Source organism: Kogia breviceps, chromosome X (assembly GCF_026419965.1).
Source record: "Kogia breviceps isolate mKogBre1 chromosome X, mKogBre1 haplotype 1, whole genome shotgun sequence".
Classification (NCBI taxonomy): domain Eukaryota; kingdom Metazoa; phylum Chordata; class Mammalia; order Artiodactyla; family Physeteridae; genus Kogia; species Kogia breviceps.
In genome coordinates this window covers 19,825,539-19,896,942 of record NC_081330.1, presented here as the reverse complement: position 1 = coordinate 19,896,942, position 71,404 = coordinate 19,825,539, and the positions used below count along the sequence as shown (strand labels likewise).

At 41.4% G+C, this 71,404-nt stretch overlaps 1 protein-coding gene across 6 annotated transcripts; it reads left to right on the top strand.

The window, feature by feature from the left end:
• Positions 1-10,963: 10,963 nt before the first annotated feature.
• On the top strand, positions 10,964-67,093 carry OCRL (OCRL inositol polyphosphate-5-phosphatase). Of its 6 annotated transcripts, none has more exons than XM_059050939.2 (24): positions 10,966-11,220; positions 11,498-11,568; positions 16,800-16,879; positions 19,546-19,584; positions 33,786-33,896; positions 34,307-34,396; positions 35,099-35,219; positions 35,315-35,476; positions 36,676-36,777; positions 37,304-37,418; positions 38,534-38,650; positions 38,755-38,942; positions 41,557-41,668; positions 43,299-43,408; positions 44,933-45,068; positions 49,303-49,413; positions 50,047-50,212; positions 50,482-50,717; positions 58,924-58,947; positions 61,770-61,886; positions 62,836-62,920; positions 63,509-63,636; positions 64,396-64,507; positions 64,721-66,054. In XM_059050939.2, exons 1-24 carry the CDS (start codon positions 11,182-11,184, stop codon positions 64,843-64,845), a joined length of 2,697 nt encoding a protein of 898 aa, XP_058906922.1. In that variant the 5' UTR covers positions 10,966-11,181; the 3' UTR covers positions 64,846-66,054. The 6 variants fall into 6 exon arrangements, with proteins under 6 accessions (XP_058906923.1, XP_058906922.1, XP_066879184.1 ...); XM_067023081.1 differs by having other exon boundaries at positions 11,089-11,220; positions 11,489-11,568; XM_067023080.1 differs by having other exon boundaries at positions 11,089-11,220; positions 11,480-11,568.
• Positions 67,094-71,404: the final 4,311 nt, after the last annotated feature.

The following is a 71,404-nucleotide window of genomic DNA, read 5'->3' as shown; positions in this document are numbered from 1 at the left end:
TAAGTTATGAAAAAGGCAGTAAGTGAGGGAGAAGAGGGGCAGGACACCTCCCTGCTTAGAATAAGACCTCCTTGAGGACAGGGACTATCTGATCCATCTTTGCTTAAAGGCTACATGAAATGAGGTGGAGGGAAGGGGGGTCCAGGGGCTGGCTCCCTAGTGGCATTGTGTCTTCCACCCTCCACACATACCCTTCAGGTGTTATGTTGCCCTCTGTGGCTTCTCCCACTTTTCCTCTTTTAATTTTGCCCTAGGTGTCCATTTTGGACAGATTTCATATTCATAATAATATATTTATAGAACACTTTTCAAGGCTCTTTTACAGCGTACCCACTCTGTGTTAAACAGTATATCAAGGACTATGATGACTTGCAGAGAAAATGGATTAGGCTCGTCTAGAGCCAAGACCAGTGGTCTCAAACATTAACACACCAGCATCACCTGGAGGGCTTGTTAAACACAGATGGCTGGACCCACTCCCAGACTTTCAGAATCGATAGGTTTGGGGTGTGGCTAGGAATTTGCCTTTCTAACAAGTTCCCAGGTGATGCTGATGCTGCTGGTCCAGGGACCACACTTTAGAACCAGTGACCTAGAACAGAGCTCAGCAAACTTTTTCTGTAAAGGACCAGAGAGTGAATGTTTCAGGCTTTGTGGGCCCAAACGTCTTTGTTATAATCATTAAACTCTGCTGCTATAGCATGAAAGCAGCCATAGGCAATAGGAAAATCGTGAGCATGGCCGGGGTCCAATAAAACTTTATTTATGGACACTGAAATGTGAATTTCATGTGATGACATATTATTCCTTTTTTGACTTTTTCAACAATTAGAAAATATAAAAACCATTCTTAGGTCGAGGTCATACAAAAATGGGCATCAAGCTGTGTTTGCTGAACCCTACCTGAAAGAGAACTCATTATCTAAGGAAGATAAAACAAACACAAGTGGAAAAAAAGAGGCATAACAAAGCAATAAACATGTGAGTAGGTGTTTAACCTTGATAGTAATCAGGGAAATGCAAATTAAAACCACAATAAGATACTGCTACACATCCACTACAATGGCTAAAATTTTTTAAAGATTAACAATACCAAGAGTTGGGATGAGAAGCAATGAGGACTCTCATGTAGTGCGGGTGAGAGTGTAAATTGTATAACCACTTGGGAAACCAGTTTGGCATTATTTACCAGCGCTGGACACACATGTACCCTATTATGGTAGAGAAATGGAGATGTGCCACCCAGATTCTCCTCCAAGAAAGGACATTCTGTGCAGATATGGGGAATGCCATCAACAGATAGCTTCCAGCTGCCAGCTCCTTGAAGGTCTGCCTTAGCTGCAGAGTTGCTTAGCCCAGAGTTGCTTCCTAAGATGAATGAGCAAGGCAGGAGTGTCAAGGAGCCAGGCCTGACGCGGAGCTCACTGATGGGCACTGCTTGTTCTGAAACTCCACACCAAGTTGGCTCAAGCTTTGTCAGACTTGTGTCACAGTTCACCTCCTTCGGCCCCAATCCTCCTTCCTCTGCCTTTCTTTCATGGGTGTTGGTCCTAATAAACATCTTGTGCTCAATACCCCATCTCAGGTTTTGCTTCTGGAGAGCCCAACCTATGACACCTTTGACCCAGTCATTCCACTAGGATAGCATACCCTAGAGAAAATCATTCTTATGTGCACCAAAGTCTATGTACAAGAATATTCATAGCAACTTTTGTTTATAATAGCCAAATGCTGGAAACCACCCAAATGTCCATCAGCAGGGGAATGAATGTGATGTATTCACACGATGAAATATTATACATCAATGAAAATGGCATCAATATATATCTACACTCATGACACAATATTGAGAGAAGTAAGCAAGATATAAAAGAGTGCCTACTATATGATGCCATCCATTAAAAGTTCAAAAATAGGCGAAAGTATTTATGGCTGCATTCATAGTTGACAAAACTATAAAGAAAAGCAAATAAACGATGACCACAGAAGTCAAAATAGTAATGTCCAGGTATGAGCTTCAAAAGTTTTAACTGGTATGACTCAAATCCAATTGGATAGGAGCTTTTATACCTCATGAGAGTATGCTGGCTCAATACCAACACTGGTTTAATTCTGGGTGGTGGAAGAAGGGGTGGTCAGAGAGAGAGGCACCTGGTTTGGAGGTGTCTTCCAAAATGCCAACAGTGTTTGGTTTCTTGACCTGGCTAGAGGTTACATGGGCATTCACTTGGTAGTAATTTGTTAAACGGTACACACGTATTTTATGCACATTAAAAGCAGGAAAAAATAGACATACTCTAGGAAAATATAAATTCTTTATAAACATTTACTTTAAAAAGTATAACTGTAAAGCACTGAGGAGATGGTTGGGGAGCGAAGGTAAGAATGATCAGAGCTCATCGCGTGCTAGCTCACTGTGTGCTTATTTGTTCTGTAACAATATGATACAAAACAGACCTCGAGAAATTCCAAGACATTCTATAAGAGGTATAGAGAGAGAACCACTGTTGTTCAGAAGGAGCATTCTTTTCCAGCTGAGAGGCAACAGGAGGAAAGCTTCAAAGAAGAAGGACTATTTGAGGTGAGCATTGAAGAACAGTGACGATTCCAGCAGGTACAGCTGCAAAGGAGGTTTGAGGGAAAGACAGCTTTAATGAGATGTAAGGAAGAATGAATCGCTTGTGATCAAGAAATTAGTCAAATTGATGAGAGCATCATTTCCCAACTTATTTTGCTGCTTAACATCCTTCGATGTTAGAAAATTTAGGAAATTCTGAATCATACATTATTTTCTGCAAGAGATACCTATATTGAATAACTACGGTGCTAGGTGCCAGGTATACGGCCATAGCAAGATAGACACCATCATGGAGTTTACACCGACTATATCGGGACTTAATTTCTTTCTACAGGCACGATTCTTCCTGAGAGCAGAAAACAATCTAGACTCAACCATGTGAAGTCAGTCAATTCGAGGTTGTTTTCGTGTGTGTGTCATTTCATATTTAGACTCGGTCAGATTTAGGAGTACCCTCCCTCCCTCCTTCATGACCCTCATGTTGATTTTGAACTCCAGAGTTTATGTAAGACTGAAATAGCAGTGGTGGGGAGGAGGTGTCCACTCCTTAGGCTCTTGATATATTCTGCACTGGCCTTCCCTGAGATATACAGTCACCCTGTCATCCATTCCTGCTGCCATCTGTGAAGGTGGCCAACTCTGCCTCAGGGCTCTAATCGCCCCGGTTCCTACTGTCGCCCAACGCCGCTTCCCCTTGTCATAACCACAAGACTCCAGCTTCTAAGTTTTCTTTTCCTACTTGCCTCCTTCTTCTCAGTTCTGAGGCTCTTGGGATGGAGGGAGAGAGCGAGTAACATAGCACGTCTTACCCAGCGAGTATTCTTCCCAAATCTTTCTCTCTTACGCCCTGGACCGAGACATAAAACAATAACCTAAAAACCAAGAGTATGTTCTGCCCTTCTTTTGTGACATCTGCATTGGAATTGAGACCAGCCTCATGTGTCACGTCCTGCCTCAAAAGGTCACAGGGTTGAGGTTAGAAGAGAGCTTGGGTAATCTTTATAGATCACCCCTTGGATCCATCAGAGTATAGATTAAATGCCGCAAATAGATAAAAACTTCATTCAAGACTTGGTTGGAATCCTTGAATTTTGTGCTTTAAAAAAATATCAGCTTGCTTATTACTTTAATAATTTTTGTGTTTAACCTCCAAATGATGATATTAGAGAGATGGTTTTACTTTGCAGATGTGGCCAATTTTTATTCCTGATAAACGAAAAACTGAGTTGAGTTCAGCCATAACTCTATTTTCTCTTTTAGGGTTTTCAACTTGCTAGAGAAATCTTTATGTGCTGTGTAAGAATTTTGATCAGATAAATGCAGCTTATGGGCCTGATGAGTATCATCTTGAGAATTTGTAGAATTTTAATCATTTTTACGGTCTGTATTTCAACATCAGCATCCCTTTGATTCTTTGCGGATATATGTCAAACAGCTTATGACCAGTAAAAAATAATTTAACACTCTATAAAGGTCAAGACTGAGATGGCAAGTTAGAAGTATTCAGCTGGATGATCAAAAGAGTACCTGAGTCATGAGCACACCCATCTGACTGCCACTAGCCACTGCACTTGTTCATTCCTAAGGGAAATGCTGGGTAGAGCATAATGTTGGTGAAGAGTAGACTTGGGAGGTAAATCTGGAAAGATTTGTTCAGGACAGAATCCTTTTTAATAATTTTAAACTCCAATTTCTGAGGGAAAGTAGGCCTGGGTGCTGCCAGACCTGGCTATGGGATTTGTGAAGCAGGAAGGAGATCCTGGTCAAGCAGAATGAAATAGGGGAGGAGGGTGAAGGGAATTAAGAAACTAACCAGGGCATGGGAGTTCCCTGGTGGCCTAGTGGTTAGGAATCCGCACTTTCACTGCCGTGGCCCGGGTTCAGTCCCTGGGCAGGGAACTGAGATGCGTGGCCCAAAGAAAAAAAGAAAAAAAATGAAACTAACCAGGGCAGGAATAAAGTAACTGAGGGAAGGTGAGATGTAGAGGGGAGGAGGAGGGTCTTCAGGGCCTCCTTCACCTGCTGTGCCTGTCCCCTTCACATGAGTCTTTCTCACCCCCAATTCCATAAGGAATGAAAAATATAAATGGAAATATATAAATAAAAATGAGCTCTTCGTTATGCTGCTCTGCATGGAAAGCCATATCTGTGTTGGATTTGTGTATATGAAAAGCAAGGCTTTTCAACTACTGGGGATTTAAAAATCAATGAATCATTTATGTCTCGGCTCGGCCTGCCTTCCAGCCTCTGGCTGCTGACTCACCTACTCGAATCTTCCTCCCCAGCCGCATCTGTGTTAGGCAGGCCTGTTTTTACCTTTGCAGGCCCTACGCTATCTTACTGGTGAAGGCTTCAGCCAACATCATATTAAAATGCATCCCCGTCCTGCATTAAAAATTTATATTTTTGCTATAAATTTTTGAAAGGGCTTTTGTAATTTCACTCTTGAAATTATTTGTCCGTGCATAACTAATTTAATTTATAATGGCTGTGATTTCGCCATAATCATTATGCGTACTTGGAAGTGAGAAGATCTAACCTAAAAATTATTTTCAAAGGCAAGAGATTTAAAAATAAATTTACAATGAATAAACTTGATAGGATGTTATATTTTGTGTCCATTTAATTGAATTATTATTTTTGAGTTTTTCTTTTTTTTTTTTAGTATTTTATAGTCTGTTTTTAAGATCTCACTTTTTAATTTTGTCTCCAGAAAGCCTGTAAGTCCTAAGCACTTAGTTATAGTTGTTTAATGGATAAAAGACAGGCACCGAACACCCATTTACTCATTTGTGTGTTTTGAGGGCGTAGTTGTGGTGATGGTGAGTGGTGAGACTTGGGCTCTCTCTCGAAGGTAGAGTTTCATTTATTTGAATTTTGTTCAATGACCATTTAACTCTTTGCATTGGATGCCTCTTATATGTCAATACAAGTATAGGACATAAGATCTTTATTCAGTTAGGCAAAATGCCATCTGATGATGATACGTGAGAATGATCAGAGCTATACCTTAAGGAATTTACTATAGAATTGACAGAACTTGAGTTATTGGATATTAGAGATGAAGGAGAAGCAGGGTTCCCAGGTAAACCTGAAGTTTATACAACAATTTGCTGCAGGAGCCGGCCTAGGGAAATGATGAAATTAGTCAAGCTTGCCTTCATCTCCCTCTGCTGGCCCTAGGCTGAGTAGATACAAATCTTTACTCAACTTTGACTCCACGGTCAGCTATTTCTATATATCCTAAACACCACTTCAGACTCCCTCACCCCATGACCTTCTGCTCTGCCTGCTATACTAATTCCCAAACCTAATGTACCATCTTGGGATATTTTCCCTACTCCTGCTTTCCATCTGCCAAGCATTGCCAGAGACAGTTACAGACTCATGCTGATTTGGACCACTATGGAAATCCACACCATCTGCCTCCAACTGGGCTCTTTCTGTCGCTCTAAAACCTTTATTAACTTTTCTGGATTCGCTATCACTCTCCACCGGTAACTGTTCCCTCCTCCTCTGCCTCGTTCAAGTTCCTAAACCCTCTACTCTCAACTTCAATTTCACTGGAAATTTCATCAGATTAAATGTGGTCATTCAGGTAGAGAGCAGTTACCATAGTGCCTGGCACATGGAGGGTTCTAAATAAAACACATACTGTTATGACTGTTAATATTGAATGAATGCCATAATGTGTTGGATTAAAAGCTCGGGCTTTGGAGTCAGACAAACCTAAGTTTGAATCCTGATACTGCCATCTACTAGCTAATGAGCAAGTTGCTGAACCTCTCTGAGCCTCGGTTTTCTTATCTTGAAGATGGAAACAATAATATTACTACTTTAAAGGAATTTAGTGATAATTAAGTACAAGTACTTATGTGAAACCATGAGAAGAGTATCTGTCACATGAGTACAGTGTTAAACCACCAGGATTATTATTGCTGTTATTACTGTTAATACATACACTTATAACTCTTTTTTTTCTTTTCTTTTCTTTTTTTTTTTTTTTGAGAAAATCATCATCTCCCTTGTGAGAGAGCAGAGTTTTTAATGTCCTCACCTCCTCGGTATATTTCCATTTCTTCACAACTTCTTATTCTTTGTTTTTTAAGATTTTATTTATTTATTTATTTATTGGCTGTGTTGGGTCTTCGTTGCTGCGCACGGGCTTTCTCTAGTTGCGGCGAGCGGGGACTACTCTTCATTGCAGTGCGCGGTCTTCTCATTGCCGTGGCTCCTCTTGTTGCGGAGCACCGGCTCTAGGCGTGCGGGCTCAGTAGTTGTGGTGCACGGGCTTAGTTGCTCCGCGGCATGTGGGATCTTCCTGGCCCAGGGCTCGAACCAGTGTCCCCTGCATTGGCAGGTGGATTCTTAACCACTGCTCCACCAGGGAAGTCTTTCTTTCCTTTTTTTTTTTTTTTTTTTTTTTTTCGCCGAGAGGCTTGTGGGATCCTATTTCCCCAACCAGGGATTAAAGCCATGCCCTCGGCAGTGAAAGTGGGGAGTTCCAACCACGGACCACCAGGGAATTCCTGACAACCTCTTATTCTTTACAATAAATATTTGAGTACACCACTGTCTGGTGGGCACTGTTTTAGGTGCTGGGATACTGGAGCCTTGGAGGAAGAAATCTCACTTCTCTAAGGTCAATTCTTCTATCTGCACTTTGGATCCTTGTCCTTCCCAATCACCAAGGGATTTTTCTTACAACCTTTCTGCCTCCCTCTTCTAGTATCTTAAATGTCCCCCTCTTCATTGGCTCCTTCTCCTTTGCTTTAAAGAGGCTTCATGTTTTGTCAAGAATTTCTGTTCAACCCTTCTAACTAATTTAATTAAAATTGTATTTTTTCCTTTTTATTTCCAAACTTCTTCAATACATGGTCTCTCGTCTGCATTTCCTCAGGATATCATCTCTCCTCAATTCCCTGTAACCTTGTTGCTACCCTCTTACTGACCACTTATCAAAACCACTTATTTTGTGGTCTCCAGTGAACTCCTTGACACATTCAAAGAAAGTCTCTCAATCTTCATTTTCCATGTCCTGTTTTCAGCATTTGACACTGCTAACTCTCACCTCCATATTAATTCTTTATTTTTCATTTTCATTGATTGTGAACATTTTCAAATGTAGGAAAGTACATGGAATAACATAACCAGTATATGTACCCTCCACCCAGTTCTATCAAATCTGGCCAGATCCACTTTCAGATTGTGTTTAAAGAAATAAATATTTCAGATATAGTTGATATTTCTTGTATGCCCCTCCCCAGTCTCAATCCTCTCCCTCTCTTGAATTTGGTGATGATCCTGCCCTTTCATGTTTTATATATTATTACTATTGTATGTATGTAGCCATAAGCAACAGGTAATATTTTCAGACTTTATATACTGTCATGTTTTGTAATTTTCTCTTTATGTTCAACATTATATTTTTGACATTTTACTCTGTTCATACATGTAGCTTGAGCTATTCATTTTAATTTCAAAATAGTATTCAACTTCATGAATACCACGATTTATTTATTCATTCACCTACTGATGGACATTTAATTTGCTTCCTTCTTTTTTTTTTTTGAGATTACCAATCATGCTGCAGTGAGCATTCTTTTACATGTCTCCTTGTGCACAAAGGTTAGAATTCTGCCCAGGTCTGTAGCTAGAAATGGAATTTCTAGGTTGAAGGGTATTACCTATACAACTTTATTATACAATGTCAAATGGTTCTTCATAGCAGTTCTACCAACCTATACTCCTTATAGCAGTGATCAGAGTTCTATCTTTTCTACATTCTCAGCAGCACTTGGTATTGTCTGAATTTTTACATTTTTGTCAAAGCAATGATTGTTTCATAAATCTCATGGCTTGAATTTTTAAAAATTTTTACTGGGGTATAATTGATTTACAATGTTGTGTTAGTTTCAGGTGTACAGCAAGGTGAATCTATTATACAAATACATAAATCCACTCTTTTTTAGATTCTTTTCCCATATAGGCCATTACAGGGTATTGAGTAGAGCGCCCTGTGCTATACAGTAGGTCCTTTTTAGTTATCTCTTTCATATATAGTAGTGTGTATGTGTCAATCCCAATCTTCCAATTTATTCCTCCTCCCTTTACCCACTGGTAACCACAAGTTTATTTTCTACATCTGTAACTCTATTTCGGTTTTGTAGATAAGTTCATTTGTAGCCTTTTTTAGATTCCACATATAAGCAGTATCATATGATATCTGTCTTTCTCCGTGTGACTTACTTCACTCAGTATGAGAATCTCTAGGTCCATCCATGTTGCTGCAATGGCTTGAATTTTTAATTTCCCTGAGTAGTTATGAGGTGAAGCACCCTTTCATGTCCTTTTGGTCCATTTGGGTTTCCTTGACTACGAATTGCTTATTCATATATCTTGTCAGTTTTTCTACCAGGTTTCTTTCCCTTTTTTCTCACTGATTTGTAGGGGTTCTTATACATTCTAGATACGAATTCTTTCATTCACTTAATCATGGGACTTCCCTGGTGGTCCAGTGGTTAAGACTTCACCTTCCAATGCAGGGGGTGCAGGTTCGATCTCTGGTCGGGGAACTAGGATCCCACATGCCTTGAGGCCAAAAAACCAAAATATTTAATCAATATTTTTCTAGCATCTACTTTGTTCCAGGAATGGTTCTAGGCTCTGGGAATGCAGGAATGATCCAAACAGATAAAAATCCCTGCCCTCATGGAACTTACATTCTAGTAGGGGAAGGTAAACAATAAACACAATTGATAAGTAAAATAGATAGAATAATGGATGATGATAAATCCTCTGGAGAAAAAAATAATAAGGAAGAGGGATAGGGAGCATGTGTGTATGGGAGTGGGAAAGGAAATTGTTGAACTGCAATTTTAAGTAAAGTTCTCTAGGAAAACCTCACTGAGAAAGTGAGTTTTGAGCAAAGACCTGAAGAAGGTAAGAGTGCAGGCAGAGTGAACAGCAAGTGCAAAGGCCCTGAGGCAAGAGTGTGCCTGGCAAGTCCTAGGAATAGCATGGAGCAGTGTTTGATTAAGCAGAGTGAGTTGGAGAGAGTGGTGGGAGAGGAAGTCAGAGAGGTGATGACAGATAGAGTGTAGAACCTCATAGATTATCCTTTGTTAGTTATATGCATTGAAAACATATTTTCCCAGTCTGTGGCTTGTCTTTTAAGTTGTTTATGTTATCTCGAAGTGCATACATTTTGAAATTTAATGTAGTTAAATGTGTCAATCAATTCCCTTATTGTTTGTGCTTTTTAGTATCTTAAGTAATCATTCTCATTCCCTATTCCAAGGTCATAATGATATTCTATTTTCTTCTGAAAGTTGTAAAGATTTGCTTTTCACATTTAGATCTTTATTCCATCAGATTTTGATTTTTTGTCACTATGGTGTGAGATAGGGATCTAATTTTATAATTTTCCATGTCGATTATCAATAGTTCCAGCACCATTTAGTGGATAATCCATTTTCCCTCACTGATTTGAAATGTCAAATATGCTGCATAACAACTTTCCATACATGTGTAGATCTGTTTTGGGACTCTGTATTTGGTTCCATTGGTCTGTCTACCTCCATACCACACTGTCTTAATTACTATCGGTTTAAATCAGTCTTGAAATATAGGTCATGGTAGATTCTTGAGCAAATGAATAACACAGTTGAAACATTACTCTGGGAAGAATATTCTTATGACTGTCAACAGAGTAAAATGGTCAAAGGTGATATCACAAGGGCTTACACTAAAATCATGGCAGTGTGAATGGCGAGAAAACAAGGAAACTAAAAGTAATTCCAAAGAACATATTAACAAGATTTGTTGGCTGATTGGCTACAGAGCAATTAGGAGAGAGGAAGCAAGCATATATGGCTTTGAAATTTCAAGCCTGGGTCACTGTGTGAAATAACGATGAGTTAGTTTTGTCATCCGATGCTTTGGTAACAATGGGTTATATTAGGCAAGGGATCTGGGCCAGAGATATATATTTGGTCTTTGCCTGCTTAGAGGTAACCTAGAGGGGGACCAAAGAAAGCAAAGGTCTGAGCTTTGGGGATTTTCCCTAGTCAGGTGGTGGAAGGAAGAAGTAGGGGGGACATCTGAGAGGTATGATAATCAGTACGGTGCATTCTATTAACCATAACAAGGATTTTTTGAATGGATGACGTAGGTCCTAGTAGCCCCAACACCTTTGAGTTCCCTCATTGGTATGACTGTGCTTTGTTTCTATGGCAATCTTCAAAGTCACCAGAACAAGTCTGTTGTCACAGGCAGCATTGAAAGCGTATCCCTTGCTGGATGTGGGGGAGACGCCCCCGGTCCGACGGGTCTCTCCCTGCAGTTCCTCAGGTTGGCCGCAGAGGGCGGAATCTGCGGCGGCCTGGAAAACTGGCGGGGGCGGGAGGCGCCGCTCTCTCTTGGGTCAGGCTCCCGGCTCCCGGCTCCCAGTGCCCGGTTCCCCGCGTCCGGCACCCCGTGCCCGGCACGGAGCCGCTTCCCTAAGGACGTGCAGCCGAGGCGAGGGGGTGTGAGGACGCGGGAGGCAGTGTCGTCGGATCCGCCCGCAGTCCGCAGCCCCGCCGAGCCTGGAAGCTGCCGGGATGGAGCCGCCGCTCCCGGTTGGAGTCCAGCCCCTTGCCGTATCCGCCTGAGAGAAGGGGGGAGGGGAGGCCGCGCGGGGCGGGGGCGGGGGTCCGCGGGACTGCGGATCGCGGCAGAGGGGCGGCTAGGGGCCGGTCAGGACCCGAGGCCGAGCCGAGCGGGGGAGGGGGGCCGGCGCGGGAGGCGCTGTCTCCGACCCTGGGGAGGGAGGGTGGGCTGAGGGGCGGGAGCCTCCCTCCCCACCCCATGCTGCGGGTCCCCTTCCGGGCAGCGCTTCTAGAAGAGACCCTTGACTAGCGCCTGCATACTATCGAGGGTATGGAGATGAAGGGTCCTGTCCGGGAGCCCTGCGTCCTGACCCTAGTCCAGAGGAATGGGCAGTATGAGTAAGTAACCACCTGATACCCACAGAGGAGGGGAGCCTGCCATTACCTCCCAACCCCAAACCGCGACAAGCCACCCACCCTCCTCCCACTGAGGCCTCGCAGGCAACAGGTTCGGGCCCAGGTGTGACGTGCCTGCTCTAACCACCGAGCTTTGTCCCCAACTTCCAAGCCGGTGAATTGATTGCTTCTGTCCGTGTGGCTTAGTGGAAGGACTCAATGGGCGGGGAAGCAGGAAGCCTGGGTTCTTAGTTCCTGCCCCTGCAACTGACATGGGTTGTGTAATCCTAGGCTAGTCAGTAAAGCTTTCTGGGCCTTAGTGTCCTCATCAGTTTAATAAAAACATTAACTGCTTTAATTCATAGCCTTTGGAGTTTTAACTGGGAGAAAATAAATGCGAAAGTGGTTTACAAAAAGTATAAGTACTGTAGAAACGCTTCATTGTTAACCTTACAGAGGTGCCTTTTCTTAACCTCATTCAGCTGGTTCCTCCAGTCTCACCACCCCCCCTTATTCCATGTGCTTGGAGGCATATTCATTAATTCAGTAATGGTTTTGTGTAGGCCAGTAACTGCCTCACTTATTGACTTGACAGTTAGAAAAAGTAATGAAATGTGTAGAAATGTAAACATTTGACATTTCATCAGGGTGTGTTACCTTTCACTCTGCCTTGCACATAGGAGCTCAGTAAAGACTGTTGACTGATTGATCAAAAGATTTTGATAAGCCATCACTATACTGCTGATCTCCCTTGCCACTAATGCCTCATCTAAAGTATCCCTGATGACCATCACATATCATAGGTAGGTCCCTATCGCTGTGCCCAAGCCACCTCCCCTGGTTGTTCACTGGTTTCTTGACATCAGTGAAGAATTGTTGATCGCTGAAATTTTTTAAATTGTTGACCATTTAAACCCTGCCATCCCCTAACATTGGATTCTGCTTAAAAACAATTTTTCTCAGTCCCTGCTTTTAGATTGTCCAGACTCAATCTTTATCTATGCTGTCCAGTTTACAGAGAAGAAATACACACTGGCCTAGCCTGCCCTTTTCTGAGGCTCTTGGTGCCACTCTCAACTGGACATCAACTGGTTCTATGGAGGTAGCTCTTCCCTAGATCCTGCTTGGTCAGTTCTGTTGATGTGATAAATTCATTTTATTTTTCCCAGATTTCATCAAACCCTGGAAGACCAGTTTAATGAAAGTAAATTCAACAGAAAAGTGAATTGAAAAGTGGAACACCACTGCCACTTCCAAAGGCAAGAATAGGGTGGGAAGATGTAAGCCTTGGGCAAATCAGTAAATTTTTTGTGCCTTGGTTTCCTCTTCTTAAAAACAAAATTATAAGGATTAAATAAAATAGCTACATTGTTGAGATGACCACATCCCAGGATCTGGTCCCTTGGTTTGGTAGGTTTGGAACTCTATTCAGCTGATAAGGGAGTGAGTAGCTGGCCTTGAGGTAAATGCCTCATTCTGTCTGGTCTCTTGTACTGGAAGTGGTAGCTCTCCTGATTATTTGTGTCCTCCCCATAGAGAAATGAAATTCTGTATTCCAGTACTGTAAAAGTTATGGGTATAGCACAACTAACACTCAGCGGCTTGATGTGTATCAGGTACTCTTCTAAGCATTTCATGAATTAGTTCATGTAACCCTCATGTGAGGGTTACTGTGAAATTGTAATATCATCATATCCCCCTTTTCTAGATATAGAAGTTGAGGTACAGAGAGGTTAAGTCATCTGTCTGAGTCATTACATTGTCTGAGAAGCTTCTTTTGAAATCATTTATTGGAGACACCTGATACTGTCAAACCATATATATATATATATATATATATATATATATATATCCCTCAAACCCTTGTCTCTTGGGTGCCTTCTCTGACTTGAGTGTCCAGAACTTTTTTACTTTGGGCCTTTTTATCCTGGAACTTGAAGCCTATTGCATTTGTTAGTTCTGTAGTTCCTGCTGTCAACCATAGGAGAAATTTACTGAGAGACTAAAATTACAATTAAAGGTAAGGCTTTTTTGCACACAAGGAATCAAACGCTAACATTCATTTTTTCAAGGCAAATGGATTATGATGCCACCTGTTGTTTCATCTTTAACCTTCCTTGAACAAATCAAAGTATTTCCTAGGGATAATGCTGGCTCTGCATTCACAATTTTTTACTTTTTTCTGTTTCCAACTACCAAATTCTGATTTCCATTTTTTTGCCATATACCTATTATTTTTCACCTTTCTGTGTTGAAAGGAATGATTAGATTTAGGTAGAATTTTTATTCTTATTCTTAGCCCTACTCTCTTGTTACAATTTATTTAGTGACTAACATGTAGTAGATATTAAATAAATATTTGTGGGATTGACTTAAATTCCCAGTTTATGTTTTGTGATGGGTATTTTTTGGGGGGGTTGCATTTCTTTTTTAAATTGAGAAATAATTGATGTATAACATTGTATTCGTTTCAGGTGTACAACATAATTACTTGATATTTGTATATATTGTGAAATGATCACCACAGTAATTCTTATTAACATTCATCACCACACATAGTTAACAATTTTTTTCTTGTGATGAGAACTTTTTAAAAATAAATAAATTTATTTATTTATTTATTTATTTTTATTTTTGACTGCATTGGGTCTTCGTTGCTGTGCATGGGCTTTCTGTAGTTGTGGTGAGCAGGGGCTGCTCTTTGTTGCGGTGCGCAGGCTTCTCATTGTGGTGACTTCTCTTGTTGCAGAGCATGGGCTCTAGGTGCGCAGGCTTTAGTAGTTGTGGCACATGGGCTCAGTAGTTGTGGCACACGGGCTTAGTTGCTCCGTGGCATGTGGGATCTTCCTGGCCCAGGGCTCGAACCCGTGTTCCCTGCATTGGAAGGCGGATTCTTAACCACTGTGCCACCAGGGAAGCCCTGTTGTGATGAGAACTTTTAAGATTTATTCTCTCTCTTTTTTTAATAGATCTTTATTGGAGTATAATTGCTTCACAATACCGTGTTAGTTTCTGTTGCACAACAAAGCGAATCAGCCATATGCCTACATATGTCCCCATAGCCCCTCCCTTTTGAGCCTCCCTCCCACCCTCCCTATCCCACCCCTCTAGGTCATCTCAAAGCACCGAGCTGATCTCCCTGTGCTATGCTGCTGCTTCCCACCAGCCACCTATTTTACGTTCGGTAGTGTATGTATGTCGATGCTACTCTCACTTCGCCCCAGCTTCCCCCTCCCGCCCCGTGTCCTCAAGTCCATTTTCTATGTCTACCTCTTTATTCCTGCCCTGCAACTAGGTCCATAAGATTTATTCTCTTAAAAACTTTTAAATATACAGTACACTTATTAAGTATAGTCATCACACTGTACATTACATCCCCATGACATGTACATTACATCTATTTTATAACTGGAAATTTGTACCTTTTGACCCCCTTCACCCATTTCATCCCCCCCCACCTGCCTCTGACAACCACCAATCTGTTCTCTGTGTCTGTGAGTTCAGTATTTTTGGTTTTTGTTTTTCGATTTCACACATAAATGAGATCATATGGTATTTGTCTTTCTCTGTCTGACTTATTTCACTTAGCATAATGCCCTCAAGGTCCATCCATGTCATTGTCTGTTTTGTGATGATTTTTCACAATACAGTCCAGTTGAATCTTTACTGCTGATGTTCAACACCATTTCTATACTATGTTACTTGGGAATTATATTGGTTTGTGTTCAGTTTTCTCAAAGTAAGCTCTTCCTCCTTGACCCTTGCTTTGTCATTCTTATCTACTTTCTGGTCTCCATCTGGGTTTATAGGATTCTCTGCTTGACTCATGAACTTTGCAGTTTGAAAAGGGCCTGCCCCATATTCTTGTAGTCACCTTAAAATATTAAACCCCTGCAAATTAGGCAGGCAGGATCAGAGCAGAAAGATAGCATTAATACTTTTGTTTCCCTTAGTCCTGTCTAAGCAGTTCCTTTCCCCAAGTTAACTCCTTCAAAGTTAACACATTTGAAAAAAATTTCAAAAAGCTAAAACGATAAGCCTCCCCAAAAGACAACAAAATGGAAATCAAACCTTTCAGAACAATGACTTCTAATAGCACATGTTGAACAGGTGTATTTAGAAATTCATTTCTGTTTATAGCTTAATTAAATGTTTGTTTATTCAGCCAATATTCATTGAGCATCTATTAGGTAGGTGACAAAACTGACTATGATAGGGTCTTTGCTTTCAAGGAGTTCAAATCTGAGGGAAATAAATGTAACTATAACAGAGTGTGTTAAGTGCTCTATTTGAGGGGCAGGCAAAGGGCATGAGGCCAAGTTTCACAGAGGAGGTGATAGTTGAGCTAGGTCTCAGGAAGAAGAGTGTTCCTGGCAAAAAGAACCACCTGAAGAGTGATTTGGGGGGGAAGGTAGGAGATGTTCAGAATGACCATTTGCCAGTAGGTTAAACCTTGACTGTGGGCCACTAAGAATAAGTAGTAAATGAAAATTAGTATTTCAGGAGTACATAGGAATTTAGAAATCTTGCATTTCATACTGGGGGGCCAAGCTCAGTCATGCTCACCAGAAGTACTAGCATGAAATTAGAAACCATGGTAAAAACACAAGGGATGTAAAGGCAATCTGGTTGTGATATCTGCTACCTTATTGGTCGCTGAGATTATTTTGACTGATTCAGCTGGCTGGGCACCTCCTCTTACTTCTCCATGAACCTGTATATTTGTTTGAAGAGATAGAATCGTTCTTTGGTAAAAGCCATGGGAATATAACCAGAAAGCTAATTGATGAAATTTATAATACATTTATTCAACAAACTTGAGTGACTACTATGTGTCAGGTACTGTACTAGGTGCTAGAAATACTATGGTGAAAAGACAGCCATAGTCCCTGTCCTCATGGACTTCACACCTAGCTATTAGTTCTTCTCTCTGGTATGCGTAATCTGAAGGTGTGTGCGCTGTAATTCATGCTCTTAGGTTTGTAAACTGTTTTTAGGATATAGACTATTTTATGTTCTCTATGGCATGGAACTGTGGGTATTCAGATACTGATCACCACTAATATGCTTTTAGACCTAAAGCAATATCATCATGATGCTCAGATCCAGGGAACAAGATACAGCAAGTCTAATAAATACAGACTAGATTTGTATAACAACACAGCAATGTATTTTGTTGTTAAATGTTTGAGTTTTTCAGTAGCTATTCGTTGATGCATTCTTCTGTTTCCTAGGCTAATAATCCGGTTGCACAAGAAGGAACAGCATGTTCAAGATATCATTCCTATAAATAGCCACTTTAGATGTGTTCAAGGTACTAGCTTTAATTGCTTAGCTAGTTTTATAATGTTTCTCCTTGGTCATTATTGCTTTGTATAACACCATACATATTTAAATTTGTCACTGCACATAAAATGAAATGTATTACACTCTGTGCAAAAAGATAACATTACTCATCTACCATTGAGAAGATGATAAATGCTTTGTTTAAGAGCCCTGAAGGATTATATTGAAATATATATATTCTTACCTGCTACCCTGGCTGAGGTTAGAGATGTATGTAGTCTGTTACCTATGTAGGTAGTCTTTTATGCTGATGAACCTGTATGTGGATTTAAATCACATTCTTGAGTTTAACCGATACACTGCTCATTGTAAAGTATCAAGGTCACTTGAATTCACATACGTTCAGCACTTTCTCCCCACACTATTTGAAATTAAAACATTTGGCAACAAGCCTTGCCAGATTGTAATACCTTACACTCAGTTGTGCTGATTCTCAAACCTTTGCATTGGTGAATCATAAGAAAATCGACTCTGGGGAGGAAATATTTGGCTTCCTGCCTTCAAATTTGGGGAAAGAGAACAGAAAATCTGTTGTTTCATCTGCTACAATGAGACTCAAAAATTGGGAGGTTTGTGTAGGAGGTGTTGCTTCTGTGATTTCACATTGCTCTAGAAAGGAAATTGATTATTAGAGAACAAATGCATTGTGTTTCCAGTGGGTAATCATTGGCTTCATCAGACAGGCATTCTGTGTCAGCTGTAGCTTCTTGGAAAATTTGAATCCTACCTTGCATGGCTTCTTTCTTAAACTACGTTCAACTTTTTTTTTTATCACAAAACTAATATATATATACTGTAAAAAGTTTGGAAAGAACAGAAAATTATAAAGGAAATAAGTAAATTCACACCCTTCAGAGATAAACACCTAACATTTTCCTTTTTTCTACACCTGTAACTTTTAGGGTGGGTGGGACTCATACTGTATGTAGTTTTTTGTCTGTTCCACATGCCATCATATTATAAGTGCTTTTACATGCTATTAATAGCTGTATACTGTTCCATTTTATGAATGGCCTATATTGTAGTTATTCCCGGTGTTTGACATTCAGGTTATTTTTTGTTAGTATAAATAAGTAATGAATCTTCCTGCACGTCTCTTATTTCCTTAGGATTTATCTCTGTAAGTAGAAATACTAAGTGGGCATGACTTTTTAAGAGAGCATGTATTAAGAATTAAAAATACCCACAGTGAATAGAATCCACATTGTATAGAAGAATGAAGTCTTTTATTTAGCCATTTAGCCTGCCCTGTGTGAGAGAGACATATTGAACGAGGCACCTGCATGCTACAGTAAGTTACTGTGGTCACCTCACTTTTCATAATGTAATACCCTTTGTTACGTGCTCAGCCCTTTAAGGAGGAGAAAAGCCAAAGAACGTGACGTTAGTATCCTATTAACTCTATACCTTTTTGTGCTATCAATACTTCTAGAGTCTTGTTTACCCTGTTTCTCTTAGTCTTATTTTTAATAAGAAATAGATGGCAGGTTGCTAGATTGGAATCTAGGAAACTATGTGTGCACACACACAGTAGTTCCCCATGACAAAAGGAACAGTTACCTCCTTGAGTTTTCACATCCTTTGTTTCCCAACCTGTACATCTATTTTGAAAAGTTTCTAAGTACTTTGGTTTTAAAGAATTAAAGTTATCAAAGAGCAGTTGTGAACATGTAATACCTATGCCCTGATGCACTGTTGTCCCTTGCTTCATTCATCATGCTAGTAAAAGTATTGAGACTATTCTCTAATATTAGACAACTTAGGTAATTATCAGTTGCTTCTGTTGCACCTGAGTAATGGAGCCAAATATACAATCCAGGCTAGTGAGGGAACTAGAAAAGGCTGAGCCTACTACATTTGGCCAAACGAATCCCAAGGAGTCAGTACCCAGAGTTTAACTAGCCAGGGGGGTCTGGCAGGTGCCGTTGGCCAAATCCAGGGAAGTCAGAGAGGAAGAGATGGGTTGGGTCTAGACACTAGAAGTAAGGAAGGAAGTCCAGGTGAGCCATAGAGAGAAAAGAGAACTCTGAACTTAGAGACTGTGCTTTGGCCCATTTTATACTTCCTTGTTGGGTTTGGTAAGCCTTGGATCCACAAGTGTTAATGGTAGACTGAAGATAAAGAACTTCAAGTATTCTCTGCTCCTATATGGGACAGGGGTGGAGGTAATGAGGTCCCTGGGAAATTTTCAGAGACTAGATTTGAGTTAAGAAGGTAATTCACCTTTAGGCCTTTGGGGTTACTTTCTCGGCTTTTTATAAGAATTATCTAAGTGATACAGTTAGATTATATTAAGTTAGTGTGTTATAGTTGAGGGGAATTAAACACCTTCACTTGGATTAACATGTTATATTCCCTATTATTGTCATTGCTTGATTTGCTTTGAGGCAGTCCATGTGGTTACTTGTTCAGTTAATTTTTCCTTTAGTTGAATTGCTCATAGTCTTTAGAATGTAGTGCTATTAAAATCCCCTTTAAAAATGCTAAACAAAAAAGCAAAGGATTTTTTTAATATGTTCTAAAACCTAGGAGTGGTGATTGAGAGAAGTAGTTATTTAGTTAGGTGTATACTTCTTTTGGTTGTAATAAATGGTTTTCTCTTCCCTGATTCTGTCCTTTCTTCTTTTCCTTCAGAAGCAGAAGAAACTCTTTTGATTGACATAGCTTCAAACAGTGAGTATCTTTCTGAATGAAGTTGATTTTCATTCAACAAATATTTACTTGAATACCCACTGTATTTAAGACACGTTTTTTGCACAACTTTTATCTTACCATTTTATCCTGTATTCTCCATTTTCCTAAGGCAGCCATACAAATTAGCATTACCTCCCAAAAACATTTAGCCTAAGCTTAAGAAAAAGCAGGTGGCTGGCAAGAATCTTTTAAAAGTTGAAAATATGATTGCTTTTCTAATGCTGAACTTCTTTCAACTGCCAGTATTGTTGCTATCAGTTAAGTCATTGCTGTGGAATTGAAAATTGTAGGAGGGGCCAGAAAGTGTTTCAAGCACATAAGGTTTATGAATGTTTTTTTAAACTGCTGTTATGTTTTAAGCTTTTCTCCCCCCATCCATTTTTTAATTTTTGCATGTTAAATCATAATGCTTTCCTTTGTTTGTTATATTATTGGGGAGACTACAGAGTCCCTCTTGTACCAGGGATACCTTTTTTTTTCTTAAAATAATTTTGGTCTTTTATTTAAGCCCATCCTCTCAAGGCATTTCTTTATCAGCGAGAACATGGTCTTCCTTCTTACTGTTTCTGTTCTCTCATTTTTATCCGTTTGAAGCAAATCATCACTGACTTTCTGTGCAAGCTGTTCTCCATTTATCATCTAAAACTATACTCTGTTAACATGGGGAGGAGAAAATGGGCACTTGAAAGCTACTGTATCTACTCTGTGTTTGCTGTGGGAAAGAGTATATGACCACATGAATCTAAATCAGATGGGTTACCTTATCTCTTGGCTGAGTCCTTGGAAGAGTGGGGCTTGGCCCTTAGCTTGGGACTATCAGTTTATACATAATTTTGCTTAGACACAGTCCCTGTCCTTGGCACTATTATTTTGTATTGCAAAGTTTAGATAGACTTTTTCTGGTTTGGGTTTTATTCTTTCTTTTGGTCATAGATTTTGGAAGCTTTAAGGGTTGATCCTGAAAGGCTGAGCACTTCCAGCTTCTAGCTTCTACTGCAGATATCCAAGAGAGCAAATAACTTAATAGCTATGTCTTATTGTACAGAAAAAACAGAAGGCAGGAACAACACTAATAAAGCAAAATGTGAGCAGAGTCTGTTCAGCAGTGACTGACATTGCTGCTGAAATCTGCTGAAATTAGATACCTAAATGTCCTGTTCTTAGTGTGGAAATAGGTATTTGATCCAAAGCTGAAAAGTTAAACTGAGCTGTGCCTTTTCTCTTACAAACAACTAATTTATAGCATTCATTTTGTTGGTCTCTCCTACATAGAAATTAACCATATGTTGCTCTGTCCAGAGTTCAAGTCACTGGATCATATGGGAAGTAGTTCAGTAACCACTTGAATAAAATCCTTTGTTATTTCTGCCCATTTATTAATATTTGCACGGAAACTAGATTTTTATCTTGACCCTTAGGCTTCATACATAAACATTTAGAGTACACAATATGTTGCTGGAGGGAGACCTTGGGTTTGTTAAGCAGGCCTGATTTTACTGTAACTGTGTATTTTCCCACTGTCTGGATGTTAGTATTAAACATTAAAAAAATTTTTTTCTGATTATACAGGTAATACATCCTCATTATGTACAATTTGGAAAATTCAGAAAAGTTTGAAGTATCAAATTTAAATTATGCTCCTGCGACTTAGAGATCGCCACTGTAATTAACATTTTTATGTATATCCTTCCAGTCTTTTATTTATATTTTTACGTAATTGGAATCCTCATATGTAGTTTTTATCCTGCATTTTCATTTAATATTATATTGTGACCTTTTCCCATGTCATTTAAAATTACTTAAAAACATGGTTATTATTATTATTTTTTAGTATTGTTTTATTTGTTTCTTTGTTTGGTTTTTTATACTGCAGGTTCTTATTAGTCATCAATTTTATACACATCAGTGTATACATGTCAATCCCAATCGCCCAATTCAGCACACCACCATCCCCACCCCACTGCGGTTTTTCCCACTTAGTGTCCATATGTCCATTCTCTATATCTGTGTCTGAACTTCTGCCTTGCAAACCAATTCATCTGTACCATTTTTTAGGTTCCACATATATGCATTAATATATGATATTTGTTTTTCGCTTTCTGACTTACTTCACTCTGTATGACAGTCTATAGATCTGTGCACGTCTCAACAAATGACTCAATTTAGTTCCTTTTTATGGCTGAGTAATATTCCATTGTGTATGTATGTGTATATATATATATATATATATATATATATATATATATATATATATACCACAACTTCTTTATCCATTCGTCTGTCGATGGGCATTTAGGTTGCTTCCATGACCTGGCTATTGTAAATAGCACAGCAGTGAACATTGGGGTGCATGTGTCTTTTTGAATTATGGTTTTCTCTGGGTATATGCCCAGTAGTGGGATTGCTGGATCATATGGTAATTCTATTTTCAGTTTTTTAAGGAACCTCCATACTGTTCTCCATAGTGGCTGTATCAATTTACATTCCCACCAACAGTGCAAGAGGGTTCCCTTTTCTCCACACCCTCTCCAGCATTTACTGTTTGTAGATTTTTTGATGATGGCCATTCTGACTGGTGTGAGGTGGTACCTCATTGTAGTTTTGTGTTTTTTTTAACATCTTTATTGGAGTATAACTGTTTTACAGTGGTGTGTTAGTTTCTGCTTTACAACAAAGTGAATCAGTTATACATATACATATGTTCCCATATCTCTTCCCTCTTGCATCTCCCTCCTTCCCACCCCTCTAGGTGGTCACAAAGCACTGAGCTGATCTCCCTGTGCTATGTGGCTGCTTCCCACTAGCTATCCACCCTACGTTTGGTAGTGTATATATATGTCCATGCCACTCTCTCACTTCGTCACAGCTTACCCTTCCCCCTCCCCATATCCTCAAGTCCATGCTCTAGTAGGTCTGTGTTTTATTCCCGTCCTACCCCTAGTCTCTTTATGACATTTTTTTTCTTAGATTCCATATATATGTGTTAGCATACGGTATTTGTTTTTCTCCTTCTGATTTCACTCTGTATGACAGACTCCAGGTCTATCCAACTCATTGCAAATAACTCAGTTTCATTTCTTTTTATGGCTGAGTAATATTCCATTGTATATATGTGTCACATCTTCTTTATCCATTCATCTGTTGATGGACACTTAGGTTGCTTCCATGTCCTGGCTATTGTAAATAGAGCTGCAATGAACATTTTGGTACATGAATCTTTTTGAATTATGGTTTTCTCAAGGTATATGCCTAGTAGTGGCATTGTGGGGTCATATGGTAGTTCTATTTGTAGTTTTTTAAGGAACCTCCATACTGTTCTCCATAGTGGCTGTATCAATTTACATTCCCACCAGCAGTGCAAGACTGTTCCCTTTTCTCCACACCCTCTCCAGCATTTATTGTTTCTAGAGTTTTTGATGATGGCCATTCTGACTGGTGTGAGATGATATCTCATTGTAGTTTTGATTTGCATTTCTCTAATGATTAATAATGTTGAGCATTCTTTCATGTGTTTGTTGGCAATCTGTATATCTTCTTTGGCGAAATGTCTATTTAGATCTTCTGCCCAGTTTTGGATTGAGTTGTTTGTCTGTTTGTTATTGAGCTGCATGAGTTGCTTATAAATTTTGGAGATTAATCCTTTGTCAGTTGCTTCATTTGCAAATATTTTCTCCCATTCTGAGGGTTGTCTTTTGCTCTTGTTTATGGTCTCCTTTGCTGTGCAAAAGCTTTTAAGTTTCATTAGGTCGCATTGTTTATTTTTGTTTTTATTTCCATTTCTCTAGGAGGTGGGTCAAAAAGGATCTTGCTCTGATTTATGTCATAGAATGAATGTTCTGCCTATGTTTTCCTCTAAGAGTTTTATAGTGTCTGGCCTTACGTTTAGGTCTTTAATCCATTTTGAGTTTATTTTTGTGTATAGTGCTACAGAGTGTTCTAAATTTGTTCTTTTACATGTAGTTGTCCAGTTTTCCGAGGACCACTTGAAGAGTCTGTCTTTTCTCCACTGTATATTCTTGCCTCCTTTATCAAAAACAAGGTGACCATATGTGCGTGGGTTTATCTCTTGGTTTTTTACCCCGTTCCATTGATCTATATTTCTGTTTTTGTGCCAGTACCAAACTGTCTTGATTACTGTAGCTTTGTAGTATAGTCTGAAGTCAGGGAGCCTGATTCCTCCAGCTCCATTTTTCATTCTCAAGATTGCTTTGGCTATTCGGGGTTTTTTTTGTTTCCATACAAATTGTGAAATTTTTTGTTCTAGTTCTGTAAAAAATGCCAGTGGTACTTTGATAGGGATTGCATGGAATCTGTAGATTGCTTTGGGTAGTAGAGTCATTTTCACAATGTTGATTCTTCCAATCCAAGAACATGGTAGGTCTCTCCATCTGTTTGTGTCATCTTTGATTTCTTTCATCAGTGTCTTATAGTTTTCTGCATACAGGCCTTTTGTCTCCTTAGGTAGGTTTATTCCTAGATATTTTATTCTTTTGGTGGCAATGGTAAATGGGAGTGTTTTCTTAATTTCACTCTCAGATTTTTCATCATTAGTGTATAAGAATGCCAGAGATTTCTGTGCATTAATTTTGTATCCTGCTACTTTACCAAATTCATTGATTAGCTCTAGTAGTTTTCTGGTAGCATCCTTAGGATTCTCTATGTATAGTATCATGTCATCTGCAAACAGTGACAGCTTTACTTCTTCTTTTCCGATTTGGATTCCTTTTATTTCTTTCTCATTGTAGTTTTGATTTGCATTTCTCTAATAATTAGTGATGTTGAACAGCTTTTCATATGCTTCTTGGCCATCTGTATGTCTCCTTTGGAGAAATGTCTATTTAGGTCTTTTGCCCATTTTGGATTGCGTTGTTTGTTTCTTTAATATTGAACTGCATTAGCTGTTTATATATTTTGGAGATTAATCCTTTGTCCGTTGATTCGTTTGCAAATATTTTCTCCCATTCTGAGGGTTGGCTTTTCGTCTTGCTTATGGTTTCCTTTGCTGTGCAAAAGCTTTGAAGTTTCATAGGTCCCATTTATTTATTTTTGTTTTTATTTCCATTACTCTAGGAGGTGGATCAAAAAAGATGTTGCAAAAAAAAAAGATGTTGCTGTGATTTATGTCAGAGAGTGTTCTAGAAAATTACAGACCAATATCACTGATAATGATGTTTGCTGTGGGTTTTGTCTTATATGGCCTTTATTGTGTTGAGGTAGATTCCCCCTATGCCCACTTTCTGGAGAGTTTTTATCATAAATGGATGTTGAATTTTGTCAAAAGCTTTTTCTGCATCTATTGAGATGATCATATGGTTTTTGTTCTTCAGTTTGTTAATATGGTGTATCACATTGATTGATTTGTGTATATTGAAGAATCCTTGCATCCCTGGGATAAATCCCACTTGATTGTGGTGTATGATCCTTTTAATGTATTGTTGGATTCTGTTTGCTAGTATTTTGTTGAAGATTTTTACATCTATATATCAGTGATATTGGTCTGTAATTTTCTTTTTTTGTAGTATCTTTGTCTGGTTTTGGTATCAGGGTGATGGTGGCCTCATAGAATGGGTTTGGGAGTGTTCCTTCCTCTGCAATTTTTTGGAAGAGTTTGAGAAGGATGGGTGTTAGCTCTTCTCTAAATGTTTGATAGAATTCACCTGTGAAGCCATCTGGTCCTGGACTTTTGTTTGTTGGAAAATTTTAAATCACAGTTTCAATTTCATTACTTGTGATTTGTCTGATCATATTTTCTGTTTCTTCCTGGTTCAGTCTTGGAAGGTGATACCTTTCTAAGAATTTGTCCATTTCTTCCAGGTTGTCCATTTTATTGGCATAAAGTTGCTTGTAGTCGCCTCTTAGGATGCTTTGTATTTCTGTGGTGTCTGTTGTAACTTTTTTCATTTCTAATTTTATTGATTTGAGTCCTCTCCCTCTTTTTCTTGATGAGTCTGGCTAATGGTTTATCAAATTTGTTTATTTTCTCAAAGAACCAGCTTTTAGTTTTATTGATCTTTGCTATTGTTTTCTTTGTTTCTATTTCATTTATTTCTGCTCTGATCTTTATGATTTCTTTCCTTCTGCTAACTTTGGGTTTTGTTTGTTCTTCTTTCTCTAGTTCCTTTAGGTGTAAGGTTAGATTGTTTACTTGAGGTTTTTCTTGTTTTTTGAGGTAGGCTTGTATAGCTATAAACTTCCCTCTTAGAACTGCTTTTGCTGCATCCCACAGGTTTGGATTGTCGTGTTTTCATTGTCATTTGTCTCTAGGTAGTTTTTTATTTCCTCTTTGGTTTCTTCAGTGATCTCTTGATTATTTAGTAATGTATTGTTTAGCCTCCATGTGTTTGTGTTTTTTACGTTTTTTTTCCCTGTAATTCATTTCTAATCTCATAGTGTTGTGCTCAGAAAAGATGCTTGATATGATTTCAATTTTCTTAAATTTACTGAGGCTTGATTTGTGACCCAAGATGTGATCTATCCTGGAGAATGTTCCGTGTGTACTTGAGAAGAAAGTGTAATCTGCTGTTTTTGGATGGAATGTCCTATAAATATCAATTAAATCTATCTGGTCTATTGTGTCATTTAAAGCTTGTGTTTCCTTATTAATTTTCTGTTTGGATGATCTGTCCATTGGTGTAAGTGAGGTGTTAAAGTCCCCCACTATTATTGTGTTACTGTCGATTTCCTCTTTTATAGCTGTTAGCAGTTGCCTTATGTATTGAGGTGCTCCTGTGTTGGGGGCATATATATTTATAACTGTTATATCTTCTTCTTGGATTGATCCCCTGATCATTATGTAGTGTCCTTCCTTGTCTCTTGTAACATTCTTTATTTTAAAGTCTGTTTTATCTGATATGAGTATTGCTACTCCAGCTTTGTTTTGATTTCCATTTGCATGGAATATCTTTTTCCATCCCCTCAACTTTCAGTCTGTATGTGTCCCTAGGTCTTAAGTGGGTCTGTTGTAGAGAGCATATATGAGTCTTGTTTTTGTATCCATTCAGCAAGCCTGTGTCTTTTGGTTGGAGCATTTAATCCATTCACATTTAAGGTAATTATCAATATGTATGTTCCTATGACCATTTTCGTGATTGTTTTGGGTTTGTTTTTGTAGGTCCTTTTCTTTTCTTGTGTTCCCCACTTAGAGAAGTTCCTTTAGCATTTGTGGTAGAGCTGGTTTGGTGGTGCTGAATTCTCTTAGCTTTTGCTTGTCTGTAAAGCTTTTGATTTCTCCATCGAATCTGAATGAGATCTTTGCCAGGTAGAGTAATTTTGGTTGTAGGTTCTTCCCTTTCATCGCTTTAAGTATATCATGCCCCTCCCTTCTGGCTTGTAGGGTTTCTGCTGAGAAATCAGCTGTTCACCTTATAGGAGTTCCCTTGTATGTTATTTGTCACTTTTCCCTTGCTGCTTTCAATAATTTTTCTTTGTCTTTAACTTTTGCCAATTTGATTACTGTGTGTCTCGGTGTGTTTCTCCTGTATGGGACTCGCTGCACTTCCTGTACTTGGGTGGCTATTTCCTTTCCCATGTTAGGAAAGTTTTTGACTATTATCTCTTCAAATATTTTCTCTGGTCCTTTCTCTCTCTTTTCTCCTTCTGGGACCCCTATAATGTGAATGTTGTTACATTTAATGTTGTCCCAGAGGTCCCTTAGGCTGTCTTCATTTCTTTTCATTCTTTTTTGTTTAGTCTGTTCCACAGCAGTGAATTCCACCATTCTGTCTTCCAGGTCACTTATCCATTCTTTTGTATCAGTTATTCTGCTATTGATTCCTTCTAGTAAGTTTTCATTTCAGTTATTGTATTGTTCATCTCTGTTTGTTTGTTGTTTAATTCTTCTAGGTCTTTGTTAAACATTTCTTGCATCTTCTCGATCTTTGCCTCCATTCTTTTTCCGAGGTCCTGGATCATCTTCACTATCATTATTCTGAATTCTTTTCCTGGAAGGTTGCCTATCTCCACTTCATTTAGTTGTTTTTCTGGAGTTTTACCTTGTTTCTTCATCTGGTATATAGCCCTCTGCCTTTTCATCTTGTCTGTCTTCCTGTGAATGTGGTTTTTGTTCCACAGGCTGCAGGATTGTAGTTCTTCTTGCTTCTGCTGTCTGCAGTCTGGTGGATGAGGCTATCTAAGAGGCTTGATGGGAGGGACTGGTGGTGGGTAGAGCTGACTGTTGCTCTGGTGGGCAGAGCTCAGTAAAACTTTAATCTACTTGACTGTTGATGGGTGGGGCTGGGTTCCCTCCCTGTTGTTTGTTTGGCCTGAGGCAACCCAACACTGGAGCCTACCTGGGCTCTTTGGTGGGGCTAGTGACAGACTCTAGGAGGGCTCAAGCCAAGGAGTACTTCCTAGTACTTCTGCTGCCATTGTCCTTGTCCCCACCGTGAAACAGAGCCACCACCACCACCACCCCCCCGCCTCTGCAGGAGACCCTCCAACACTAGCAGGTAGGTCTGATTCATCCTCCCCCAGGGTCAGTGCTCCTTCCCCTGGGTCCCGACGCACACACTACTTTGTGTGTGCCCTCCAAGAGTGGAGTCTCTGTTTCCCCCAGTCCTGTTGAAGTCCTGCAATCAATTCCCACTAGGCTTCAAAGTCTGATTCTCTAGGAATCCCTCCTCCCATTGCCAGACCCCCAGGTTGGGAAGCCTGACGTGGGGCTCAGAACCTTCACTCCAGTGGGTGGGCTTCTGTGGTATAATTGTTCGCCAGTCTGTGAGTCACCCACCCACCCATTATGGGATTTGATTTTACTGTGATTACGCCTCTCCTACTGTCTCATTGTGGCTTCTCCTTTGTCTTTGGATGTGGGGTATCTTTTTTGGTGAGTTCCAGTGTCTTCCTGTCGATGATTGTCCAGCAGCTAGTTGTGATTCTGGTGTTCTCGCAAGAGGGAGTGAGAGCATGTCCTTCTACTTTGCCATCTTGTTTCCTCCAAAAACATGATTTTTAATGGCTAATATTTCACCATATATATGCCCCCAATTTTATTAAATTAACTCCTTTATAAAATTATGTCACTGTCAAGGAACATGGTATATCTCTCTCTACTTACTCAGTTTGTCTTTATATCTCAGTAACATTTTGTGGTTTCTTCATAGCTATCATACATTTGTAGGTTAACTATTTTTTGATGGATTTTATTTGTTTGCTGCTATTGTCAGTGGAACCTTTTATCTCTTATCTTCTAATTGCTTATTACTAGTATACAGAGCAGCTGTTGAGTTTTAGATATTTGTCTTTTATTGAGCCACTTTACAGAAAATTTTTTTTATTTTTGGGGGGCTGTTTATTTTCTTTTTTGGTTTTGATAGACAGCCCTGGTCATCTGCAAATAATAGTTTTATCTCTTTCTGGTAGCTATAACTATTAGTTTTGCTTCATGTCTCATTACACCAACAAGAATTTGGAGATCAGTGTTAAATGATGATGATGATTTATGTTTAGGTCCTGATTTCAGTGAGAATGCCTCAAGTGGTGCTTCATTGTTGAGGATGTTTTTGCCTGTTGATTTGATAGGGTTTTTTAAAACCATGTTAAGAAACTGCATTTATTTCAAGTTTGTGTGGTTTTTAAAATGGTGAATGTATATTGAATTTTATCAAACATCTTTTGTATTTATAGAGATAGTTATATTGTTCTTCCTTATTTGACCTATTGATGGACTGTATTACACTAATTCCCTAATATTAAACCCTCTTTTATTCATTATTCAACAAATATTTATTGAGTGCCTTCTCTTTGCCAGGCACTGTTCTAAGTGCTGCACAGTCAGTAGAGAACAACATGGATAAGGTTGCTCCTGCAGCTTTGGTTCTTGGTTCTGTGCTGTTTGATACTAGTGTCACATAGATGCCTATAATCTATTAATGCATTCCATAAACATGTGAATACCTTTCATGTGCCAGGTACTGTGTTCTGGGGATATAGCAGAAAGCAATATAGTCATGGTACTTCATGAAACAGTGAAGGAAACAATTTAAACTGATAAGGTATAGTCGTATAATTGCAGTGGGGTTTTGGGGTTTGTTTTGGGGGTTTTTTTTTGGCCACACCACGTGGTTTGTGGGATTTCAGTTCCCTGACCAGGGATCAAACCCAGGCCCTCTGCAGTGGAAGCCCAGGATCCTAACCACTGGACCGCCAGGGAATTCCCCATAATTGCAGTTTTGATAAATTCTATCAAGGAGAAATACAGAGAGTTTATAAGAGTGCTAACTAAATTAGGCAGGGTACTCAGGGAAGGCCTCTTTGAAGAAGTGACATTTAAATTGAGACCAGAGGGGATAAGTAAGAGACAGGTGAAAATGGGGAAGAGTATTACAGGTAAAAGGAACTGCATGTGTAAAGGCCCCAAACTGGGAAGTAGCTTGACACTTTCTTTGAAATGAAAGAAGGCCTGGATGCCTGAAATAAGGCTCAGGCACCAAGGTAGGACAGGCTAGGACCAGATCCAGTAGGGTCTTGTAAGCCATGATAAGGAATCTGGATTTTCAGATTTTTAAAAATTGAAAGAATATGAAGGATTTTATGCCTGTGTTGGGGCGCCAGTTAGGAGGTGCCAGTCCTATTGGACAGCGCTGATACACAGTGAGAAAAAGGTTTAAGATTGAACTCACTGTACTTTTTAAAGTTCAGATAGAGGAGGAGATGCTTCAAAGGGTACTAAAAATTAGTGACCAAAGAGAGAGATAAACTAGATGAGCGTGGTGTCATAGAAGCCTTTGGAAGAGACTATTTCAAGGAGGGATCAAGTGTTGATTTCTGCTGCTCGGTCTGATAAGATGACTGAAGAGTATCCATTGGATTTAGCAATATGGAGGTAACTGGTGACCTTAACAAAGCGATTTCAGAGGGGTGGTAGGAGCCAAAGTCATATTGGAGTGGATTAAAGCGAGAAATGGGAGGTGAGCAAGTAGCAACTGTGTGTCTTTTAAAGCTTGACTGCAAAGGGGGAATGTAGAGGTGGACCGGAGTTGGGGGGAGATATGGGGTACAGGAAGGTTTTTTGTTTTTTAAATGAGGAGGATTTAGAACATGATTTATTTTAATGCTGATGAGAAGGAGCCTGTGTGAGGAAGAGGTTAAAGATACTTGGGGGAGGTGTCTAGAGAATGATTGTGAGATTCCTGAGAGAACCTGAGGGGTTGCAATTCAAAAAGACGATGGCCTTTGATAGGAGGACTCTTCTTCCGTGCATCAGAAGAGAAAGGAGATGAGTATAGATACAGGTAGGTTTCCACGTGATGGCTTCCGTTTCCTCTGAAGTATGAGGTAAAGCTCATAAAGTATGAAGAAGAGCGCTTGAGAAGAGGGGGATCCAAAGATTGAGGATAAATGAGAAGGTGTGAATAGTGGTTCCAAATAGTAGTGGGAGACAAGTTGACTATGGAAACTTAGATTGCTTCCTATCATATAGGGCCCCGTTGAGGTTAGCAGTCAATTTATAATGGGGTGTGTGTGTGTGTGTGTGTGTGTGTGTGTGTGTGTGTGTGTGTGTGTGTGTGTGTGTGTGTGGTTTTACTCCCTCAGACATAAGTACAGAGAAAGCAGTTAGTTGGATTTCTGAGGGTTGGGAGTTAGCCAGGTAGGTGTTAGCCAGAACATAGTGGTAAGGCAGTTCTGGGTTTTTGCAACAGAGTGAAATGATGGCATCTGTTTGATAAAAAGGGAAGTGAAAGCAGGAGGAAGTGAATGGATACTGAGAAAGTGGAGGGATCAGTGCGCTGGAGGTTCCCATAAGAGCAGGTAAGCCGGAAGGAGTAACAGTTCAGAGTGGGATATTTGAATTAGAGATTTATGAGGTGATGGTGTTTCTGTGATGAAAGGCCCAGGGTATAACTGAGGCAGCCCCAGTAGGGACTGAGGGAGTAGGTGGCTGAGGTGGAGGGGCAAGGTCGTTGGATGAGGAAGTTGAAGGTGTTGACTGAGCTTTCTGTGCCTGTTTTTCAGGGATGCAAAATTAAAGCAGGGCTGTGAGTGGAGAGGAAGTCTTAATCAGGCCTGGATTTGGAAGTTTCTGGGAAGTTGGTACATGATTTCATGGAAGAGGGAAGGGAAGAAGCTGGCATAGCCCAGTGGGTGAGCCTCAAAGGAGAAGGGATTTTTCATGAGGGAGGAGGAGAGGGAATGGTCTGGAGATGGCATTAGGACAATAAGGACATCCGTCTTAAATTACATAGGGTGTGAAAGACTATAAATAGCCTCTAGTTCAGAGGGCTGCAGCGGGAGCTAGTCTCAGGGGCCAGCCAGTTTGCAGGTGACTCTGATTTTCAGTCTGGATGCTCTAGATCACCTGGAGGAGTGTTTTAGAAACTCCCAGTGTCTGGGCTTCACCCCCAGAGATTCTGGTTTCTTGGCCCGGGATGGGGCCCCAAGTGTCAGTATTTCCTCAAGGCGCCTTTGGTAATTCTAATGCATGCTTAGTTGAGAACTACTGAGATGCAGGGAGTATTCAGAGAAGTTGAAGATAGAGGAGTGTTTGCTGATCACAAAGAGGCCAGAGGGGCTGGAAGGGAGGAGAGTAGAGTTTGGGTGGTGGGGGTAATTTGTCCTCTTTCCCATGCAACATGGTGAGAGAGCATCTAATGTTATTTTGTAAGCAATTTCGGGAATCTTCTGTCCATTAAATGGGTCAACTTATTTTTTATATTTGCTAAAATATATCTTTCAAGGATTGTGGGACAGAGAGAATATGTGTTCTTGTTCTAAGTCTGTATCAGGTAGAAACTGCTCTTTTTAAAATTTTTTTCTACTTTTAATATAAATTATCTGAGAAAGAGAGGACTACTTGTGCCCTGAAGGAGGTTTTCCCATCGTACCTTCAAGGCTGCTCTAATTGACAGTCCTTATTCATGCCCCCTCTTTTTTTCTCCACCTTACAGTGGCACCCTCATTAATTTTCTTATTGCTGGGCCTCTTGGTTGCCTTCTTTTTCAGTTTTTTCCTCTATGTTTATCTCTTCTGATCACTAAATCTGTGAATACAGAAACTTAAAGAAATGCAAAGAAAGAGAGAGTCAAAGGTTCAGAAGTGGATTTCTACCATAAGAAACTAGGATTTTCATTTTATTTTCTCATCTCTTTGTTATTTACAAGTGTGGTAGAGTCCAGTTTGGTAGTCATTAAATGCCTTCTGTCTGTGAAGTCTGATGTCATTGTTATCAATAAAGTGACCGATGAGCCCAGTTTGCCTGGGACTTTCCCGGTCTTAGCTTTGGAAGTCTTGAGTCCTGAGAAGCCCCTCCATCCCAAACAACCCCGGGAAATGGTTGAGAGTGTTGTGTTGGATAACCGGTATGTGCAGCCTGCCTCTTGCCCTTAAGGAGCTTATAGTTTCCACGGCCATGAGAAAGCAATAAATGTAATAAATCAGTTAAAATAAGAATGTAAACAAGTAGATGGATTTCCTGGGTCACCATATCCAGACAGTTGATGGTAAATAGAGGGCATTAGAAAAGGGGAGACAGTATGTTATATATATAAGAAACTAAAGTCCCAGATAACTTTGCTTCTAATTATACTATTTTCCAATTGACTGTGCTTGAACCAGACCACTCCTGGACATGGGTCATTATATTGTTTTTGTGAGTTAATTCAAGACATACATTTTTTGCTTGAGGTAAATGAGGTATAGATGCTTCTTTTCAGAATAATTCAAACCAATCCCATTATGCTTTCCTTTTTTAATTAGCTTATAAATTCAATTGCCTGGGTACAATCTGTACCTAGGAACAAACCATCATATTTCCTTTTTGCCCTTCACACTTCAGAGACTCTTACTATATGATTTGGATTTGAAATGGTAGGAATTTCCAGCTAGGAGATGGGAGGAGGGTGGTTGAGGAATTGATCTTCTGCTAGATTTTGGAGGTTCCTACAGTGACATTTGAGCACTATATCAGAAAGTAGGAAACTGTGATTTCAGTATGTATCATATCACTATATTGGGCTGCTCATTTAATTTACACAGTTTATCAGCCTTCATTAGATTTTCCTCTGTGCATCACCCCCAGCACCACCACCACACCGAATCCCTTGATCTTATAGGCATGCTTCACACGTTAGAGGTCTGGGATATTTGCAATCTGGACCTTCTCCTACTAAATTGGTAAGTTGAAAATATCCCAAGAAAACATTATTTTCCGTAGCTATGTGTACATGGATTTCCATTCTTTTTAGGTGGCTGCAAAATTCGGATTCAGGGGGACTGGACCAGAGAGCGCCGCTTTGAAATCCCTGATGAGGAACACTGTCTGAAGTTCCTCTCAGAGGTCCTTGCTGCTCAGGAAGGTAACTCAAGCCTCAGCAGTTTTCTTTCTCCTATTTGCATGGGACATGCTGTACAGAGGCAAGTGGCCATTAGCAAAGTACCTCACTCCTAGAGCCTTGATAGGTGATTTTTTTTTTCTTCAGGAATGGCCCCAGGGATAGGTTAGGGAATAAGTCTATTCAGCTTTAAGGACACTTGAGTCAATTTCCAGAATCTTCATTTTCATTCCTTGGACAGCTTACTGCAGACTGTAATCCTCCTCTGTTCCCAGATGATCCCAGAGCTGCCCTCATTTTCTTAGTCTCTTCCTTTGCAGTCAAGAATGGCGCTGGCCCCTGCACTTGAGTGCTGAGTGAATGGCCTTTGGTTATGGTATATTCCATTCAATGGAACAGGCATTCCATTCTGACTATGACCCTTATCTCTCCAGCGCAGTTACAACTTCTTGTTCCAGAGCAGAAGGACTCATCCAGCTGGTACCAGAAATTAGACACTAAGGATAACTCTTCTGTTTTTTCAGGTACTGAAAAGATTCTTTTTTCCCCTGGTTGCTATGATTATTGCAGAGTCAATAGATTTTATCTGGGCAGATAAGATAATGTGGATTAATGTCAGTGTCAGATACCTTCTCCTATGGAGTGGTTTTATCAAGTCCGTACCCACTGACTCATGTTCACTCCTGATCCTTTCTGTGGCACATTAGCTCTTTCAGTGGCAGCTTAGCAGAGGGGTAAAAAGTGCAGGCTCTGGGGCCAGACTACCTGGGTTTGAATCCCAGTTCTCTGACTTACTAGTTATATGACCTTGGTCCAATTACTTTGACAACTCTGAGCTTCTGTTTCTTTTTCTGTGACATAGGAAGATTTTTAGTGGCACCTACCTCATGAGGTCTTTGTGACAATTAAGTGAGATAATGATATAGTTCCTTACTATCAACCAGGCATTGTGCTAAAAGTCTTCTATAAATACTAGTTCTTATTATTCACGTTCCAAGTTAACGTAACTTACTGTCATTCTAGTTAATACGTCAGTGCTTCAGGGACAGATGTGCTTCTTCCCCCAATCTACATTATCACTACTCTCTTACACCTTTCTGTTTGGTAACGCCACTGAGCAAATAGTGGTCAGGCCAAAACCGCTGATCAAAGCAAAGTCTTATCAATCCTGGATAAGTTGGATGTTATCTTTTCCCCCCTTCCACTCTGGGTTCTGTGTCCTTCAGGGCTTCTTGGATTTGAGGATAATTTTTCATCTTTGAATTTGGACAAGAAAATAAATTTGCAGAATCAGCCTACAGGGGTTCATCGGGAACCACCACCCCCACCATCTTCAGTGAATAGAATGTAAGTCCTATGTTGAAACAGACTTCCCATGTGTGAGACACACATGGGAATTGTTTAAGGCAATTTCACTTTTGAATTCTTCATTTATTTGCTAGGCTTCCACGTGAAAAAGAAGCTTCTAACAAGGAACAGCCCAAAGTGACCAATACCATGCGGAAGCTCTTTGTACCAAACACCCAGTCTGGGCAGCGGGAGGGTCTCATCAAACACATCCTGGCAAAGCGAGAGAAAGAATATGTCAACATTCAGACTTTCAGGTCAGTCTTTCTTCTACTTACTGAGGCTAAACGTTAGTAGGTATAGGAAAAAAAGGTCTTTGGGTATTTAAGGTATTAGTTTAATTCAGAATAAAAGCATAAAGAAAAGAATGGTGAGCTGATTCAAGCCCCTGTCTTTATGCTGGTCAATAACATACATATCCAAAATAATGCAAATGCTATAATTTCCCTTGGATTTTCTAATTACTAATGCTACCACATCTACTAATCTTTCTATCCACTCTTAGAGAACCAAGTCAAGCTCACAAGTACTAGAGAATTGTCTCCGAGTACATTCCATAAGCAAGTGTGTTTATCTGACCTGCTGAATTTCTTCTTGCCAATATTGGAAAATTAAGTCCGCCATTACCACTAGACTTTTAATTTACCTACTTTGGGAAGTTAACTGAAGGAAGTTTCACCCAATCATCTTGATTGGGAGGTCTATCTTGGATTCTTTCCTCTATTATATTTTTCATTTCATCTTGGTGATATCCTCTTTTCTGGACTCACTACGTGTGGTGTGTGTCGTGTATCCCGATGTTCAAAGCAGCAACACTTTTCTTTGTTATTTTCGAACAGCATGTACCCTTTTAGTCCAAGATTCCAGTCCCATCTGCTATCCCATTATGCCTCATTTATTCTAATTCAGTCATGACTATATCCCTATGCTGAAACCTCCAGATCTTCAGATTTCCCATGATGCTTATATTTGTATGTAAACAGTTAAGACAGTCATGGGTTTTCCCTTCTGCTTTCCCCCTTAATACTATATCTGTCTCAACAGAATTTCCTACACAGATGTCCTTGTAATCCTTCGGGAAGTGAGTTTTTGGATTTAACTACAACTCCTTATGGAATAGTTAGTTATCCATATTAGACATCCTTATAGCATGAAGATACCTCTTTCCCATCCACAAGCTCTCCCTTCACATATGAGTTTGGATGGAATGTAATAGAAAGGAAATGTGGTAGAGCAATTAAATTTGTGTTTTTTAAATAGAGACTTGGTTCCTTTCTGTAGGTTTACCTGATATAAAATTTGGAGAAAATAAGCCCACTGCCTTTGTCTTCTACATGCAAGAGGGTTTTGTGTGTGTGTGTGTGTGTGGCAAAACAGTTTGAGAAATTATGTTGCTTATTGTGAACATTCACACTTGACCTTTGTTTTTAAATTATTTTTTGGTATCATGTATTAGATTCTTTGTTGGAACATGGAACGTGAATGGCCAGTCTCCAGATAGTGGGTTAGAACCTTGGCTGAACTGTGATCCGAATCCTCCTGATATCTACTGCATTGGGTAAAATACACGTCTGGAATTTCATTTTGGCTGTATGTTTGGTGTTAGTTTATGTGACATTTTGCTTTCTCCCCCCCGCCACCATTTGTAAAAACCTACTGTAGACTATATGTGAGAGTTAACTTGTGGGTCAAATTTGTGAGATCATAAAGGAACAGATACCTAAATTGGTGTAAGGAAGCATCTAATCCTCTCAAAACCCATAGAAAACTATATACGTCATAGAAACTGAGATTAGAGGTTAATTCTAACAGTGACTATTTCTAGGATATATAAGCAAAGCTCTACTGTTATCCCTTATAGAGGTTTTTTTGTTTGTGTTTTGCATAGCCTGTGCCTATACTTGTGGCAGGGAGTCTTTTGAAAAGAAAACTACTTGTCCTTACTGATCACCTGAGTCAATAGAGCAGTTCTCTAAAATTTATCTGTTCCCCAGTTTTTCATCTAATGTCTCAGAAAATGGGAACAGGAGGTAGTCAGATAATTATGGGATGTGTGTAGATCTCACATCCTCTTGTTTTCTCAGATTCCAAGAGCTGGACTTGAGCACAGAAGCCTTTTTCTACTTTGAGTCTGTGAAGGAACAAGAGTGGTCCTTGGCTGTGGAGAGGGGTTTGCATTCCAAAGCCAAGTATAAGAAAGTAAGCCGCATTTAATTATCTTTTTTAGTATACAACTAAATAGAACTCACTAGAAGTTACTCTGTTATCTATAGCTTGTTCCAAAAGAGTGGTTTAATTGAATTCTTCCCCATGTGTAATACTGGAATAGGGCAGACTAATCCTTTTCATTCCTATTTCCTAGAAAAAAAAATTCTCTAAGTTTCCCGATCTTATAGTTTCATTGCTTAGGTAGTTTTTAGGAGAAAAGAAAAATTTTATTGTTCTCATAGCAATAATTAACTCAAATGATGACACATAAGGTAAGTGATTTTTGCAATGAGAGTTTAAGATTGAAATTGTTCGCTGACACGGTCAGAACTGGATGCTTTACAGAAAAGCAGTTTGAAACATGTGGGTGCATAGGGTAAGCTTTGGAATTGGAGCAAGAACAGGAGTGTTGTGGAATTTAAATGAGCTCGAAACTTGGTTGTAAGTCAAGAATAGAGTTGACTTTAGCAAGGTGGCCCAATTTGTTGGTCTCCAGAAGGCACATGGTAGAGGCTACCAGAAGAGTTATTTTAATTATGGGGCTACCATACCAGTCCCTTTAAAAGGAGTCATTTGTCTAAGTAATTTTCATATGCGTCTTCTAACAGCTGATGTAGGTGATAAGACTCCTGAAGATGTTATTCCTCTCATATAGACTAATACACATTTCAGACATATTTCTCGTTCACAGGCTTAAAAGTAAAAAGGATTGTTATTTTATACATTTTAATTTCTTAGGAAATTGTAAATCAGAAACTAGGAAGAAGAGGCAAAAGGAACAATCTGGGATAGAGGCTTTGTCATTATTATTTGAATTTTTAATGCCGCCTACTCATGGTAGGCTAAAAAGTGATTAAAATAATGAATCTAGAGCTGAGTGTGCTCGTTGTCTCCAAAGACTTTTAACTCCTACTGGTCAGGGCCAGATTACAGCTTTCCCAGAGAAATTTTGTTTTCTCTTTATGAGGTCCCCTGGGAAATCAGAGGATTTGGATTCAGATTAGGGCATGGTTATATCTTCTTGGTGGAAAATTAGTTATGGGAATTCGATATGTGGCAAAGAGTGACATTAACATGAACCTCTTCTAATTCCCTGCAACTCGTAGGTTCAACTGGTCCGCCTTGTTGGGATGATGCTCCTGATATTTGCCAGAAAGGATCAGTGGCGATATATCCGTGATGTTGCTACAGAAACAGTTGGGACTGGAATCATGGGGAAGATGGTGAGTTACTTTGGAAATGAGCTCAATTATGATTTATGTCCATGTGAAGTTCAGGTGCTAGTTGCATCTTTGTACTAACTGTGAATGATTACTCTTGCTAACAGGGAAACAAAGGTGGGGTAGCTGTGAGATTTGTATTTCACAACACTACCTTTTGCGTTGTCAATTCCCACTTGGCTGCCCACGTGGAGGACTTTGAGAGAAGGAATCAAGATTATAAGGACATCTGCGCACGAATGAGTTTTGTGGTCCCGAATCAGACCCTCCCACAGCTGAACATCATGAAACATGAGTGAGTGGTTAAGTCTTCCTTAGCCTTTGAATAGTGGAGGTGAGAAGAGACTAAACGTGGTGAGAAACTATAGAAATGTGAAGAGTGAAGAGATTACTGTTTAGGGATTGGGGTCACAAAGAAGGGGGTGGGTTTGAGGAATAGCAGATGCATTGAGTCAGAGGAATTAGATTTGTTATCAGAGGAAAGATTAGTTCTGTTAGTGGGCATCTAGAGTAATGGTAGAGGGGGGTCTGTCAATTGACATCAGTTTTTATTATTTTTTATTATAAAATAGAAATGTTCATTGTGAATGTAATAAAAGGTAAAAGTAAAAAATCCCTCATTTCTTACCCCTGCTCTCCCAAGCCAGTCCCTCCTTCCGAAGAAAAACACTGTGGACAATTCAGTGTGTATCCTTCCAGATCTGTGCTGTCCATTATGACAGCCAGTAGCCATAGGTGGCTGTTGGGCTCTTGAAAGTAGCTAGTCCAAATTGAGATGTGCTGTGAGCATATACACTGAATTTAGTAGGGAAAAATGTAAAATATCTCAACTTTTTAAGTATTGATTACATGTTGAAATGACAAAAGTTTGCATATATTGAGTTAAATGGAATTTGTTTTTTTTTTAAAGACGGCATTGGGATGTTTTTTTGTTTTGTTTTTTTAATTTATTTTTGGCTGAGTTGGGTCTCCGTTGCTGCGCACGGGCTTTCTCTAGTTGTGGCGAGCGGGGGCTACTCTTTGTTGCGGTGCATGGGCTTCTCATTGTGGTGGCTTCTCTTGTTGCAGGGCATGGGCTGTAGGTGTGCGAGCCTCAGTAGTTGTGGCACACGGGCTTAGTTGCTCTGCAGCATGTGGGATCTTCCTGGACCAGGGCTTGAACCCATGTCCCCTTCAATGGCAGGTGGATTCTAAACCACTGCACCACCAGGGAAGCCTGGAATTTGTTGTCATATTTTCACTTGTTTCTTTTACTTTTTACATTCAGCTACTAGACAATTGAAAATTACATTTGTGATGTGTGTCCTATGTCCTCTGTTCATTTTTTAAATTAATTATTTAATTTAGTTTTATTTTTGGCTGTGTTGGGTCTTCACTGCTGCGTGTGGGCTTTCTCTGGTTGCAGCGAGCAGGGGCTACTCTTCATTGTGGTGCACGGGCTTCTCATTGTGGTGGCTTCTCTTGTTGCAGAGCACGGGCTTTAGGCACACAGGCTTCAGTAGTTGTGGCACGTGGGCTCAGTAGTTGTGGCACACAGGCTTAGTTGCTCCGCGGCATGTGGGATCTTCCCAGACAGGGATTGAACCCGAGTCCCCTCCATTGACAGGCAGATTCTTAACCACTGCGCCACCAGGGAAGTCCCTATCTCTTCTGAACAGTGCTGTTGTAGACTTTTCTCTATGCACATACAAACACACACATACTCATTATATAGAACTGTATTATCCTATTTATTGTGAATCTCTTTCCAAGCCAGTAAATATAGATCTACATCATTCTTTTTACTGGCTGTGAATCATTAAGAAAAGGGGCTGTGGAGATTTAAAGACACCAATGGATAATGTGAAAGGTTAGTGAAGGATGGGACTTAATAAGGATAGAAACAAAAATCAGTTGAGGAATGGATTGTTAGTAGAAAATGGTTAGTTGTAAGGAAATTAATACTAGTAATTGAAATTTTGAGAGGGTAATGAGATTTGGAATAGTGGTTTGAGATGCGAATTAGTAGGAAAACAAAAGATAATTTGGGGGTATTAGGATCAGTAGAGAGGGGGGTAATTGAGGAAAGAGTAGGGAAAGGTAGTGATGTTGGCCTCTTTCCATGTTGTCTCAACAATTAGGATCATATAGAATTCTGTTTCACAGTGGTAAAACAAGGTCTTGACATCAGTAATCATAAAATTGCCCCGAAATTCCATAAATTTATTTACCTGGGACCTTAAAGATTGGCAGAGAGACCCATTTGGAACTTGAGATAGCTCACAAGAGGACCCATTTTGGTGTGGGAATTGCAGGGTCTCCCCTGGGCGGCTCTCAGCACACCTGGGGGTCTGTTGCTGTGATTGGGAGCCTGAGGCTCCCGTGGCCTGCCATTCTCCTTCCTGCCTTGGACTTGGACTGCGGTTCTGGGGCAGGGGTAGACAGACTGGCTACAGCAGAAAGCTCTGGACCTACGTTTGCTCGTGGGCCCTGCCTGAGAGAGCTGTCATTCAGACCATGCAGACCCTAGTGGAGAGCCTGCAGAACATCAGGGCTCAGAGAGGCAGAAAACGTTCAGATTCTCTTCCCCTAGAGACCTGGCAAGTAGCCAGGTGAAATTTTGAAGCTAGTCCAGCAAATAAACTACATGCTTCTCTCAGGGAGTTAACTCCTTGGTCTCTGAGTCCCACACACACACCGTATTTCCCTGTCTTTGTTCCTTATGTGCGCAGTGCCCGTCCTCCTGCCTATTTTGTAATCCCTCGTCCCTCTCAGGTGTTGATAGTACTCACCCCCAAAGGATAGTTATAGCTTAAACCCCTAGTCAGATAGTGATAAATGAATGCTTATCAATAATCTCCCCATTTTCCTTCTGATTGATTTTTATGCTCATTACTGCTATTTCTGTTCATGTATTTCTTTATCCTCAGTGTTGTCATCTGGTTGGGAGATTTGAACTACAGACTTTGCATGCCTGATGCCAATGAAGTGAAGAGTCTTATTAATAAGAATGACCTTCAGAGACTCTTGAAATTGGACCAGGTAATAAAATTTTATTTTATAGGTACTTTCCTAGACAGCAGATAAAATTGTTAGGTTTATGAGTTAGACCCATGGGAGTTGCGTCTTACTCTAGAAGTAGATGGAAAGGTCTCATTGTCTGGGGAAAACACTGTGACCGGTGATGCAGTGAATACACACAAGGTTTGTAGTGCTTTTATTAAGTGCTTCGATGGGAGGAGAGGAGATAACGTTAGTGATAAAAAGTCAATATAAAATTTATTCATTAAGTCTTTATCAAGAAGGGATTTCAGAGATTTGTATAAATGAGTTGGAGAATGGGTGGGGTTAATTGGAGAATACTTCCTGGAGGAAGTGGGCCTTCAGCTATGTTGATGTGGTTTGGCAGATGGAACAGGGAAAGCTGCTCTACGATTACTTGGCAGGCTCAGCGACAGCTTGGAGGTAAAAGAGCGAGGCCCTGTGAGGGGATTGGGAGGCACAGAAGAGAAGTTTGTCTGGGAAAAATAGCACAGACTGTGGTCTAATGGGAACTGATTGAGAAGTTGGGGCTTGCTAGTTTATAGATATTAAAACCTGTGTGAGAAGCATTGATATGGTAACATTTATATAAAACGATATTGAGGAACCTAGTTTTCTGTAAATTTGCCTTGGAGTCTGGCACAGGACTTGAATTTTTACTTTAGCATATGGATACTGGCTGCTAAAAGTGAATGCTTCTTATTGAGGGAAGAAAATGTTTCAACTTGATTTGGATGTCTTTAAATCCTAACGTGAGACTTTTGACCTTCAGACATAGTCAAAGTTCCAGTGTTTTGCAGCAGAATGGTTTTTACAGTGAGCCTTTCTTGGCTGTATCTACCTTCACATTGAGGTTGGCTGGCTAACTTTGCATTTCTTCCTCTGTCCTGTTTCCAAAGGGGGTACAATTGGAATAAGTTCTGAATCTTATGTAATTCTTGTAAAATATTTGAGTGAGGGTAACTTTCAAAACGATCTATCGGCTTGGCCGAAAAGTTCGTTCGGGTTTTCCACAAGATGTTACAGAAAAACCTGAATGAACTTTCTGGCCAACCCAATATAACTATTCACTGAATTTGACTTTTGGAATTATCCAATCAAAATTTGTGTGCTTTTTTAAATTAAAAGTGTGCTCAAACTATTATATATAGGCTGGATAAACAACAAGGTCCTACTGTATAGCACAGAGAACTATATTCAGTATCCTGTGATAAGCCATAATGGAAAAGAATAGGGAAAAGAATGTATATATGTATAATTGAGTCACTTTGCTGTACAGCAGAAATTAACACAACATTGTAAATTAACTATACTTCAATAAATTAAAAAAAAAACTGTGCTAACATCAGGGAACTTATGATTATTCAGGTTTCATTTTTCCATTTTACCCTGACCACCATTAGCAGTAAAAAATTAGTGACATGCTCATATGAGCATCCTGTCTGTGGGTGAGCTTAGATGCTGTTGCAATGTCAAAATTTAATTCATAAGGCGCAGAAATTTTATGTATGTGCTCTGACAGTTGCAAAAGATACGGAACTTAGATACTTAGAAATGGCAGATCAACCCGATTATCACTTCTGTTAAGATGGTGTTACCCTGCTTATATGATACATTTTTCTATCTCTAGCTAAATATTCAGCGCACACAGAAAAAAGCTTTTGCTGACTTCATGGAAGGGGAAATCAAGTTTATCCCCACGTATAAGTATGATTCTAAAACAGACCGATGGGATTCCAGGTAAAATAACAAGAACCTCCTCATGGAATAGGTTAAGCCCTGATCTTATTTCTGTCTCTCTGAATTGATGAAGGGCTGGGAAATTTTTAGTTCTTGCCAGAAACAGATAGAAAAACCTAATGGCTCAGTACTATTACAGAAGAGGTTTCAATTTGTGTGTGCTCACAGGTGAGCTCACCTTAGGAGAGTGTAAACTGCTCTGTCAGGCTGTCGAAGTTTTACGAGCTGCCTGCAATGCATTATTTCTCTCACCTCAGCAGACTTGCTTATTAGATTTTTGCCCTTGTGATCTTACCCCTATTTCCTTACCTGTTGCCCTGTTCTGGCTCTTTTCCCAAACTCTTTTTCAACTCTTTAACTCAGGATACCAGAGGTGAAAACAAAGAGCCATGAAAGGTTCTTCCAGCACAGTGGTTCTCGATCCTGAGTTCACATTAGACTCTCTTGCCGGACTTTTAAAAATACCAGTGCCTGGGCCCAACCTCCATGACTGCTGGAGAAAGCTGAGGATCGCTGTCTAGGGGGCCCGTTGATTTCCCGATCACCCCTAGTAAAGTGCCCCTGTCAGTATGTGCCTGGTGACTGTCTTCTACCTACTATTTCTTCCTTTCCTATGGTTCCCTACCTGGCTGAGCCCAGAAGTTTGAAAGAAGAAAAGAATGCCTGGGCATAGTCAGCTTCTTTAGACTCAGAGAGCGCCAGGGTGGGGTGGGGAGGAGCCTGTCTCCCCATCCTCCGAGGGAGCTGCTCAGCAAGTGAAAAGTGACTCTGACAGATCTTGTGCACATTGCCTTGTTTTTTCCACTCACCTGACTTGAGAGTCAACTGAAGAGCTCCTGATAAGAACTTTATTTGTGTCACCGTCTGGATCAGGTGTACAGGTGTTGCTTATTTTAATAGAGTGGTGAATAGGCTTTTTCCCTCCCCTTGGTATTCTTATGGGCTGTTATTTGTTCAGACTTGCATGCTTAGGTGTTAGTTCATCTTTATTAGAAGAAGCTCAACTTATCCATAAAAGTCCAGGTTTAAAGAAATCTCTATTATTACCTATCTCCAGTGACTAAGCCCAGTCTAGGAATATAGGATTGGAGTTTTAGATTTTATTAGTTGTCTATCTGTTGTGAAGCATCATTGCAGTTGATAGAGCAAACAAAGAGGAAGTGTTCTGAATATAATCCCGTCCTTCTGAGGGTATTTTAAGAAGGTGCTATTCTGTTTTCCCCTGGGGCAACATTATTGAAGATACAATCCTAATCTTAGGAGCACCGTTTATTCATTCATTAGATAACTATTCATTGAGCACCTGCTATACATCAGATACTGTGCTAGGGGCTGAGAATGCAGTGACAAACAAGCAGACACAGTCCCTTCACAGAGCTTGCAGCATAGTAGGGAAGATAATAGTTGGAGTCGTTAGGGAAGGAGAAGCAGATAACAAGAGGGCCTAACTCAGGTCTGAACCAGTGTGGTAGGTATTCCGCTCTTGTGTGGTATGTTATTCTAATTCCTTACTTTTTTTTGCAGTGGGAAATGTCGGGTTCCAGCCTGGTGTGACCGAATTCTCTGGAGAGGAGTTAATGTTAATCAGCTTCATTACCGGAGTCACATGGAACTGAAAACCAGTGACCACAAGCCTGTTAGCGCCCTCTTCCACATTGGGGTAAACACTTGTTTGTTCATGCAGTCATTTGTGTGTTAAGTATCTATTCTTAGAGCATTATTTAGACTCAGAACAGATCAGTAATTCAGTGAGCCATAAATGTTTTCATAACCAAATAATCATTTGCAGCATTGAGAAGTTAGTGCCCTTGACCCTCCTAAATGCTGTCCATATGGCCTTTTAGTGACACAGGTGTTTCTCATGCTGCATAATGGCTGGGTAGCACCCTTCACCTCCTAAAGTCATTATACATAAAGAAGAGTCCAAAGCTAGGTTTTAAAGGATAAGTAGATCCTCATCAGATAAATAGTAAGGAGTGGAAGCACCGGGAGAGAGGTTCCAGGTAGAGGGCTGGGGACAGCAGGAACAAAGGCACAGACCGGTCAGAATACAACATAATCTGTATGTAATGTTAAGAGGCATATTGTTAGTTCAACTAACCGAGATAGTGAAGTCTTCCCATCCAGGAGCACAGGTTTTAAATTTCTCTTTAACTCTGTTGCATCCTGGGCTGGATTAATGGCCAGTTGTTTAATTTTTTGTCTCTGTTGTGAGTAAAGCTTTGTTTTCTAGCTGTGTGTTATTAGTATGCAAGTTACATCTTGGGATCTTGTTGACTTAATTTATTAAAGCTAGTACATTTAGATTATTTCTTGTAGTTTTTCCAGACCTGCAGTCATGTAATCTGGCAGAATCTATATTGGGCAGTGCTTGATAGAATGGACGTTATAGCTAGACTGCTTAAATTTGCCTCCCAGCTCAAGCACTTTCTAACTGTAACAATGGAAAATTCATGTAACATCCCTCTGCCTCAGTTTCCTCCTCTATAAAATGGGAATAACGATGGTACCTACTTAAGAGGATTAATGAGGTAAGACATTCGAAGAGCACAGTAGGGTAGATTTCTTTCCTCTGTGTGTATGTTGATTTTTTTGGCTTCTGAGATAGATTCTCACCAATATGTCTTATCCTGCTCCTGTCTAAGAGGGGAATGACTTTGGGGCATAGCCTTTATGTACAAAATTTGTTGTTCATCTTAGAATAGATTCTAAATTTTATTGAGGCAATCATGACTTGACTTTTATCCATTTTGCAATTTTAAAATAATAATAGTATGTGTTCCTCAAAAAGTAGCTAGTATGTGCCAGAGACTGTACTAGGCAATTTACACCCATCTCATTTACTCCTCACAACAGTGCTTTGAGTTAAATATTTCTCATTTAACCGATGAGCAAGTGGAGAACCAGTGAGTTTAAATAAACTTCTTTAAGAGCGTGCAGTTAGAAGGAGAGCTGAGATTCAAATCTTAAGCCTGTTTAATTCCCAAACTTATAAATGTTCTTTCTCCTACCCCCACAATGCCTGCAGAGTTCCAGAGAACTTACTGACTAGATATACCTTCAGATACTACTTTTAACCCACCTAATTTCTAGCTTGTGCTAGAAATTGTGGACTGCCCTGTTTTCTTCATTTGCATTCTCTTAATCCATTTTTAAAAGGATGTCTTTCCCCAGACACTAACCTTTTTGGTTTCATCAGCTATGCTTAGCTTTTCTGTTTGTATTTCTTTTCAGAACCTCAGAATATTTGTAATACTCCATACATATTAATTCAGAGCTCCCAGCAGGATATTTACAATTTTCCCATGCTTTCTGTGTAATTTTGTGTATCTTTAATAAAGGTCTACCTTTCTAGTTTTTAATACTTTTTAAATCACACAGGAATTAAAATGTGTTTTTTCTTTAAACTAAAAATAAAAGTAAGCAAAATTCACAGATAAGGCTGAAGGTCTTCAGTGCCTCTTCTTTCTCCCACTCCCTAGCCAGGCCAACTACCCTTATGAATTTATTTCTTTCTAGACCAGCAGCACTGTCCAATAGATTTTCTGTGATGATGGAAATGTTCTAGATCTATCCTGTCCCATCCAGTAGCTATTACCTGCAGGCAGCTATTGATCACTTGAAGTGTGACTGAGAGAACTGAACTTTCAATTTTATTTAATTTGAAGTAATTTAAATTTAAATGTCCTTATGTGGCTACTGGCTATAATATTGGATGGCACAGTTCTAGACCTTTTCTGTTTACCCATACACAATATGGTGGTATTTTGTGTGTTGGTGTGTATATATCATAAATGGTCTCATACTATATGTGTTGGTCTGCGACTTTTTCTTAATTCAGTGGTGTATCTTGGAGAGCTGTCCATGTTATTACATAAAGATCTAGCTCATTGTACATATTTCTTAATTCCTAATTTTATTGGTAATTTCCTTTTCTAAAGTGGATGTATCAAGTGGTGACATTCCGTGGTAACATTTTCCCCTTCATTATCCTTACTGTGCATTAAGGGTTATGATCATGATAACCCACTGAGAAGAGCTTTGATGTTATTGGGTAACCACCCCATACTTTGGACTCTTGGGCATGCTATGATTAGAGGCTTGAAGAACCACATTGTATTTCTTACCACCATTCACATCAGTGACTGTTAACAAAGGAACCAAGTGCTCAGGGGCCAATTAATTTCAGAAGACTTTCTGTGGGCTGGCTGAGATTAAGCTGAGATGGGGTTCCCACCCCTGCACAATGGGGTCTGTTGCACTGGTTCTTAGGCTTTGGTGGACCTCAGAATTGCCTAAAGAGCTTCAAAATGCATGGACCCTGCCCCCTGGAGATTGCGATCAGTGAGCTGAGGCATCTGTGTGTTTAAGACCTACCCCCCCCCCCAAAAAAAAAAGACATACTCAAGTTGGTCCTGTCACATATCCAGTATTTTGGAAAGGGTCTTACGCTAGAGGTCCAGATATCACCTCTACTATTAACTGTGGCAGTGAGCAACTTAGTTGATCTTTTTGTACCTTGATATTCTCAACTGTGAGAAGAATAATCCTTGCTTTGGTAGCCTCACAGGTTGTTGTGAAAATAAGATGACATATGTAAAATAGTTTTTGAAATAAAAAGTTGCAAAGGGACTTACCTGGTGGTCCAGTGGCTAAGATGCCATGCCTCCAATGCAGGGGCGCGGGTCCAATCCCTGGTCGGGGAACTAAGATCCCACATGCTGTGCGGTACGGCCAAAATAAATAAATAAAATTTTTTTTAAAGTTGCAAAATGTTGAAAAACAATTTAAAAAGTATAAAATTCCTCTTAATATAACACTGTAGTAGGCACCCTGGTGACGCTAGTGATTGCTTACTCCTAAGTTCTCTAATCATTATGGTTCAGATATGTAAAAACCTCCAGTCTTTGAGACTCAGCTTTGATGTTCTTATTTTCCACACTTTCTTTACAGCCTCTACTGCATACATCAACCTTTTTTTAAAAATTGAATTTGTGAAGTTTTCTATTCTAAAAAGAAACTGGGGCCTTAATAAGTGAAAATGCTATGTTAATTATGTTTGTTTTGGGCATCAATTTGTATAAAGTTTGAATAGTAAAAAAAAAAAGCACAGCTGTGTCAGGAAGCCGAAAATGCTGTGTCAGATGGGAGTTTTTTCGATCTATTAGGCAAGACGATTTGTTTATCGTCATGCTTTTACTCTGATCTGGGACATTTTGTATCAGCCGTTTTCTAAAATGGCCATAGGGTCTATTTACTAACACACTTTTATCATCATATAATCTGAGCATTGATATTATATTGGTATTATGATTCTTGGCATTGTGCATAACAGCTAATATAATTAAATGCTTTAGTCATTTTTTCTGCTGTTGCAGCACTTTATGATCATTGTTAGAAATAGTGATAGGTATGTTTTGACACTCTCAGTTTGTATAGTGCAGGAAATAAGTTTTAGCACAATCGTCACATTTTCTCCATCACCAAATTACTTAACAATGGAGCAAGAAAATATTCTTCCCAAATGTTTATTATTGCCAAGCTTCATAGCACAGAGGTTTAACTTTTCCAAGAAGTTAACCAATTAACCTTACCTTTACCTTACAGTGTGTGATCCCGTAATTTATGTTTGTTTTAGTGGCCTTTTTAAAGATGGTTAGACTCTTAGAGATATACAAGTTGAGAGCACCTAAGACTAAAATAAGGATCTGTCTGTTTTTCTCAGGTAAAAGTTGTGGATGGAGCAAGATTTCAGAAAGTGTTTGAGGATGTTGTTTGCACCACAGTTCATTTGAAATGGTTGCTATAATGACCGGTTTTAAACTGTTAGGTAATCTTAAAGGAAGATGAGCTACGCGCGTGTAAGACTGGAAAGAGGGTTCGTTTTCTTTCAGGTGAAGGTTGTGGATGAACGGAGGTACCGGAAAGTGTTTGAAGATATTGTACGCATCATGGACAGAATGGAAAATGACTTCCTTCCTTCCTTAGAACTCAGCCGGAGGGAGGTGAGCAAACACACACGGCTGCCCATCTGCTGCCCATCGTGGTCGCACAGGGGAAACCACGTTACTAGTAGAAGGCAACACGGCAAAGTCACGAAGACTGTGTGAGCTGAAGGCACACTGCCTCCACTCCAGTCCCAGCACTGCCATCTAGTAGACGTGTGGCCGTGGGTGAGCGTCTTACCCTCTCAGAGCCACAGTTTCCTTTTTTGGATAAATGGGAGGTTGTGAGGATTACCCGAGTTAATACATGCAAAGCCCTTAAAACAGCGCCGGGCACAAAGTAAGCCCTCAAATGTTAGCTGCTCTTATTTAATATTTCAGAGTTGCTGGCCACTTCGTATCTCAGGAACCAGGACTTGGTCATGGGATGCATGCCCTGACCCGAGGTGGGGTTATACTCTTAGGATCCCAGGAACAGTAAGAGTAGCCTAGAGGAGTAGCAAGAGCTACCTGGCTCCTTCTCTGCTGTTGTGAGAGGGAACAGTGGGTAGCTGGCTCGCTTGGCGAGTGCATCCGGCAGTTAATAATGGTTAATAGTGACCTCATCCTTTATTCATATTCTCTATGGAATAATCCAACTGACTTTCTTCCCCTACTAGTGATGCATGTTTGTGTCTGTCTGTTATTCCCCAGTTTGTGTTTGAGAATGTGAAGTTTCGGCAACTACAAAAGGAGAAGTTCCAGATCAGCAACAATGGACAGGTTCCCTGCCATTTTTCTTTCATCCCTAAGCTTAATGACAGCCAGTACTGCAAGCCATGGCTTCGGGCTGAACCTTGTGAGGGCTACTTGGAGCCAAGTGAGTTTCCCCTTTACCATTGTCTCTGCTCGCGATGTACCATCCCCTCGTGACTGCCATCCCTTCCCGTTGATTAACTTCTTGTTTTCTAACCATACGTCTCTCACCTTCACTGTCATTGTATTGGGGCTCCTCCCTCTTCCATGTGTCCCATCTCTGCTTCATCACTTAATGATTTTTTTAGAGGACACTTCTTCTGTTGGTTCTCATCCCCTTTTTGCTTTTCCACTGGAAGTTTCTGTTATCATGTACCATCTCTTACATTTCAGATGAGACCGTGGACATTTCCCTTGATGTGTATGTCAGCAAAGACTCTGTGACCATCCTGAACTCAGGGGAAGATAAGATTGAAGATATTCTTGTCCTTCACCTGGATCGAGGCAAAGATTACTTCTTGACCATCAGCGGAAATTACTTCCCAAGTTGTTTTGGTACATCCTTAGAGGCTTTGTGCCGAATGAAAAGACCAATCCGAGAAGTTCCTGTTACCAAACTCATAGACTTGGTAAGAGGCATCCTAAGACATGCATCTCCTTTAGACAGAATTTTCGCAGTGCTTAACTGATGTCCTCCTTCTCTCTGTGCTTCCTCTTTTGTCAGGGCTGGCAGGGGAAGTGGGGGGTAGATGGCAAGTGATAAATAAGAATAAGAATGTCACTTTAACACGCCTTTCATTGGATTAAGCCTAAAAGGAAAGAGGAGAAGGTAATATGTAATTGGCTCTTGTCAGGAATATGAGATAATACGAAGTTCACTGAATTCGATTAAAGCCTCCCTTCTCAAAGATTTATATCTTTGAGATGTAAAGATATGCTTACTTGTTATGCTCTTCATACTTTCAAGTCATTTTTGTATAAATTAGCATGTATGTGAGGTCCAGTACTGGGGCGGGGGGTGTGGTATTATCCTCATTAAACATATGAGAAAACTGAGGCACAGAGACAGTAACTTGCCCAAAGTGGAATAAATTAGTGACAAATCTGTCGCCCAGATTTTCTGACTCTCAGTCCAGAGCCCCTCACTATATCATCGTATCTCATCCAAGTCAGACTCAGCTGCTTGTTGGAGCCCAGGCCGTAAGTGAACCTCAGAGTACCTCCCTCAGAACCCCCAGGGGTCCTTACACAAGCGCAGGCCCCTCCCCCCACTCACCTCTGGTGACGGAATCAGAATCTCAGGGTGTGGGGCCTGGGGATCTGCATTTTATCAGCATCCTGGATGATTATAATATGCACTGAAGTTTGATACAAGTTTAACGTGACTCACTCAAGAAAAGAAAGGAGGAGGATTTCTCTTTCCCGACACCAAGCTATAGTATCAATGTCCTTATGGAGGAAATGCTTATTATCTTCAGGAACGTAAATTAATTTAGTAACAAGTTCATTCTGTTAAGAACCTTTCTTCTAAGTGAAAATATTGTTGGATTTGTGTGCAGGCCTCTTTGGGCTATGAAAGTATACTCTTGGTCTTTTACCAAAGAAAATTAGATGGCGTGACAGCCGTATGTTACCATTACCATTAGTATTCACATTGATCCTTTTGGTCTAGCCAGAGCAGTGATTGTATCATCTAGCGGGGAGGGCTAGACCAGCAGGCAGGGTGCTGGCTTGTCGGAGTGTGATCTGTTCTGTTGCCATGGAATTGTTTTAGCGATGACTCAGATAGCAGATTAAAACCCTTGAGTTCAGTCCCAGCATTCTTTCTTGGAATTATGCTTGTTTCCCTAGAGCCCTCATGACTGAGTGTATTAGCCCTGGTTGAGAGATAACCATTTTTTTTTTTTCAGAAATTCATATCCTGACATTTTGTGATTTTTCATGATACTTATTTTTTTCTTCTACCACCATATTCCTATCTTTTGAATGTATTATTTCACCTTTTAGAATATGTTCTAAATGAAGTTGTCTCCCTTTCTTTTTCCTACCCCTTGCCTCCATCCCAGACACCATTTCCCAGCTTTCTTTTTCTCAACTTTTATTATGAAAATGGCAAATGTGCAGAAGAATGGAAAGAACAGTACAGTGAACAACACCCACACGCCTTATACACATACACTGACATATACTTTTTCTTGCTATACCATTTGAAATTAAGTAGTGATGTGTCACTTCACCAGTGAGCACTTTGGCCTGCCTCTCTTAAGAAAAAGAACAACTTCTATATCAGCACAATGCCATTATGACACCTAAGAAAACTAGCTACTCGGTATTCAGGTTTCTCCAGTTGTCCCAATAATTTCTTTCATAGCTTTTGTAAAGCCAAGATCTGATCTGGGTTCATGCAGTATATTTGGTGAGGTCTCTGCAGTCTCTTTTAGAGTAGAACAGTTCTTTTCTTTTTTCTTTAATGACTTTGCCTTTTAAGAATCCAGGACAATTGTCCAGTCAGGGGTCTGCCATTTCCTAAATTTGTCTGATTGTTTCCTCTTGGTAATTTTTAAACCCGTCTTTCTGTACTCCCTCCTCCCGCCTTATTTCCTATAAACTGGAACTAGTTGGTCAGAGTTGGCAGACGCTTTATACTACCCTTTACTGCAGTTGTCCCATGTTAATTAAAGTGACAAGAAGGAGACTCAGCCAGCATTAAAAATGTTTATTTTATTTAAAATATTATCAAGTAATTCAACCACATTTGACCATGACTAGGAAGTAGTCAAACTCTTGAGTGGAGTTGATGGCTCTGTAGGAAGCCTTTTTTCTTCTTCTTGTGCACACATGATTCGAAGTTTTAAAAAATAGAACCCGGATCGTTTTTCATTACAGAATTGCTGAGTTCTTCTTAAGTTGTATGTGTGTGGTCACCATTTATTCTGTTAAAGCTTTTATTTTGTAGGATTTAGGGTTCTGATTCTTTTCACAGCCTGTTGCATTTAATAAATTCCTGGATCTCATTGATGAGGAAATTATCCATATTAGTGTGGGGCAGTAAACAAGAAATCAAGATTATCTGTACCCCATTTGTAATACCTTCCCACTCTGTTTTGGCTTGATTTTGACCTTCTGAAATGCTTTCTTAGGCTTGTTTATTCATGCTTGTTCCAAAACCCAAGATGATATTTCACATCCCATGAGACAAGGCTATTAATAATGATACCTGTTGTCCTTTTTTGTATTATTTACTCTAAAATTTGAGTGAAACCAGAAATGAGTTCAGTGCCTGTGTTGACTCTCCCTGTACTGTTTTCACAAAGATTCTTGTGCCACATGCTCTTCCCCCCAAATGCAGAATAAAGTAACGGGCGTTAAGTGCTTTTCATTCTTCCTGATAGTGACTTTACCGCTACTAGAACTGTTGGGATTAGCACAGGTGGCAAACAGAGGAGAATCTGTTTGTAATTATCTTTATTCTTTTCCAGAATTAAGATAGATTTTTCTGGTTTATTAATTAGCGTATTAAGTAGCATATAATCATCAATATTTATTCATTATACATTGCATGCAAAATATTATGGCGTTTATGTGGGTTCTTATAATTTAAGAAAGTTTACTTGTATGCACAATATGGCTAAATTCTAAATCGAGGTTAGTAGGGAGTTTGGTTACAGATAATCTAAACATTAACTACCTTTATTGGCTCATGTCCAGTGTGTTTAGTAAGTCAATATTTTGGAAAGTCACTTAGAATGAGAGTTGTGGAGCTTGTAATTTGTATCAACAATAGACTCCTTTCCTGTGCTGTTTACTCAAGCCCTTATATGCTATAAAAGCTTATTGATTGACCAGCTAATCTCTGTGAAAATCAGTTTCAGATTCAGCCTGTTTTGGTGTGTGAAGCTGGTTAAGCAGGGTGGGAACAGTGGATAGAGAGTCTTTTTTATTAATATTTACATATGTTATTACTCTGTTTTATGTTCGTTTGTAAACTTATTATATTTTATTTTGGGCTGCATTGGGTGTTCGTTGCTGCACGTGGGCTTTCTCTAGTTGTGGTGAGCAGGGGCTACTCTTTGTTGCGGTGCACGGGCTTCTCACCGCAGTGGCTTCTCTTGTGGAGCCCGGGCTCTAGGCGTGTGGGCTTCAGTAGTTGCGGTGCATGGACTCAGTAGTTGCGGTGCGCGGGCTGTAGGGTGCGCAGGCTTCAGTAGTTGTGGTATGCAGGCTCAGTAGTTGTGGCTCGTGAGCTTTAGAGCGCAGGCTCTATAGTTCTGGCACATGGGCTTAGTTGCTCCGTGGCATATAGGATCTTCCCAGACCAGGGATTGAACCCGTGTCCCCTGCGTTGGCAGGTGGATTCTTAACCACTGCGCCACCAGGGAAGTCCCTTTTTTTCTTTTTAAATTAACACTTTTGCTCCTCTTTTTGGTATTTATTTATTTATTATTTATTAATTTATTTTGGCTGCACTGGGTCTTAGTTGTGGCATGTGGGATCGTCACTTGCGGCATGTGGGCTTCTTAGTTGTGGCATGCAGGCAGGATCTAATTCCCTGTCCAGGGATCAAACCCAGGCCCCCTGCATTGGGAGTGTGGAGTCTTACCCACTGGACCACCAGGGAAATCCCAGGGAATAGAGTCTTGAAGTCAGCAGATGAGTTTATACTGGAGCCAGAGGGCATCTAGATCCACTGGAAGTCTTTAAGGAGTTGTATGTGGCTGTAAATGGACACATTTGGAGGAACATTCTGGTTTGCATGTAGACTGGACTAGTAGAGAGGAGGCCAGGCTAGAACCCACCAGTTAAAGGTTTGGCTTGTAAATACAGAGGTGAAAAAAGTTGAGGGATGGGGGAACCAGCTGTATTTGCTTGGGGACATGTCTATTAGGAGAACAATATCAAACATTTGAAATAACATGAATAACAACTTCGTGATTAATTTGTCCCCAGTGATCTCTCCAAGTAGGTGTTTACTTTGTCTTACTGATCTAACGACCCATTTCTTATCCTGCTAAGTGTATGGTTTGTGTTTCTCTTTTTATATTTCACATGAACGAATCCTTTCTAGAACTGCAGTATCCATTCAGTTTTCTGCTTTTTATTTTAAAATTTGAATCTGCCTCTAAATGACTCTTTTTACATGATTTTAGCTGCATTTACTACTGGGAAAATTCCTCTAAGGGTGAATGCTGGGATGAAGAATGATTTGCAGTGCATTTGTAGTATGCCAGTGTTGCCCTGCTGGGGACTCCTGAACGCTTTTCCCTTTTTTAATGTGATCAACACGTAGCTTTTTGCAGAGAGTGGGCAAGTCATTTGAACTAAGTGATTAGCAGCAACCTTAGGACTACCTTAAGAGAATGCTCTTTATTAGTGGGAGATAAGTGGTGGTTCTATTTTCAGAGTTGAACCTAGACTTGAAATAAATATAATTTACACCTACTTTATGCCTGAAGCCAGAGAAGTAAACTCTCAGTGTAAATAAATCTGCTGCCCCTCCACCAGTATCAAAGTCCTTTTGATTTCAGAGTTTTCTCTTGTATCCATTCATTTTTTAAATAATTTTTATTATATTATTTTTAATTGTATTTATTTTATTTTTGTCTGCGTTGGGTCCTCTAGTTGCGGCGAGCAAGGGGCTACTCTTCATTGCAGTGCACGAGCTTCTCATTGCGGTGGCTTCCCTTGCTGCGGAGCATAGGCCCTAGGCATGCAGGCTTCAGTAGCTGTGGCACACAGGCTCAGTAGATGTGGCTTGCAGGCTCTAGAGTGCAGGCTCAGTAGTTGTGGCGTACAACTTAGTTGAGGGCTTAGTTGCTCCACGGCATGTGGGATCTTCCCGGACCAGGGCTCGAACCCGTGTCTCCTGCATTGGCAGACAGATTCTTAACCACTGCGCCACCAGGGGAGCCCCATTCATTTAAAAAAATATATTATGTTCCCATTATTAGTTGAGGTGCTTGCTCTCGCCTGCTTGACCTACCTCGATAGCCTTTTAATGATTCCCTTCGCCTCTGTTTCTCTAGCCTTCTATTTTCCCTCTTCAGGGCTGTCGGACTGATCTTTCTGTAATACAGCTTTGGGGCCTATCACTTCCTTGCTTAAAGTTAGACATGTGGCTCCCTCATGCCTGCTGAATACAATCCAAATAGCTTTACCTGTCATTCAAGGTCCAGCAAAGTCTGACTTCAACACACCTTTTTCGATTTATTTCCTACTATTTTTCTCATTATCCCCTCCTGCTCCCCATGAACCAGATGATTAACTCTTCCCTAATCTCACCTTGTGATTTACCTTCTCTGCACCTTTGTTTATTTCTGTCCCCTCCCACTTGTAATGTCCCCACCCCATATCTGCCGTTTAAAATCCTGTGACTCTTTCAAGGGCTAATTAGGTTGCATCACCATTGTGAAAAAGTCCCCTGACAGCCCCAGTTGAAAGCCATCTCTCTTTCCTTTGAACCCCTCGTTTTTTGTTTGTTTGTTTTAACCATTTATTGAGAACTCAATTGGTGAATTACAGTAGTGCCAGGCCATAAATTCTGGGAATCCTTACCCCAATTCAGTTGTAAACCTGAGTCAGGGACCGTGTCTTTCCCCTCTCTGTAGCCTCCCTTTTCATACCTACCCTACCCCTCAAAGACATATAGCTCAATGCCTTGCACTGGTATAGTCAGTGCCCGAAGAAACCTTTTGGAGGGCTTGGTTTGACAGGTTAGTATATAAAAACTCTGCCTGGTTTTACTCATCATATCATGTGGCACATATTCATAGGAGGGAAAATAGAGAAGTCTGTCAGACAAGCAGATTCTCTATTTGTTAATAAGTAGTTCTAAATTTTAAAAAAGGTTGTGCTCCAAAATGTAGTTAAGTTAGATGTTTGGCACTCAGAATTAACTTCCACATTAAAAAGTGTTACACGGGCTTCCCTGGTGGCGCAGTGGTTGAGAGAGTCCGCCTGCCGATGCAGGGGACACGGGTTCGTGCCCCGGTCCGGGAAGATCCCACATGCCGCGGAGCGGCTGGGCCCGTGAGCCATGGCCGCTGGGCCTGCGCGTCCGGAGCCTGTGCTCCGCAACGGGAGAGGCCACAGCAATGAGAGGCCCGCATACGGCAAAAAAAAAAAAAAAAAGTGTTACAGTACTATGAATATTGTATACTTTTTAAAGCAGTGTTACTCTGATTATTTTTATTTCATTCTATGTATGGTATTTAAAAGTCTAGGTAAACCTACAAAAGCATGTTTAATTCATAATGTACCTAATAATACTAAAAACCCTACCCAGCATATATAACAGTCATTTGGGACAAATGCATTCAGTGTTACTACGTGGAGTATCAGGGAACACATGTTTCCCAACCTCCTGCACGTCTGTGAAGGTAAGATCAGGATTTTTCCTTTTACTCTCAGACCGAGACGTGGGATTTATATCCAAGTTCTTGGCAGCCTATGACAGGGCTGGGAGTTGCTGGGGAGGTGCAGGGAGCTTTGAGAGACCAGGCCTGCTGCTGGCATACTGCGCCACCACTGCCCCACACCCCCTGTGTTTTAGACTGCTTCCCTATCCCTGTGAGGTAAATGTTATTATCCCTGTTTTAGAGATGAAGAAACTGAGGCTCTATGAAGTTTACTAACTTGCCTGCAGTCTGTACAAAATAATAAGAGGTAGCATGAAGATTTCCACCCAGGACTGTCTGACACCCATGCCTGTACTCTTTCTACTAACCCTGCTGCCTTTTAACTGTCTGTAGCCTGCTGGGAGTAGAAGACATTCTCCAAGCTTTCCCCTGCCTCTCTGTCTAAGAAGCAGTCAGTTTCTCCTTTTTGAGTTATCTAAGGGAGCATAGTGGTAATGACTGTGGAGTCAGTCAGACCTGAGTTCTAATCCTGATTCTGCCACTTAATACCCAAGAGTGTGACTGTGGGCAAATGATTTAATCTCCCAGAGCCTCAGTTTCCTCATCTGTAAAACGGGAATAATATCTACTTTGTGCATATGTGCAGACTAAATGACATTGTATAAGAGCCCACTGCAGTTACTGCTACATGGCAGATGCCTCCTAAGTGGTGGCAGTAGATACTGTCGCTGTTGTCATTGTTACATTGTAATAATAGCACAAAAGACAGAGGCGATTAAAAAGGTACCTTCTTCCCTCTCCCCTGCTTCTCTTTTTTCTCTTATACTCTATAGGAAAACACGGTAGAGGATAGTGATGGATCTTATGGTCCACAAAGGTCCGAAATGAAATGAATTTGCATTTCAGAGGGACTTCCATATTTGAGGACTCTAGGGGCCCTTGAGGAGGGGAGAGGGTACCGGGCGATGGAAAGGAGTGTGAGATACTGCTTGGGAGGCTAGCTAGGGTGAGAGGTATGGCAGTGGAGAGGAGAGAAGCTTACCATCTCCTGAATGGCCGCTGTTGGGCTCACAACCAAATTCTTCCACTAAGTGGCGTCAGGGTGAGCAAGGTGCCACACAGCGCAGCGGCAGGGCCTGCCTCCATGCAGCACAGGAAGAGGAGATATCAGTGGGTGTTTGGCTGGCTCAGCTGGCAGCTGCCAAAGGACACAAAAGTCTAGGACTGGACATGTATGTTTCTTGAGCGGTAGTCTCAATATACTGCACAAAATTTGAATATGCATGATAGAGAATTTTGCATATGAGAATGTGTTCCATTTTCAACAATCATGATTTATTTGAAGAATTTAAAGCTGTTTAAAGTGTATGTATCTAGTGAGGTAGTGCGTTCTAATAATACTGATCTGTTTCTAATTCTGTAAATTAATTCTAATCATTTTCTATCTGTCAATGACTTTCTTTTCCTGCTCTGCTCTCAGGAAGAAGACAGCTTCCTAGAAAAGGTAATGCAATCCATTGGCGGTTATGTGTTTCCCTGTGCTTGATTAACATTTAACCATGGTCCCTGGAATTTATCCTGAGGCTTTCCCATATCAGACACCTCTGACTCCATGAGAATCCCCCAAAGTCCTGCCAGCTGTCTTTAAGTGTGTCTGAAGTACAGGAAAGATATTTATTTTACTGCACCAGTCAAGTCACTGAGACCCAGTACATAAAAGCAATAGGACTCAAGGTTCCAGATTTGTATTTTTGAAATAAGAAGTAACTAAAGAGCTGTCTTGATGTATGTGAAAGCTTGTGAGACGGAGGAGGGTACCGTCTGCCATTTTCCATTTCCGATGATAGTAAAAGCAGAAGTGAATTTCTGTTGCATTAAGAGTGATTTGGGGGAAGTGATAATAGTGATTAATTACTGAAAGAATACACAGGTACGATCAAGAAATAGATCATAGACTAGAATCCTAGAGCTGAATGAGATCATAAGGGATCGTCTGGTAGAGCTCCCTGCCTTCAGACAGGGTAAGGTGTCTTCTCCATTCTGATAGACAACCAAGGCCCAAGAAGGTTAAAAACCTCGCTGAAGTTATACTGCCCCTGACATCAGGGGTATGGGACAGAGGGGACTAGAACCTGGGTCTTCTGAATACCCAGTGAAGGAACCAAGCAAATGCTCCTTCTGCGGTGCTTTACCACCTCTCCATCTTCAAGCTGGAGGGTGCCTGGCTCCACACGGGGCCATCCGGTGGAGAAACATGGGCCTGAAAAACATTCTTAAAGCACTTTCACACAGTATCTAACGTGACCTCCCCATTTGGTGGCGTTTAATGCAATTTGTTGGTGGAGATGGTGTACTGTTTTTGTGCTTCAGTTAATAGCACTAACGTTACAGAGTGTGAGCTTATCAGGCACTAAATGTGTCCCATTGAAAGAAGAAGACAAAGCATGCCTGGTTTCCCTTTAAAAATTAGAGTTCAGGATAATTTGTGGACTTTTTAAAAAGTATTGTTTCTTGTGCATAATCTTTCTCTAGACTTCAGAGATACAAGTATGACATTTCATATTATCACACATGAATTTGAAAATGGATAGTGGATGGTGTATATAACCTACTGGCATTTTATTAACCTTTTGAAACCACTAAGGATTGAGATGGCTCTGCTTCCCAGCCCTTCCCTGTTAATAGCAGGCCATGTGTCTTTTCATCTTGAACGGTGCCTTGTGTTGCCTTAATGCCTTAGTACAGGAAAAGTGCTAATTGGATGTCAGATTTTTTAAAAAGGACATGAATCAGTGCTGAATAATTTATATACGGTAAGTTTGAAGGTGTCTGCTAAGGAATCTGTACCTGTGTTGCACTTGGTCCAGAAAGTGAGCAGAGTGCATTATGGACAGTGTTTTGGCTCAGATATCATCTGGATGCCTGGATTTAATACTTGCAACTGGAAAGAAGTTAGTGGGTGAGCCACTGATAGAAGGTCTGGCAACTATAGGAAATGTGAATATCAAGTGATAGATTCCAAGGGAAAGAAAGAAAGGAAGCAAAACGAATGTGAAGAAGATAGATTTTAAATGATAACCAAGTGTCATGCTGCCTTCTCTTCCTTATTCCCTTAGAAAGGCGCACGGTGGCTCTAAAAGGTCACCAGTGCGTATTGAAGAACAGAACGTCAAGAAGAACCCTCTGCTCTGTTCTGGCATACACACTATCTGGAAGTAATGAAATGCTTCTCTTCTTTCCCTTAAAGTGACACAGCTAAATAAGGGTTGTGGATCAAATTTATAGCATTTCCTAAATTTAAACATATATCATATATGACCTTAAGCTGGAGGTGTAGGAGGGGGAAGATGCCAAAAATTGCTCACCATTTTCTCCACTAGATTTTTTTATGAAGGCTGCCTTCAGATGCCTTTTAAGCTATTTCAGATATCTTTTTAGTATAATTTATATTTGCCTATATAAACATAAGATAATTGAATTTATTCCCCATTTTCAAGTTCAGATTTAGTTACTGATCTAATTTATGTCACTTCTGGGTTTTCCTCTGAGATTCTTTCAGGAGACTTTAACATAGAGTAGAAAGTTAGGTGAAAGGAGTCAAAGCCCCAAGAAATCTTTGCTGAGCTATTACTATAAAGAATAACTTCTGGACTCAGAGCCTAGACTTTTCATGGTATTTCTGGCTCTTGGTATGCTGTATTCAGTTTACTATTTTTGGATCTTAAGACTTTGAGTTTTAGTGCCTTAAGATTAGACCTTCTATCAAGCCTGAAATATTCATGTATGTAGGTCTAATGTGAATTGTCTTTCATTCCTGAGGACCAGAGAACCTCATTTAAACCAACAATGCAAGCTCTGATATTTGTGGTAAGATCTGAAAGAAGAATAAGTTAAAAGTCAACAACAACAACAACAAAAGTCAACAAAAACCTAAGTAGATGCTACCCTCTCAAAGTGCTCTGTTGACAGTTGTAATTTAATAGTCCATGAGTCTCCGGTGGTGTGTGGGCTCTACCGTGACTGCATTGCTCATTCTCAGTGTCACCCTTGAAAGGATTTACAGCACACAATGCATCCATGTGATAAACATAATAAACCCAAGTGGAATGCTTAACGGTTAAATCAAGCATGTAGAAAAGGAGATCATTTAACTGTGGGAATCCGTATCGAGTGCCTTCTGACCAGGAGTGTCCCAGTGAGAAAAAATGAAAAGTCTTAAGAGGTGAAGATCAGATTATACCCACATAAGCAGAATCTGAGGGAGATTGTTACACACAGAAGTTTTCATTGAGACCCTTTTGATTCTCACCCCCTTTTATCTATTAGGAGAAATCCTTGCTGCAGATGGTTCCCTTGGATGAAGGTGCCAGTGAGAAACCTCTTAAGGTCCCCAAGGAGATCTGGCTCCTGGTAGATCACTTATTCAGACACGCCTGTCACCAGGTGAGTGAGAATGGGCCTGCCCTGCAGCTTTGGAAGGTGTGTGAGTCCAGTGGGAAATGATAATACCTCACGTCAGTATATACAGTGCTTTTAACTTTCCCAAGCCACCTCCGCAGAGCAGCACTGTCATATCAGATTGCCTGGGCAGATGGAAGTGTCCCCGTTTACAGATGTGAGAGCTGAAGCATGCAAGCTAGGTGATTTACCTGAGACCACGGCATAAGAGTAATGGCGGAGCGGGGCCGAACTCCTCCCCTGCCTCCTGGCTACACATGCTTTCCCCTGGACTGCTGAGCACCTGAATCCGTAATGCCCGCTTTAGCTGTCATGGAAGCATTGCAGATTTCAAAGTCCAAAGCAAACTTCAAGCCCATTTCTTTAATTTGGTCCTCACTTTTCAATCCTATCTAAAATACCTGCCACCCCTAACCCATTCTTCCAAAAAAGAAAACTTTCTTGGGACTAAATTGAAAGATAATGTTGTCTTACCTATGGAAAAGCGAAGAACTTGAAGGCAAGGTTTGGTATGGACATGCCCTTTTACTCCTGCCCTAGCATTCTGTGTATCAGTATTTGAATGTGGTTCCATGTTTGCACTCTGCCTTCTACTTGTCAGGAGGCTGGAAGTGGGGACACCTGGTCTCCCCATGGAGTCCTCTGGTCTCCCCATGGAGTCCTCTAGTCCCCTGCCGTATCAGGTACAGGCTGAAACCTTTGAAGATAACTTTCTAGTTTGAAATAAAATTTCAGACGGATTATAGAGATGATAAAGGGAAAAGGGGCCATCGTCACACCTTTTATATACTAGGAACATATTCGTGTTTCTAATCACGAATATGCACCTCACCCTGCCCTTTGCTTCCTGCTGCTCTCCTGATCCCCGGGTGATTGTCAGAACCTTAGTGCTGTTCATTTTGCCGTGTTCCATTCATTGTGACCTCTTTGGTAGGAGGACCTGTTCCAAACCCCTGGAATGCAGGAGGAGTTACAGCAGATCATTGATTGTCTGGATACCAGCATTCCCAAGACAATCCGTATCCTTTGCAACAAAGGCTTAGGAAGCTGGATGTGTACTCGCCCAAACTCTTCTTCCCACCTACAGTTGATATTTTTTCCCATCTTTATTTTCTTTGTAGCTGTCTTCGTTTATAAGGTAATCAATGACTATACAGTTAATTCCTCTCAGGAACTTTCGACCTCTCTCCTTATCAGACTCTTACCAAAAGGAATCAAGGGTTAGATAATGACGACTTTTCATCGGCATGGGACGTAGGAGCCACAGCCATGGTGCTGTTCTGCTTTAAGCCAGTGATCACTCCTGTCACCAGGACAGGGAGGAGAATGGGAAACGGGGACTCGTCTCCAGTGTGAACTGTCATTCTGCAGGCCACATTCCCTTGACTTTCAAGTTGGGCCAAACCTCCCAAGGGTCTTTGATCAATTCTGTAACAACTCAGCTGCAGCATACCTGGGCCAATAAAATACCAAACCCCAATTAGGATCAGGGTGCCCTGAATAAGAGGAAGGAAACCATCCCTGAGGGAGCTTGAGGAAGGGAGCAAATCGGGTCTAAGTGTGGCCTTTTCCTTGGAGCCTCTTTCCCTTGACGGGAGTCAATCCAGCTGGCAGTAATCACTCAGTGGCTGAGGCGCTGCTCATTTTCCTGGAAGCCCTGCCAGAGCCTGTCATCTGTTATGAGCTCTATCAGCGATGCCTCGACTCTGCTCAGGATCCCCGGATCTGCCGACAGGTGAATTTTATTGCTCTGAGAATGTGTTTGAGGCATGTTCCCCCACAGAGAATTCATTGATTTTTACCAAACCAGCTGGGCAGCCAGCTACGTGATAGGATGGGTCTGGATCTGTTGTTCATGGCAGGGCACCAGCATTGAGAGTTGGGACCCTTAAATTTTAGGTTGTGTTATTTCCTATTATATTTGCCACCCTTTTCCAGTTGACCTATTGAGTAGGGTGGATACCTCTACTCTGGGGTAACATTAGTGAAACAGATCGTACATGGGATTCTGGATGACATGACCAGGAAGGGTGGGTGACACTTGGGAGCCTTTCTTTTTGTCTTCTTGGTGTTTGTTTTTAATCTTGAAATGATTTTGATGCACAATAGCTGAGAATACCTCTGAATCAGACTAGTGAGTATCGGGACGTGCTGCCACCCATGCTAAATGGCATTGCAGAGAAAACCACAGCCAACTGCCTAGGGAGATGGGAAAAGACCAGGCTAACACCCGTCTGCTCCTGAGGCAGGGCGTGCATGCGAATGTGTGATAACTGCGTGACCTGCTCATTGAGTGGACAGGGGCCAGACAGGATGAGCATTCTGCCTCAGGAGTTATCATTTGACAGGTACTATATCGGTCATGAGTAAATAAAGGAGGAGTCCTGTAAGGGTTGGATTATAAACTACTTTTATGGCAGCTGTGAGCTCTTCTTACTCCCTTCCTCCACCTGTTATCCTCACTGCCCACCCCCTTTTCTAAAAAAAAAAACAGGTGATTTCCCAGCTTCCAGGATGCCATAGAAATGTTTTCCGTTACTTGATGGCATTCCTTCGAGAACTGTTAAAATTCTCTGAGTACAACAACGTCAGCGCCAACATGATCGGTAAGAGCACTTCCTAAGAACGGCCACACGGGGGCGTTGGTCAGGACGGTCCGTGTACGGTGCGCACGTGTATTCCCTCCCTAGTGTCCAGGCCCGCAGCAGTCTCTTCCTCCCACTGCCCTCATCCCCTGGCCCCCCAGCCCCCATCCCTGAGGCTCCGCTTAGGTTGTGTCTGACCGAGGGTTTTCCCCTTTTCTTTCTCTCGCCCTCTAGCTACTCTCTTCACTAGCCTCCTCCTAAGGCCTCCACCCAACCTTATGGCAAGACAGACTCCAAGTGACCGCCAGCGTGCTACCCAGTTCCTTCTGAGTTTTCTGCTTGGGAGTGATGAAGACTAATAACAAGCCCTTCCCTCTTACTCCTCTCCAAGATTCGAGAGGCGGAAGATCTTGGGCACCAAGTATTTCAGAATGATTTGAAAAGATATGCCACAGGAAGGGTCTGTTGCAGAATTTTGAAGCTGTTGGCATGAGAAAGTTCTGTTTCTAGTGCGAAAGGAAGCGAGTTTCCTAATCCCTCCCTTACCATATCCTACGCAGCAAGATACTTTTAGACTTATATTGCCAAGCCAAAGTTACCATATTTGGGTGTTTTTCTGTTCTCTCTTTGTAAGGCAAAGAAATCTGTATTTACACTCCTTTATCTTGGGATGTGTTTGTTGCCCTCCTGCCCAGCTGTTATGATTGTCCTTAGCACCCAAGGCCTGAGCTCTGAGATGTTCCCGTTCGAGGCCTACAAGCACTACTTGCTGTAGCTCAGACTTGTCTGTAGTCCTTCGTCTAAAGCACTTTGGCCCCACCCCCTCCCCGTATCACCCCTTTGCTCTCCACTCCGCTAGTACTATCATGTCAGAAGGAGTCTGGGTGAGGCTAGTGACTCCTTGGGTGTCTCCAAAAGTGAGTTAACCATCTCCATGTGGTGCTCACATGCATTTGTGCATCTCTACTACAATGGCGTCTGTGCATTTCTCTAACATTGGCCTATTGTGGATCTGCAACGGGTGGAACCATATTCTCTTGTCTCAGACCACATTTAGTAGCAGAATGTTAGGGACTGTTAGTGATGACATCCCATTGACGTGAGAGAATCACAGTCAGAGTGGAAGCACTTTGAGTGTTTCAAGGGTGAGAATATTCATGCTCAGCAGGTCCTGCTTCCTACCATCCATTTTGGTTCTTATTCAAATTTTACATGAGAACCAATCCTGGGTGTCTGTGGGACCCATACCCTACTTAGAAATCCACCTCCAGAGCAACACTTGCACCACAGTCAAAAAGGGAGGCTGCACCTCAAGTGGGCCTCTCTGTAGAAACTGCTCCTTCCCCCAGCAGGGGCATTGAGGATAACCCTTAGAACCCCCCTCTCTGGGCTTCCCTGGTGGCGCAGTGGTTGAGAGTCCGCCTGCCGATGCAGGGGACGCGGGTTCGTGCCCCGGTCCGGGAAGATACCAGCGGCCGGGCCCATGAGCCGTGGCCGCTGAGCCTGCACGTCCGGAGCCTGTGCTCCGCAACGGGAGAGGCCACAACAGTGAGAGGCCCGCGTACCGCAAAAAAAAAAAAAAAAAAAAAAAAAAAAAAAAAAAAACCACCCTGAGTTGACTCATTGTCATGTTCACGTGAAATCCCAGGAGCCTCACGTATAGGCTCTGTGTGTAGTCTTGGGCATTGACTCTTCTAGAGCATCAAAGGAGAGAGCTGCGGGAGCGCCGCCATGAGTGGTTCTCCAATTCCCCCATCTCTTATGCGTTGAGTCCTTTGGGGGAAGAAAAGGTATGTATCCTGTGATATTGTGGCTAAAGCCTCTCCTGACTGGGAATTACAGAAGTGGGAGTCAAGTTATTGGTTGCCAAATAGCTGCAGATCCGTTAGGCCAGGGACTGGGTGTTGAACTTAGTTAATGGCAGACCGAGCAGCACAGTGTTGTCATGTTCACCAGTCCGGAAGGGGTCACTGGAGAGGCGGATGACGGAAGCCGGGGCAAGGTCGTAACACAGAGACAGGGAAATGCCTGTCCCAGACACATTTCCCAGTCCACTGCCACCTGGGGCCTTCGGGTGGTCAGGGGTGTGGTTAATGGAGCTGCGTGCAGCATCCGGCTCACTCTCCAGAAGGCAGATGCACTCAGCTGCTTTACTGCCTCAACCTTCCTTCCAGCTCTGGTCCTGGGATGTACACAGGGGTGAGGGTTTTAGACAATCTCTAGGGAGGGGGGACAAGAAATAGAGCAGACATAAGAAATCTGCTTCCGTGCTGTGCCTACTGCAGCCGCACCCTCTAATTCCTAAGTACCTCTCATGAACTATTTCCTAGCGCCTCTGAAGTAAGGAGTTTAGATCCAGCTGGTAGGGAAGGACTCTGCAACTATCGTTTTAGGGAAGAAGCAGTTCAACCCCACGTGGTGATGTTGCTATTAGTCTCCCTTTCACTGTTTCCTGATTCTTTTTCTGTAATTGTTTGTTGTATTTCCTCCAGATGTCTTGGTCACTAGGCAAAGCTGCTAGTGGGATTCTGTATTTCATGTCATCTTTTTTATTATAATTTATTGCAGTTTTTTTCTGAATAAATATATGTTGTGTGAAAAACCAAAGTGTGATCTTAGGAAGAACTGAGGAGGGAGGCTTATGTCACTGGGTCCCACTTGACTGCTGCAGTCGCCACCACTACGCCTGGACTGTCATCTCCCGTCTTACACGGAAATATCCTAAGAATTCGCGGTATACTTTCCCTTGGAGAGGAGAAGAAGCCACATATTTTCAGAGGTTAATAAAGCAGTCACAGTGCTTTCAGAGGCCAGCCAAGGATTCTTGTTTTGACCCTGGGGATTCAGGCAACAAAATAACACTGTTAGGAGAAAAGATGTTGATTCTTAATGCCCATAAATGTCACACTGGGTCGGATCCATGATTGCCCAGTCCCAGGGATCTGACAAGCTCCGCTGTCCACATTTTGGGAGAACCCACGTGGCCTTGGCAACATAGCCTCAGTAGTGTAGACATGCCTCCCAAAGAGACTGTTTTCACGTAATTCATTTTGCAACTTTTGAAAAATCAGTTTTGGACTTACATTGCCTCTTGGGGTGACAAAGTCCATAAATTTAATTGCGCTTTTTCTTTTTGGGCTCTAATCTGAACTCCGAGACTTATTCCCCTGCCGCCACAGATCTCTAGTATGGATTTGGGCGTTCTGATTCCTTTCCCTTCGGGACTGAAGAGGCCTCAGCTGGAGGCTGCTTGTCAACCAGGGCCCTCTTCCAGTCCCCTCTGACTGTGAACTTGACCCTGATGCATGTGCTGATTCAGTGTTGGCATGAACGGTTTTTCGAGCCCCACCCGAAGCCTTGGCAGAAGAAGGTGTTTCCTTTTGCGAGTGATTCCCCGCAGTGAACGGAAACTGACGGCCCGCAGTTTGTACAGAGCAGCGGGCAGTGTGGCAGAGCAGCCTCAGTGACTGCCTTCCCAGAGGTTAGAAACCGCGGCCCTGGCTGCTGTTGCAGGAGACCCGTGAGGGCCTTCCTGACCGCAGGGCAGGTTGAAGACCTGGCTCTTAGTGTAGCCTAATGATCTAAAGCCACATGCTGCCATGGCGAGATCACCACGCAGTGTTAGGGAGAGAACGTTGGTGGTGATCTGAGCCAATCTCTTTGTTCTGATGGGCAAAGTCAGGCTCAGAGGGGACAATGAGTGACAATGTCACTTAGGTTAGTGACATGGCATGGCACAGTGGGAAAAAAAGAGCTTCCACTTTGGAGTTAGACCTGGTTCTTTTTTCTATTTTTTTTACAAAATTTTTCAAACGTATAGAAAAGTTGAAAGAAGGGAACGGTGAACACCCTAGACCCCTAACCTGTGCTCACCAACTGTTACCATTTTGCCCGAATTGCTTTATCTCAGAGGGGGCTGGTTTCAGTCTGGGTTCCGCCACCGCTTCCTTACGCATGATCCTAGACTAGCTAACTTCTAGTTTCCCGGCCTGTCAAATGGAGTGGGCATAGTACTGCTCTTACGTGACTTAACTACGTCCCTCTCATCACTTCCCTCTTAAAAACGCTCCAGTGACTTCCCAGTGCATTTAAGAAGAAAAAATCCAAACTTTCCCGTGGCCCACCAGGCCTTGCAGTATTAAATGAGCAAAGAAAGGAAGTGGCAAGCATGCTACCTGGCACGTAGTGGGTGCTGGGTAGATGCTAACCAGTCCCCGCTCCCCACAGCTCCCCACCATAGGGTCTGACCCTGGCTCTGCCGCACTGCCCTAGGCTTTTGGGATCTCACTCGATGTTGACAACCTTGTCGGCTCAGTAAATTCCGACCCTGTGCTCAGCCCGTCCCCCTTCCCCCACCACACACCATTGCGTCACCTTCCGTACTTCCGTATTTCGGAGTTTGGCCACCCACCTTTTGGAGAGTGGGGGTGAAGCGTGAACTAAACGATGAATAGTGAGCCTTGAACCTCGGGAACCCCACCTGCAGTTCTGCCCGTCCCCTCTCCCCATCAGCCTCCTCGTGCTCCTTCCTGCGCCACTGTGCCCTGGCCTCAGTGCCTGGTTTCTAGCCCTTCTTCCTCCGCCTGCCCCTTGGATAAAGCCCCCCCTTTAGTTTCCACCTTTGCTGCTCCTCACCCAAGTTCATTTCCCAACCAATGCTCCCTTCTCCCTCGCCTCAGTCCTGTGGAAGCTACTCCCATGCCCCGGTTACCGGAGAGGAGACCAGGGCCTTGCCTGCTCCTCAGTCACACTTGGAAGCCATGGCTCTGTGCTGTTCAGTGAATGGTTCTCAACCTTGGCTACTCATTAGAATCATCTAGAGCATGTTTCTCAAAGTGTGCGCACCAAACCAGCATCACCTGGAAATAATAGGTCTAAATCGGTGGTTCTCAACTCTGGCTGCATAACCTGGGGTACTTTACAAAATACCAATGCCTAGGCTCAACCTTGGACTGTTTGAATGCCTACCAGTCACCCTCCCCCGCCCCCTGCCACTGTACTCTGACACTATCCTTTCACTCCTCCCAATGAGCTAAGCTCTTCCCCACCTCAGGGCCTTTGCACATGCTGTTTTCTCTCTCCAGAAACCCCTTCCCTCACTCACTTCAGAATGCCTCAGCCTCCGTCTTTGCCATGCTTAATCCTGAGTCGCCACCATCCCCCTCTCCCGACCCATTCACTCTCTTTGCTCCCATTCCTGGGTTCCTGGCACAGCATGCTGGCTGGCTGGCTGCCCCTGGGCCTGCCATGTACCATTCATTCCACAGTCCTCCTCTTTATCTCTAGCTGACCCTTCATAGACCCACACCTCAGGGACCAGGGAGGCAGGGAATTGTAGTGGTTCTTCACACAGGGTCCAACAGCCAGACAGCCTGGGTTCAAATCCCAGCTCTGTTACATCTTAGATGTCTGACCTTGGGAAAAAGTTAATTGACTTCTCTGGACCTCAATTTCCAGATCTTAAAATGGAAGTAATGATAGTGCCTTTCCTCAGAATTGTCAAGAGATGAAATCAGCTAATATGTTTAAAGGGCTTGGAACAGTGACTGGTGCATAAGTGCTAAATAAATGGCAGCTAGTACAATTATTCCAAAATCCTCTACTAGCCTCAAAGGCCAGACCCCTCTTCCGCTGCCCTTCAGCTCCCAGCAGGTGACTGCACCCTTTCGTTTGTGAAAATGTCAAAGCGGTCAGCTGAAGCAGCCCTCTCGAAGCCCTGTGCTGCATATAAAAATGTCTCCAGCTTCCCCTAATCCCTCCCCCTTCCTGCCTGTCTTGGAAGTAAGTGGTCCTCCCTGCCGAGGCCAGCTCCTCCTCCCCACCTCCTCCCACCCTCACTGGCCATGCTCCTGTCACCATTACCCCTCCTTTTCCATCTTCTACGTCAACCATTCAAGTATTTGTTGAGTGTTTCCTGTGCACTAGATGCTGTTCAAGGTGCTGAGGATATAGAAGTAAACACAGTAAAGTGGCTGCTCTCTCAGTGCTTTCTCTAGGAGGGTGGGGCGGGATGGGGTAGACAGACGTAAAAATGAACCGTGCACAAGGTAACTGGAGATCATGATGAGGGCTCTGGAGAGAATAAAGCAGGGTGATGTGCCAGAGGGCATGGCAGGGGAACTTGGTCAGGGATGGTTGCTTTGAGGTGGTGATGTTTGAGCTGAGACCTAAATCTCAGGAAGCCAAAAGATCCCGTATCTTGATTTGAATGAAGATTGCACAGTATATACACCCACCTGTCCCACAAAAAAGCTAGCTGCAGAAGATCTGGCAAAAAACCCTTCCAAACAAAGGAAAGAGCAAATGCAAAGGCCCTAAGGCAGCAACGGAGCTTGCCGAGTTCAGGGAACAACCAGGCAAAACACAGTTTGGGGTAGGAGGTGTGCTGGGCGAGAGGCAGGCAGGGACCTGATCACGTACAGAGCCCAGGGAAGGAGGCTACTTTTTATTCTCCGTGCAGCAGGAAGGCATGATGGCTTTATTCGGGAATCATATGATATATGCTTCCTCTCCAAATCTTAATAATAGTAATAATAACTAATAACTATAGCTATCATTCATCCCAGGTGCTGTACGAATACACTTAACCTCACCTTTAGCATTCAAAACCACCTTATAGGGTACCACGTTATCCTACTTTCACAGTTGAAAAAAAACAGAGGCTCAGAGAGGCAACCTAACTTGGAACTTGGCTGGTGGCAGACCAGAATATGACCCCAGACCAAAATCTGTGTTCTGAAACACAGCCACTGGTGTGTGACCATCAGGGGATCCCCTCAGCACATCTTTTACTCTAAACCTGTTGGATTTTCCCCTCCTCCGGTAGTCATGATATATATTGATCCATCTTGTTTTCCTCTGGTAACTATGATGAGTGGGGACTATGCTATCTGCAGGCTAGAGCTAAAACTCCGCAAG

Excerpts from the sequence above, each read along its gene's own strand:
- OCRL (XM_067023080.1), top strand. The coding sequence starts at position 11,182 with ATGGAGCCGCCGCTCCCGGTTGGAGTCCAGCCCCTTGCC. Across the intron at positions 11,221-11,479 it reads TTGGAGTCCAGCCCCTTGCC|CGCCTGCATACTATCGAGGG; the intron begins GTATCCGCCTGA and ends ACCCTTGACTAG. Across the intron at positions 43,409-44,932 it reads ACAGACCGATGGGATTCCAG|TGGGAAATGTCGGGTTCCAG; the intron begins GTAAAATAACAA and ends TTTTTTTTGCAG.